The 72,089-nt window shown below is 43.0% G+C and overlaps 2 protein-coding genes across 2 annotated transcripts; both read right to left on the bottom strand.

The window, feature by feature from the left end:
- Positions 1–34,282: 34,282 nt before the first annotated feature.
- On the bottom strand, positions 34,283–49,949 carry DDX47 (DEAD-box helicase 47). Its single transcript, XM_080812185.1, has 12 exons — positions 49,847–49,949; positions 49,072–49,165; positions 43,098–43,286; positions 42,778–42,849; positions 42,444–42,562; positions 41,781–41,852; positions 41,546–41,662; positions 40,877–41,023; positions 40,208–40,345; positions 37,827–37,897; positions 37,128–37,257; positions 34,283–35,795 (listed from the first exon to the last, which is right to left on the bottom strand). Exons 1-12 carry the CDS (start codon positions 49,931–49,933, stop codon positions 35,664–35,666), a joined length of 1,368 nt encoding a protein of 455 aa, XP_080668311.1. The 5' UTR covers positions 49,934–49,949; the 3' UTR covers positions 34,283–35,663.
- Positions 49,950–67,503: 17,554 nt separating this feature from the next.
- Positions 67,504–69,636, bottom strand: APOLD1 (apolipoprotein L domain containing 1; the record flags this gene model as incomplete). The annotated part of the gene is given in 3 exon segments (XM_080812207.1): positions 67,504–68,247; positions 69,512–69,514; positions 69,517–69,636. Coding segments are annotated over 3 exon segments (867 nt in total).
- Positions 69,637–72,089: the final 2,453 nt, after the last annotated feature.

The following is a 72,089-nucleotide window of genomic DNA, read 5'->3' as shown; positions in this document are numbered from 1 at the left end:
GGCTAGAATTCGGGTCTCCAGACTCCTGTCCCAGGCGGCCAGCTGTTTATCACCCTAATCCCACATCAATTCTTATTTAAGGATAACAACTCAGACAGCAAACTCTTGTACATTCTGCATTTTAAAAATCTGCATTCTGACTCCTACCCACAAAATCATGGAAGAAACTTCCTTGATACTCTCAAGAACCACCAGCACTCCCTGCTTTCTCCAGTGCAGGGGTTCAGAAACTGAGTTCCATGGGTCACACCAGGGATCCAAGGGGGGATTCCAAGCTGAGAACCCCTCTCAAAGGTATCCATGGAGCGATCAAAGACAGAACCACTATTAACCTATGTCCCCAGCACTGTACCTGCCAGCACAGACCAGGGTTTTCCTGGCTCTCAGTTGTAAAGGGACATCCCCACAAGTGGCTTAAAGGGTACAGCAGTGATATACCAACAAAGGTTTGGCTGAGAAACCCATGATCAGCCTAGGGGATTAACATTTCCCTATTTTGACATTTTATTGGAAATGTATTTTATAAAAACCAAGGGTTTCTCTCTCTCTCTCTCTCTCTAAGGGATATCTGGGGGGCTCAGTCAGCTGGGCATCTGCCTTCGGCTCAGGTCATAATCTGAGGGTACTGGGATCGAGCCCCACTTCGGGCTGTCTGTTTAGCAAGGAGTCTGCTTGTTCCTCTTCTTCTACCCCTCCCCATGCTTGTGCTCACTCTCTCTCTCTCTCTCTCTCAGATAAATAAATAAAATCTTTTTAAAAATAAATAAAATAAAATACATCAGAGAGGGGCACCAGTCAGTTAAGAATCTGACTTAAAATTTCAGCTCAGGTTGTGGTCTCAGGGTGGTAGGATTGAGCCCCATGCCAGGCTCTAAGCTCAGCAGTTTGCTGGAGAGTCTCCCTCCCTCTCCTTCTACCCCTCCCCCCAACTCAGGCCTGTGCTCTCTAAATAAATAAATAAATAAAGGAATAAATAAAATCTGAAAAAAATAAAAACATAAAATACATTGGGGGGGATATTCATAAGAAGGAATAGTTTCTTTTTAACTGGTATTATGGATTGGATGTTTGTGTCTCCCACAAAGTTGACATGTTAAAATCCAAATTCTCACATGTGATAATATTTAGAGATAGGGCCCTTGGGAAGTAATTAGAGTTAGATGAGGTCATAAGAGCAGGGTAGAGTCGTGGAGCTCATGATGGGATTAGTGCTCTTACAAGAAGAGACACCAGAGGGGTGTCTGGGTGGCTCAGCCCTTAAGCGTCTGCCCTCAGCTCAGGTCATGGTCTCAGGGTCCTGGGATCCAGCCCCGCATGGGGCTCTCTGCTTGGCGGGAAACTGCTTCTCCCTCTCCCCCTCCCCCTGCTTGTGTTCCCTCTCGCTGTGTCTCTCTCTGTGTCAAATAAACAAATAAAATATTAAAAAAAAAAAAGAGAGAGAGAGAGAGACACCAGAGAATTTGCTTGCTGTATGTATGTCTGCCCCCGACCGTCCCCCGGTGCATGAGTGAATGCACACACACACACATACACACAGGTCATGTGAGCACACAGCAAGATGGCAGTCTCCTTCCAGCCAAGAGAAGAGGCCTCCAATGAAACGACCCTTCCGGCCCATTGATCTCAGACTTGAAGGCCCCGGATCTGCCAGAAAATACACTCTGTTGCCCCAGCCCCCCAGTCTATATTTTGTTGCAGCAGCCTGGGCTGACCAATACAAGCCATTCCGTTTCTTTTTCACATCAGTGACAACTGGCATCCAAAATGTTCAGTGTCCACACACTTGTGCTTTCTTTGTCTCATCCTGGACCTTTACAGAAACCCTTCAAAGCAAATGCTATTTTCTTCATTTTACAGATGAGAAAACTGAAGCAGGGAGAGGTAAGCGGCCTTGTCGTGGGTCAGCCTTCAGAGAACTAGCAAGGCCCAGACAGCCCAGCCCCTCACCCTGCAGGCAGGCCGTCTTCCCCTCCCTCTGCCCTTGGCCCCTTGGCCCAGAGCATGACTGACTTTGCAGGGACGCTGAGGCTGTGTGCTCTCTGCCCTGTGCTCCCCAGCGGGGCTCTGCCCTGGCCTCCCTGCCCGCCTCGCCCTGCTGAGCTCATTTCATTTGCAGCTGGTGTTCGCCGGCCGCCTTAAACACTCGGCTTTTTGGACATGTAGACAGTTAGGTTTGGCAGGGACCACAGCTCCTCCCTTAATTTCTCCTTCCCCAGTGAAAATAGCTGACAAATTGACCTCACTGGGGCCAGGCTGGCATCTCTTAGCAAATGTCTCCATTCACAGCCTATTTTCCATGATTCATATTTGGTACTATTATTTTATTTCTATGCATTCTAAGATGCACAACAGACCCGTGAGGTGGCTGTATCTTTATTTAGTATCAGTGAGGGACTTCACCTCATTCCTTGGTCTCCAGCTCACCTGTCATGTTAGGAGTTCCTGGCGGGCAAGGCCAGTCTAGTCTACAACAGGCTGGGAAGGGCATGGTCTCACACCGGGGTCTCCTGCCCACCCCGCCGCCCCACTCCTGCTAATTCCATATCCTTCCCCATATCTCCTCTGTTTTCTGAACACCTTCCCACTTCTAATCTGCTCTTTTGTCTTTTTCTGTTTTCAGCTAACATCTGCTGAGCACCTTCTTCTTCCGGGCACTGCATTACTTGCTCTGTATCCATTATCACAATCATTTCCTGTGCCAAGAAGCTGTTAAACACGTTCATGGCAAGGGATATAGAACAGATAAGGTTTAATAAGTTACCCCTGGGGCACTTTAGTGGAAACTGGATCTACACCAAAGCGTGAGGCTGTCTTTATAAATATGAAAGTATTAGTAAGCCAGGTAAGGAAGGAAACGTCAATGGTTTGGTTTAGTTTGGTAGGCTGGGGATGCTTTCCTGTAAGACCTTGAATCACATTATCAGGTTTTCCTTCACCTGTTCCTCTTTTGCAAGACTTGGCAAATATCATTACTCAGTTTGATTCCGCCCAATGCACATACTAAGTACCTACTACGTGAGGGCATTGTGCTCATCTTGCAACACCAAAGTTCTCTACCTGAAGGAGGCTGCTGGACTCCCAACACTACAGAAAGTTCATAAATGTCTCTGTACAATTTTTTGGAGAGAACTTTCGTATCCTTCTGAGATTTTCAAGGGTTTTCAACACCCTAGCAGGTAAGAACGACTGCTATACAGAGGTAAGTTATAAGGTAAGCCCCCAGATGTTAAGATATTTTGTAGAAAGTAAGAACATAAAAACAGAACTAATACAGACACACATAGCTAAGTGAAGCCCCCTCTCTCTGTTACCATCTGTCATGGAGGCGTGTCGTGGCCCCAAGGAACAGAAGGACCCAGTCCCCACCTTCACTCCATCCTCTGCTCAGTCTGCACCAATCTGGACTGGAGCAGAAGGATTGGTTCTACCTAAGGCACTTGGCTGACCTGGAAGGCTCGGGGACTAACCCATCTCTTAGTTAGCCTTGTCCACTTGGTGTTCCTTTGCTATTACTGCTTATAAGTCAACTCTTTGATTTCCTTGGCTAGATTTGCCTTAAACGAATTTTAAGGACACACACATACACATTCATATTGTAATTTAAGACAACAGGGTTAGCCATTGGCTTCATTCATGCGTACATTCAATCAGTACTTACTATCCCACCTGGAACCAGGCTCTGGGATGAAGGACATAAATAAGTCCCATCTTTAAGGCCCTCATAATGTGGGGCGCCTGGGTGGCTCAGTGGGTTAAGCCTCTGCCTTCAGCTCAGGTCATGATCCCAGGGTCCTGGGATCAAGCCCCACATTGGGCTCTCTGCTCAGCAGGGAGCCTGCTCCTCACCCCACCCCCCCACCGCCTGCCTCTGCCTACTTGTGATCTCTGTCTGTCAAATAAATAAATAAAATCTTAAAAAAAAAAAAAAGGCCCTCATAATAAAATAGGAGAAACAGACCTAAAAGCACAGGATTGCAATACAGAGAGCTCAATACAAAGAAGTAAATAAACCAGGAATTTAATAGAAAGAGAGCAATTTCTCCTGGAGGGATAAAGAAAGCAGGAAAGATGATATGATCTGAAGAGTAAGTTAAGATGAGACGTAACAAAGAAGACACTTAAAACATGTGTCTTGGGGCACCTGAGTGGCTCAGTGGGTTAAAGCCTCTGCCTTCTGCTCAGGTCATGATCCCAGGGTCCTGGGATCGAGTCCCACATCGGGCTCTCTGCTCCGCAGGGAGCCTGCTTCCTCCTCTCTCTCTGCCTCCCTCTCTACCTATTTGTGATCTCTGTCTGTCAAATAAATAAATAAAATCTTAAAAAAAAAAAAAAAAACCATGTGTCTCACTATGGGGTTGCTTTTCATTCCTGCAAGCATTCACTCAACAAACACCAATCCAGCACCAATGCGAGCTACCAGCTATGCTCTGACTCCCAGCCTTCCCTTCCGTGATGGCAATAATGCATAGTCAAAGCACCCATAGTCAAAGCCCCTGCCCCTTTCTCCAGACTGAAAAAGATAATTTGCATTGCAAACACCCTGGGTGGGGTGGAGGGTGCTTTATGACAGAGGTTTGTGAGTGGTTTACAAGACAAGTTCAAGTCTACTCCCACTCCTGGCTAAGGGAAAGCCAGCCTTTGACATGAGCTCTGTGGGGAAGGCCCATCTAACCTCCAAATGTCTTGCCGGAACCCTGTCCACCATCCCAGTGTGGGCCATGAGCATTAATAAGTCTTATTTCAAAATGTTAATATGGCATGAAATGCTAGTATATTAATGTGACTATTACGGTTCATACCTTGTATGTAAATATAATCCAGTTCTCCTCTCTGAACAGTTGCTAGACATCTTCCTGCTTCGGAGCCCACTTTGCCTGCATCCGTGAGAAGCCAGCGGCATCCAGGAACTGATGCCTGTCCATGGCACTGAACCAAGGTCTGGCTGACCCCTGATGGGTGCAGGTGTGGGGGCAGGGTGTGAAAGCTCCAACTCCCTTGGCTCCAGTGTGGTCAGGTCTCCTTACCCCATTTCCCACCTTCCAGCAGGCCAGGCCAAGACTGCCCCCCTGCAAGGCTTCACCCTACTTGGCTTCTTCCTCTACCCTGTCCGGCTGTCCCACTGGTCTCCCCCGGGGAGCACCTCCTCAGGGAGCATGACCGACAGATACCAATAGAGGACGTGCTGCACCAGGAAGCCACAGACAGGAGATGGAAAGGCCTGGAAAATAAATTCCCAGTGTTTGACAGTGTTGCCTTGGGACAACCCTTTGAGGGTTTTCACAGTGCCTGGTGTTGTTAGTACTGCTACTGTGCCACGTTCCTCCCCAGGCCTATGACTGGCAGACAGCCATGGCCGCCATCCACTGTGCCCTTTGACTAGGGCCACACACACATTTTCTTATTTAATCCTCACAACAACCCCATGAGGGAGGCAGTTCTTGTGTTCCACTCTGCAGGGAGAAAATTGAAGCTTCATAAGGTTAATAACTGACCCAAGGCCACAAACCTGGCCAGGGGAAGAGCCAGGACCAACCCCAAATCTCTCTGGCTGGAGACCGAGCTTCTCATCACCACGTCATCGTTGAAGCTGATGGTCGCTCTCTCCAAGGGTTTGCCTGGATTAAGATTAATCCCTGCATCTGAAGGGAGGCCCAGCCCAGCAGGCCTCAGGCTCCCTGGACTCCCCAGTGGAGCTGCTTGTCCAACACAGCACCAACCTCCACCCACAGGCTTCCAAAAGAAACCAGGAAGCCACATTTCTCCTCACACATGTTTCTGATATCACCTTGAGGGGAGTAGAGGTTCCTATGAGATCTACTCTCAAAGGCAGCACAGCAACCCTAGTCTTCTCAGGGAGACTGTACTGACTTGAACTGCAAATAAGCTTTATCACTGGCTCTTTATTCACTTAGCATTTCCTTAACAGTGACTTCTAGATCCTGAGCCAGGCATCAGGTTCTGTGCTAGGCCTGGGGTTACCAAGATTAAAATAAAAACAACAGCCTACCCCCTACCCTTAGAAAAGGTAACGGTCTAATCTGCAGAGACAGGTAGGTAAACTGGGGCTACAATGTGGGGAGTGCTGAAAATGCGAAAGTGAGGAGTGCAACCATCTGGGTTTTAGTTCTGGGTGGGTTTGGCCAGAGGCCAGAAGTGCTCTCAAGTTATTTAAAAACCATAAGCTTCAGTCTCCTCAGCAGCCTAATGTGGATAAAAGGCTTATTATCTCTTAGGGTTACTGAAAAGATTAAACAACAAATACATGCAAAATGTGTCCCTGGTTAGCTTCCGAGTAAATGCCAACCTTCACAACATTGAGCAGGTGACTTAACACCTTCCTCCTCAGCTGCCCACTCTGTAAGTCAGGACTAACACATCTTCCAAACCTCTGGATCGACAGAGGTTGCCTGAAAACTCTGAGAGGGGTTCTGGGGACAAGGAGGAGAAAACCATCAACCCTCAGCCGGCTTCCTATAAAGCTGGGAGAACAATATACCCAGCATGTGTGAGTCAGCACTGAGTTGTGGGGTGCCTACTCTTCCAACTGGGATAGGGGTGGGTCTGGGAGTGACCCACAAGGGCTGGAAGAGTGACAGGAGGCTCCCACAGATGTGGGACCAGAGCTATGCCTTGAAGAACATGTAGGACTCGACCAAGGAAGGCCCCACGTGGACCCACGAACAAGAATGGAGCATTGGTGGACAAGAGAAGAGATTAGAGTGAATCCCGTCAGGGGTCATTTAGAATATCATCTAGACCTTCAGGGTCCCCTAAGTCAGTGGATGAACACACCAGGCTCATTCATTGCCCACGGTCCCAGCAGCCACCCTTGCCTCAGATGTCTCTTCTCAGGAGCCCACTCCTCCAAGCAGCAGCCACTGGGGTCATTTATTCTCAGCTGTTCCCAGTCCCTCTAAGAACTATGGACTCCATGAGTAACCTGTGTCCCCAGAGGGTGTTTGAGAAACACAGCTTGATAGGGCAAGAGTGCCCCCACAGAGTAGCCAATCAGAACTTACTGGTGTTCCATGTGCCAAATAAACTTCAAAAAGCAAATCAAAACTCCAATTCTGACTCAAAGGAGAACAAATGAGGCAGTTATGAGAAAATGGGGTGTGACCCTTCAAACAGAGTTGGGAAAAAAGCTTTCCTTCAAAGAAAATCTCTCTCTTTGCTCAGTTTCCCTTGGATGCAGTGATTTTGGGGGGTAGGGCGGCACATCTATTTATTATTAGCAGTTGTAGGCATAAGCAATGAAACTGGAAACCATATGTCCCACCTGAACCATCCCTGCCCAGTTTTTTGTAGCTACGTATCTGGCTCCATCAAATAGCACATATTACACTTGTGCCTATGTAAACAAGTAAAAAAGGCTAATTTCCTGGCAGGAAATTCCTGTGTGATTAGTCAGCCCCTCCAGTCCCTGCTCTGTCACAAGCCAGCACTGTGACCTTTAGTAGGTTCTCCTCTCTCCATCCCCATTGCCATAACCTTAGGCCAGGCCACTATGTCCCCCTTGTGGACCACAGCAGCTTCCAACTCATCTCTGTCACCCTCCAAGTATTTCCCACCCTGGAGACCTTTAGTGTAGATATCTACCTAAAATCCCAAATCTGGTCAAATCTCCCCTCCCCAAAATCTGCAATGTCTCTTCATTTACTTTTGGATACAATGCAAACATCTCTGTACAACTTAAAGTCATGCTCTGGCCCCTGCTTAACATTCTAGACTCAAACCTCCCCCTGCCCCCATCCTCTGGAGTCCTTTGTTCCAGCCATATTTAACTTCCATATTTCTCTGTATAATACTAACAATAACCAACACTTACTGAATGTTTTCCATGTGCCAGATATTATTCTAAAGAACCCCTCATGCACTACTGATTTAACCATTTCAGAGCTAGTAGATAACAATTATGATTATCTCCATTTCACAAAGGAGGAAACCGAGATGTAGAAAAATTAAATAATTATCCAAAGTCACCTGTCAAGTAAATGGTAGAATCTGAATGTCCCATGCTTATCAACCCCTCTTCTTATCTCCATGTCTCCATACATGAGTTCCGTCTGCCTGGAAGACCATTCGCACTCTCCTTCTTTTTCTTCCCCACCCTTTCTTCACTTGGCTAACTGGAAATCTTCGTCCCAGCATTGCCACATATGTATCTTTTCCTCTGAGTTTTCCCTTCTCAGATGGCCCTCCCCGCTCGGTGGTAGTTTCCAAAGATGGCACCCAATGAATGATGCATCCCAATATGTGTGCCCTGATGTAGTTGCCTTTACGTACTGAATCTCAATTGACCCTGTGACTCACAACAGTATGGTAGATGTGATGCTGAGTAACTCCTAGGCCTCAGTCATAAAAAGCCAGCTTCCACCCAAATCTCTTGGAACACTCACTCTGGGGCAAATCTTACAGTCACTACGTAAGAAGTGCCTTATGCTGTGAGGAAGCCAAGGTAACCACACAGAAAACTATCTGGAGCTAGAAAGATGCCCAGCCAGTCCTCAGCGATTTTAGCTGTCAAAGGCCATGCACTAGATATGTGATAAGGAAACAATCTTGAGGGCACCTGGATCACACAGTTGGCTAAGGACCCAACTCTTGATTTTGACTCAGGTCATGATCTCATGGTTGTGAGATGGAGCCCAACATTGGGCTCTGCACTCGGCATAGAGTCTGCTTGAGCTTCTCTCTCCCTCTTCCCCTCCCCCATCCCACTCATGCTCCATCTCTCTCTCTCTCTCAAAATAAATTAATACGGCCTGAAAGAAAGAAAGAAAGAAAGGAAGGAAGAAAGAAACCATCTTGGATGGCCAACTTGGTTGAACCTCAGATAATACCAGCCTGAACCACCACCTGACTGCAACTTTATGAGGTACTCCAAGAAGAAACCTTGTAGCTAAGCTGCATCAATGCACTGAAATGTGATTTGTTATTTTGATCCACTAATCTTCAGTATGGTTTTGTTAAGCAGGAATAGATAACATGAATGGGGATATAGTAGTGAACAGGAGATTGTGTCTACCCCCAAGGAAGTCTTAGCCTAATGGCAAAGACAGTCAAGCAAACTGGCAAGTACAAGATGGTATAATGAGTTTGGGTGGTGGAGAAGGAGTAAGGGAATGACAGTTAGTCCTTAGCACAACCAAGCTGAAAATTAACAAAAGAAAGCAATATTATATTTTTGATATAAGCATGGGCTTTTGAGTCAGATGAAGTTGTTAGAATCCTGGCCCTATACTTATATTCTGAGTGACTTATGGAAAATTTCTCAAACTTTCTGAGCCACACGTTCATCATTTATAAAATGGGGATAATAATGCTTAGTTTATAAAATAGTTTTAAGGATTTAATTAAGTACTGTTCATGATGTTCATCACATAGCCTATTATGTGGTAACATTCTGTATATAACATCTATATCACATGTGACTAAATAGAGTTAATTACTGAAAAAGAATATGTTCTAGCAATAGTCTGGGTTTATCAATGCTCACATCAAACTAATAGCAGAAAACTCCCTCAACGCATGGAACTTGTCTCCATGTTGCACATTTTATAACTAAATCATTAATTATACGCCACTTACTTGAAAGCCTGTATTTTGGGGAGAGGATGAAGAAGGGGATTATTGCTTATACCTTGGTGTATACTAAACAAGAGACTGGACTGGCCACTCTTGGAGGGCAGAAAGTGAAATCGCATTCATCCTCATTCCCCATGCTAATAATAGCACCTGCACAATATGGTAACTGCTTCCTAAATATGAGTTGAATGAATGATTGAATGAACGAAAAAGAGTACTCACAACAACTAAGTGTGTACATAATGCCAATACTAAGCTGAGCATTTTACCTAGAATATCTCATTGACTTCTCATAACCATCCTAGGACTTAGGCAATATATTTTCTTCTGATTGAAACCACTCTCCAGCATTCAACACCTTCTTTTATATTACTTGTACCATAAACTTGAGACTGATCTTTTTCAGAAAGCAAAAGTGTGGCTTGACTTAGTTGGCTATAGAGAAGACTCTCACTGCCACGCAGAGCTTCTCTTCCAATCATTCTGTAACTACGTGAATAACCTTTGAAAGCTAAAATAAGCTGGTGAAGGCAATGTAGCTGATGTAATTGCCCAGTAAGGGGAGTAGAATGAGAGCCAGGCATGTAGATCCCTTCAATACCACAACTGAATTTGCAATTTATGCGTGACAGGCATCCAGATCTGGGAAATCCAGCAAGATGTCAGAAGAAAAAGAACGTCTCTACTAAAAGAAAAGGCTGTGCATTTCAGCTCCCTGTCAAAGCAGGGATGTACTTAGGTCAGTCTGGGTCCAGTCAGGAGGCAGAAACCACACAGTAATTCCAAAAGGGAAAGTTTAGTGTAAGAATTATGAGACTGTGATAGGAGCATAATTGTCAGATGAAAAGAGAACTGTAAAGGATGCTTTAGGGCTGAGGGAGAATATCCAAGGAGAGACAAGCCTGAAGGCGAGGCCGCATCCTGAGGCTGGGCTTCAAATTTCACTGTAGAAGATGTGTTTAGTGCTGCTGGTTGGAGAGGAAGTTCTCTGGGTTGCCCAGGCCAGAACTGGTCCACAATTGCTGGGCAGTCAGGAAGCAACTCCTCAGGGTACATGCAAGCTGAGGCTTGTGGGAGGGTGGGCAGAGGGAGTAAGGGCACCACTGCAGGCCTGGAGCATGCAGAGCCACATAGGAAGGGCCACAAGAAGGTGGTCACTGGGCCTGCATTGTCTCCAAGAGACTGCACGTTCTGAGCAAACAGTGAGAACAGAGCACCATTGTCCTAAAGTGCCACACCACTGACTACTTGTTCTGCAAGAGCAAAAAAGGAAAACCACAATGCACCAGAACTACGAAGAAAAGCCTACCATTTCCTCTTCAAGTTCCCTCCTTTGCCCTCTACCGAGACAACTTAACATCATTCTCAGCATGTACAAGAAATGCCTGGAGTCCAGCCTATCATCACAGAGCAGGTACTGAAGGGTGCATTTAAAGCTAAGAGGCCATAAAGTGATAACTGACATAGTACCTATGTATGAAAGGAAGGCAAACTAATACTTCAGATGGGAAAGAGAATGAGCAGGTAGTCTTTCCCTCCTTCTACAAAAAACACCATAAGGTATTTTCTTGGTAAGTTCTCCATAGCAGGGCTCTGTCTCTGACAGTCGCACACAGAAGCATGGATTTAGGTGCCCAATTTACCCTGCCTGGGTAGCAAGCAATTGTAGAGTCTAAAGACAGATCACAGAAAGTTCTGATTCACCTTGGTGATTTCATATGGCTTTGTCACCATTGTTCTATTTACATGCTTTATCAAGCTAGCTATAATTTCAGCCTAAACCACCCCCTAAACCCTTAAATATTTCTTATGCAATCAAAATGAAAGGTTGTCTATACATAGCAATGCTCCAGACAACAAATGTAGACTCCAATGTCAAGAGTATCTCCCATTTCTAGAGTTCTACTGTGCACTGAACTTAGCTTTTGCTTGCTCTGGTCTACCAAAACTTGGTAGAGTCCGGGCCTCCTTATTTGTGTCCTAATTGTTTTTCTTAGCTTTGAGGACTGCTTTGGGTCCAGAGATAATTAGCTTCGTTTCCTAGGACTGCCATAAGAAAGTTCCACAAACTTGGATGGTTCAAAACAACAGAAATTTATTCTCTCCCAGTTCTGGAGGTTAGATGTTCTAAATCAGGGTGTCAGCAGGGCTGTGTTCTCTCTGAAGGCTCTAAGGGATGTTTCTTCCTTGCCTCTTGTTACCTTCTGGGGGTTGCCTACAATCTTTGGTGTTCATTTTCTCCTAGATTCATACTCCAATATCACATGGCCCTTCCCTTGTGTGTCTTCTGTCTCTGTGCCCAAATTTCTCTCTTCTCACAGACACCAGTGATTGGATTAAGGCCTACCCTTATCCAGTATGATCTCATCAATGATTACTGCTACAAAGACCCTATTTTCAAACAAAGTCACATTCACAAGTACAGGGGATTAGAATCAGAAACATCTTTTGTGGGTTGGGGCACCTGAGTGGCTCAGTCAGTTAAGCATCTGCCTTTAGCTCAGGTCTTGATCTCAGGGTCCTGGGAACAAGCCCCGCATTTGGCTCCCTGCTCAACAGGCAGTCTGCTTCAAACTCTCATTCTCCCTCTGTGTGCTCCTCTCTCTCTCTCAAATAATAAATAAAATCTTTTTAAAAAACACATCTTTTGGGGAGACATGATTCTACCCACCGAAGAGCACTGCTTATCCTTCTGTTTCCTCTATACATAAATATGACATGTGCAGAAACTGCTTCACCATGCATCCAGCAATTGCCAAGACCGGCTGAGAAGTGGGAAAGATGAAGAACTAGAACATTCTGGTTTCTAAAACCAACCTCTATATTTGGTTGAGGTCCAGACATTTCAGAAGTGGCAGGGAGAGAATGTGTGTAATCCTGAGTAAAGGCATAATTTAGTGAGTAGTTTTGTATATATGGATATGCTTTTAGCAATAAATGTAACTCCAAAAGTGTGGGAGAGGCTGACCAAGCCAATAGGCATTGACATGGGTCTATGCACTGCCATTTTCAGGTCTTCTTTGTTTTTAGCTCATTAATGCAAGATTACTTACTAGTTGTCCCACTAATTCCTCTCCCTTAAATGTTTCCCCCTCACCTCTCCATCTCTTTTCTAGTTTAGGCCCCTCCATGTCCTAGATCCTCTGTGGAACCTTCTTAACTTAGTCTTCAATCCATTCTACTAATATTGACTGAGTGCCATTATGTGCTAGGCACATTGTTTGGTGCTTAATGATGAGTAAACATGGATTCAGTCTTACCTCTCTTTGTGCTTATAATCTAGTGAGAGAAAGAGATACCAAATAACCAGACAAATATAATACTATGACAAGCGTTACAAAATAGAGATGCAGCATGCGATCATAGTTTCCAGTAGGAAGACTTGGCCTAGTCAGTGATGTCAGGCAAGGCTTCCCTGAAGAAGGGAATGCTTAAGCTGAGATCTGAAGGATGGGTAGAAGTTACATAGGTGAAGAAGACAGAAGAGGAGAGCAGGCAGAAGAAAATAGCACGTGCAGAGGGCCCGTGGCAGGCAGGAGCTTAGGGACTAAAAAAGGCCATGGGGGAGGGAAGACAAGTAAAAGAGTTGCTGGAGAGATTAGTGGAGACATTCCAGGCCTTGTTGAGTAGACTTTTCTTTATCCTTTCTCCAAAGAGCAATGGAAAGACATGTAAAGTTAGGTGAGTTAGTTGTCGGTTTGTCTTTCTGAGGGTTGACAATGGTTGCTTCAGCCAGAGGGGAACTCTGAAAAAAGACCAGAATTAATGACAAACATCTACTTGGGCAGACGTTGTCTGCCTCCTCTAAACTCATTTATTCTGTATTATTTATATCCCCCTTATTTGGTTACCAGCTATGTAAAACCTTAAGCAGCTACTTGTTTGAGCTTTAGCTTCCTCTTCTGGGAAGGGGCAATATTAATAATAGCTACCTTAGAGAACTTCTGGGCAAATTAAATTAAATTAAATCATGTACATAAAGCCCTTAAAAAAGCATCTGATACATAGCATGGGCTCAGAAATATTAGCTGCTGTTATTTTGTTATTACATCTTAAGAATTAATTTTCTATTGATTTATTCTTTAATTACTTAGCCATATAATCAGCACTCCGTTTAATTTTGAATAGTCTTTTAATTGTGCACTTCTTAATTTTAACTCTTCAATTAAGACTGAAAGTTCCTTAAAGGCAAAAACTGATCCCTCTCTCATCATCTAATATGCTGCTCGTCTAAATACTTGTTCATCAGTTAGATCCTCAGAGTTTGCCCTGCCTCTGCTTTCATTTATTTTGAATCATGGAAGTAGCACAGAAAGGTGGAAGAATGACATGGGCTGGTGGAAAACATGGGAGGAGGGATGTGGTTCTAATGACCTCCAGGGTTGAGTGGTCCAAAGAACAGATGCCAAGAAGGTGTGCTTAGAAACCTCTCAGGACCCAGAAACAGAAGTCATCATCATCATCAGGGTTAACATATACTGAGTGTCTACTACTAGTACGGAATTAGCTCTTAATCCTCATAACAACTGTGTGAGGGTGATGTTATCACGATGACCCTCATTTCACAGAAAGGAAAAGTCCAGCAGAGTGTAGAGCTTAAGCACCCAGCATGACACAGCCCTCACACACCTAGCACACCTGAAGTCAGGTCTGCCCTGCCCTTGAGTCTGAGCAAGATACCCCTTAGCCTTCCCTATCCCTCCAAGTCTCCCCTGCATTAAGCCTGCACCACAGGCAGCAAGCAGTATGTTGCCCAGGTCAGACAAGGTTGTGTTCCGTTCCACCTAGCTAGAGGCTTAAGGCAAATCATACGAATTCTTCATTTGCTGTTTCCTCATCCAAAAAAGGACTGATGAAAAGAAGGGACTTTCATCAGAAATTTTCACTTCCACGGTGCAGAAGTGAACTGTAGCTGTTCTCCCTATTAACCTCTTCTCAACCATTGGGGTGAGGTCAGACAAGCTTCTGTGTCATACACTTCCTGGGTTTCCCTGGCCTCCGTGTTCCCACTGCATCGCTTCTAACTACGGACTTGGTTTATTGCTGTGCTTTGTACAGTACTTTGTGCATTCTGGCATCTGATAAAGTTAAATTAGAAAACCTTCATGTGGCATCACTGCATTTATTTTGGCTTCTAATTTGCAGAAGAGATCCTCATTTTAGGTCTTAGTATTTTTCTAAAATCAGGGATGAAAAGGAAAGCAAGCCAAGCCACTCTAAGTTGAATCTACAGTGAGCTCAAGGAGGACATAAATGAGTATTGTTAGTGCTGACTTAGGTAACGATGAAGGGAAGTATGATAGTCAAGCACCATTTAACGTGGTGGCGCTCCCAGGTTCAGGTTCAACACCAACCAAACCTGTCTTGGATTTACTAGATGTGGCAAAAGAAAATGCTGCCTACAGGACAAACTGAGTTGAAAATAACAATGTGAATTCATAATATTTTTCTCTTTAAAAAAAGAAGCAGAAGAAAGAGCAAAACAATAAGGACAGAAAGCAAATGGGCATGAGGAAAATTTTGGGGTGAAGGAAATATTCTAAAACTGGATTAGGTAATGGCTGCATAAATTTGTGGAAACTCATCAAACTGTACAATTAAAACAGGTGATTTTTTTTTTTGCTACATAAATGATGTTTCAATAAACAAACATTTTTTAATTAAAAAAAAAAAAAAAACACCAGAGTGCCTAGGTGGCTCAGTTGACTAAGTGTACCACTCTTGATTTCGGCTCAGGTCATGATCTCAAGGTCATGAGATCAAGCACCGAGCTGGGCTCCACAGTGGACATGGAGTCTGCTTGAGATTATCTCTCCCTCTGCCCCTCCCCCCACTCTCTTTCTAAAATAAATAATCTTAAAAACAAAAACATAACAAAACAAATATAACAAACAAAAAAAACCCAACTCTGAATGATTCCCAGAGAAAGAGTAAGGGTGAGATAGGATGGGAGGTGAGGAGGGGAATGGGGAAGGATATCTGGAACAGGGCATGGGGTTTGTTTTAAATCTCATTTTGGATGAGAAGGGTATGACTGACCCGAGATATTGGGTTTTAAAGCCCAAGCAGGATTAGAAGAATGTCCCTGCATGATAATTACCCAAATAGCAAATTGGAAACTGAAAGGTGAGGAAAACATTCATAGGGGGCCAGAGCGGGTAAAAGGAAAGATGGTCCATCATGAAGAACTGGAGCCCGAGGAGATGAACAGTGTCCCCACAGAGGGTTGTCACAGTGTGATGTGTCTGAGCCAAAGTAATATAAAGAGGGTATATGTGTGAAGGGGGACCAACATGAGATATGGGGGCCCATGCAGATGAGGAGTATGTGTATGCTATGAGATACGCTGGCACAATGTATCAGAATCTAAGCAGGGTGATGTCCCCACAGAGAGGTAGCCTGGAGTAGGATACTGGAACCTGAGCAAGGTAGGGAAGGCATCCACACCTGAAGGCAGTCGAGGTTGAGAAGTCCAAAACCAAGCAGGGTAGTAAATAAGATGTCCAAGCAGGGGGGCAATCTGGCACGGTGTTTGAGCATCCAAATGGAGTGATGAAGTCACCTACTCTGGAGTGGGGTTAGTAGCAGTTATGGGATATTGGTTATATATAGAAAGATTGATCAAAAAAGGAATTAATATGAAGGCTAATAAGTGTAATCACTGTTGGAGAAGGAAATTAGAAAAATGGAAAGGAAGAAAACTAGAATAAACCCTGTGCTGTTAGATTGGAATAGGAAATATTGGTATGAATTCATGTTTTCCAATACAGATAGATATAGAAATAGAGATAAATGTACACAAACACGTGTATTTTCTAACTCTGTCCACTGAGAGGGCCTAGGAGTGTGACATCCCAGTAGCACTGACCACACATAGAGCCCAGATGTTGGTTTCTAAATGCCATTATATACTAAAAGGAACAAGTTCCCCTTGAAGAAATGATTCTTTCCAAATTGTGGAGGGAAAGCACAAAAACTGCCTGGAATGCCTTGTGGTGCCAGAAATAAAGAAGTGCTTAAAGAATTATGGGGGTGTATCAAAAGGACACAAAAGCCAGCTGAAATGGGGGCTCTCCTCTGGCCAAGTCTGGGCTAATATAAGTATCAACATAAACAATAAAACAGGAAGCTCTAAGTCCATACTGATATAAAGAAATAAATTGAAAGCTTCATGAAGAGGGGGTATTTATATTTCTACAAACCACCTCTCCATAAAACTTACTAATTACAAAAGGAAAAAAAGTAACTGTATAGTGAAGAAGCCTCACAGATACCACCATAATCAAATTATCAAAGTGACCATATCAGTAATGAAAAAATCAAAACCAGGTGCCACCTTATAAGCTGCCATGTAAAGAACACAGCATCACTTCTATCACTTTCAGTTAAAAGTACATAACCCAAATCTAATCGTAGGGACATATTAGATTCCAAATTAAGGAATATGCTACAAAATAAATGGCCTGCAGTTTTGAATGGAGATGAAAAATGGGGGGAGGGGGAACAGAGCAACTAAGATGCTGAGATAATATCAAATAGCCTAACATATTTGCATTTGAAGTCTCAGAAAAAGAAGAAAGACAGAATGAGACAGACTATTTGAAGAGGTAAAGGACACAAATTTTCTAAAATTGATTAAGGAAATCAATCCACAGACCATAGCATCTCAATGAACCCCAAGCAGGATAAATACAAAGAAAACCACACATAGACATATCATAGTTAAAGTGCTAAAAACTAAAGATAAAAATAAAATCTTAAAAGCATCCAAATTAAAAAGAACTATTATGAATTATGGCTGACTTCTTATCAGAAACAGTGGAAGTCAAAAGATAACAGAAAATCTCCCTTAAAGAACTAAATTAAAAGAAAAGAAACTTGTCAACCTAGAAATCTACATATATTTCAAACATGAAGGTAAAAAAAAGACATTTTCAGACAAAGCTGGGGGAATTTATGTTCATAAAACCTGCTTTACAAGAAGGGAAATGATACAGATTGAAGTGTAGATTTGCATGGTTGAATACGAGCCCCAGAGACCATAAATATAAAGCTAAATATAAAAAACATCTGTATGTTTTTTAAAAACCACTGGCTGGGGGCACCTGGGTGGCTCAGTAGGTTAAAGCCTCTGCCTTCGGCTCAGGTCATGATCCCAGGGTCCTGGGATCGAGCCCCGCATCAGGGTCTCTGTCTGGCAGGGAGCCTGCTTCCCTCCCCCAACCAACTGCCTGCTTGTGATCTCTGCCTGTCAAATAAATAAATAAAATCTTTAAAAAAAAAAATAAAAACCACTGGCTGTTTAAGCAACACAATAATGACATTGTACAACATGCAGCATGACAACCAGGGCTCAAAGAATGGGAGTAAGCAAAATTATAGCATCACAAGAGTTGTACATTGTTTGAGAACTATAATAATATTATTTAAAGGTGGGTTGTGCAAAATTAAAGAAAACTCTAGGAAATAAAACCACTAAAAATAAACGGTGATATTTAGGTAAATAGTCAATGGCAAATTAAAAAATATTGAATTTGTCCAAAAGAGGGAAGGAGAAGAGGAACAGAGAAACAAACAATAGAAGGGACAAGTAGGAATAACCAAAATGTTAGGATAAACCTAAACATATCAAAAGTTACCTTAAATATAAATGAGTTAGCCTACAATAAAAAAACAGAAATTTTCACACTGGGGAAAAAAAACCCAAGTATATGCTATTTCAAAGAAACACAGGGGCGCCTGGGTGGCTCAGTGGGTTGAGCCTCTGTCTTTGGCTCAGGTCATGATCTCAGGGTCCTGGGATAGAGCCCTGCATCGGGCTCTCTGCTCAGTGGGGAGCCTGCTTCTCCCTCTCTCTGCCTGCCTCTCTGCCTACTTGTGATCTCTCTCTCTGTCAAATAAATAAAATCTTTTAAAAAATAAAAATAAAAGAAACACAATAGAAATAGGAAGACACAAGAAGAAGGGGGACTTAGAAAATTTTAAGAAACAAACTTCAAAGTGTGGGAACACCTGAGAAGCAGAGCCTGAAGGAGGGCCTCACTCGTTCAATTTTAAACTCAGCACTGTGCAGGAATCATGATGTAGGAATGGTGTGCCCCACTTCATCTTTCGGAGGAACTCCCTCAAGATAGAGGGGGAGTTACAATGCTGGGAACAAAGCAGCAAATGTCAACTCCATACCCATAAATAGCTACACTTCTTGGTCAGTATGAGAGGACCACTCCAACTACTCAATATTTCTAATCAACACAAAGCACTTGACCTTTAAGTTGGCCTATACGGTCTTATTTTGGGTAAATATAAGACTTTTCTTGGGCTCTGGAAATAGTGAAAATAGCTCACACACTTTCTGTGAACTCCTAGGGAACTGCAGACAAATCTCTGGTTTGAAACTAGAAATTGGAGGCTACACTGAGTTCTAACAACCCATGAATCTGAAAACATAAGCATGAGTTTATGTTTTCCCATTTCTCCTTCAACATGTAAGGAGCTTGGAAGTTACGACTCCATCCTAACAGGTTAAAGCTAAACACACTGAAAAATCAACAACTTTTCTAGGATCTATAAGAGAGGTAAGGATACATGTCAAACTGCTATCCCCAAGACTGGAGAGTTATATGTGAATACAGGAAGTCATGGGTTTCCAGAGGAGAGACTCAAAAAACAAACCACAGTAGGAACGAGTACCAGGGTAGGAAAACCTGAACTGTAATTGATGAATGAATGGCTGGAGGTTCAGTGTGGACAACTCTGAGAGTTAAAAACTCCAGGGGGCCCAGTCAGAGGGGAGCCCCACAATTTGTGAGATTTACCTCTAGGAGTTCAAGCAGGTTCTCACAATGAAAATAAGAGAAAAATCCCCCCCTGCTTCCAATAGAGGGAAGGAAAAGGGAACCATCTGAAATATATCAGAGCATGCTATTCTTCCTAATATGGCCTATCTTCAAGAAAAACTAGTTAAATAGAGCCTAACCTGCTAGAGTTTTATCAGACCTGAGAGAAAGGAGATACCCAACTCTAGCTGACACTAGCCTTCCATGTAGAAGGGAAATACCCAACTTCAGCACACTCTAGCCATCCTGTCCCACCTAAGGGGGAGGGAAAAAACTGAGACAAAAAACTGAGACACACCTTGAAGTTTGCAGTCCAGAGACATAGGCTCACTAAAGGACTGAAACCTAATCACAGAGTTACAGAATACTTCTCGTCCCACCACACCCTACCACATTACTAAAGGTCCATTTATAGCACTTCCTTTTATTCAGTACATCATGTCCAGCTATCAAGAAAAAATTTTAAGACATAAGGCAAAAAAAACACAAAAAACAAAAAACACAATTTGAGCACATGGACAAGCATTAAAACCAAACATGGAAAGAATGTTGAAATTATCAGACTGGGAATTAATCAACCATGATTAATATATTCAAGACTCTGGTGGATAAAATAGCATGTAAGAAGAGATGGGCAATTTAAGCAGAGAGATGTAAATCCTAACAAAGAACAAAAATCAAATGCTAGAGATGAAAAACATTGTAATAGAAATGAAGAATGCCTTGTATGGGCTTATCAATAGACTGGACATGGCTGAGGAAAGAATATTTGATCTTGAGGATATCTCAGTACAAACTTCCAAACCTGAAAAGCAAGGAGAACATAGACCGAAAAAAGAAGATGGAGAAGGGGGGTGGTGGGAGGAGAGTATCCAAGTACTGAAAAGAAACAGACTATCTGAATAGACCTACATCTATTAAAGAAATTAATCAGTAATTAATAACCTTCCAAAACAGAAAGCACCAGACCCTGATGAGTTTTCTGATAAAGTCAATCAAACATTTAAGGAAAAATTATACCAAAACTCTGGAATCTCTTTCAGAGGATAGAAGAGGGGATACTTCCTAATTCATCCTAGGACCAGCCTTACCCTATTACCAAAACCAGACATAGACATTACAAGAAAACTATAGACAAATATCTCCCATGAACATAAAGCAAAAATTCTCAACAAAACATTAACAAACCAAATATAACAATGTAACAAAAAAAAAAAAAAGGATTCTATACAATGACAAAGTAGTATTTATCCCAGTTGTGCAAGGCTGGCTTAATATTTGAAAATCAATTAATGTAATCCATCGCATCAACAGTCTAAAGAAGAAAAATCACATGAACATACAACGATGCAGAAAAAGTATTTAATAAAATCCAACACCCATTCATGATAAAAACTCTCAGCAAACTAAGAATACAGGGGAACTTCCTCAACGTAGAAGAGAATATATACCCAAAAAAAGTTCTACAGCTAACATTATACTTAATGGTGAGAAACTCAAAGCTTTTCCACTAAGATCAAGAACAAGGCAAGGATGTCTCCTCTCACCACACCTTTTCAACATCATACTGGAAACTCTTCATAATAAAATTAGATGAGAAAAGGTTATAAAGGGTATATAGATTGGGAAGAGAGAACTAAAACTCTCTTGGCTAAGAAGAGGAGAGGAGAGGAGGAGGAGGAGAAGACAGGAGAGGAGAAGAGAAAGAGAAAAAGAACTATCAACCATGAATCCTGTATGTGGTAGAACTATCCTTCAAAACTGCGGGAGAAATTAAAATGTTCCCAGATAAACAAAAGCTAGGGAATCACTAGACCTGTCCTACAAGAAATGCTCAAGAGATTCCTGCAAGGTAGAATTGCCTGAGTGGCTCAGTTGGTTGAGTGGCTCCCTCTGGCTCAGGGCCTGATACCAGGGTCCTGGGATTGAGCCCCACATCAGGCTCCCTACTTCCCTACAGAAGTCTGCTTCTCCCTCTCCCACTCCCTTTGCCTGTGCTCTCTCTTTGTCAAACAAATAAATAAAATCTTAAAAAAAAAAAAAAAAAGAGGGAGAGATTCCTGCAAGGTAAAATAAAAGGATACCAGATAATAGCTCAAAACTATATAGAAAAAAGATCTTAACATAGGTAAACACACACACACACACACCACACACACACACACAACAAATATATATATATATATGTAAATACATGGGCAATTATAAAAGCTAGCATTACTTTAACAATGGTTTGTAACTCCACTTGTTTTTCCTATGTATCTGAGAGACTACTACATTTAAAGAAAAAAATTGTTAGTATAAAAGCTAAAATTGCTGTATCTTTGGTTTGTAACCCAAGAATTTCTTTTTTACCTAATTTAAGAGTCCAATGTATTTAAAAGAATTATTAGTTTATGTTTTGGGGTACAAAATGTATAAAGTTCTAATTTTGTGACATCAACCAAAGGAGTGGGGACAGAGCTATAAAGGAAGCAGAATTTTCGTATGTTATTGAAGTTAAGATGGAATAGTTTCAAATTAGAGTATTATAACTGTAAGATGTTAAATGTAATCCCCATGGTAACCACAAAGAAAATAGCTACAGAATATATATAAAAGGAAATGAGGGGCGCCTGGGTGGCTTAGTAGGTTGAGTGTCAGTCTTCAGCTCAGGTAATGATCCCAGAGTCCCACATTGGGCTCCCTGCTTCTCCCTCTCCTTCTGTTGCTCCCCCCGCTCATGCTAATTCTCTCTCTCTCTTTTGCTTGTGTGCACATGCGTGCACAAAAATAAATAAATAAAAATATTTAAGGAAAAAAAGGGAAATGAGAAAGGAATGTAAATATTTCACTACCAAAAAAAAAAAAATCAGCTAAACAGAAAAGACCATGTAATTACGGAAATGAGGGATTAAAAAGCCATAAGACATACAGAAAACAAATAGCACAATGACAGAAGAAGGTCCTTTCTTTCTTCTTCTTCTTTTTTTTGAAAGATTTTATTTATTCATTTGACAGAGAAGAGAGAGATCACAAGTAGGCAGAGCAGCAGGCAGAAGGGTGGGTAGGGGAAGCAGGCTTCCTGCTCAGCAGAGAGCCCAATGCGGGGCTCGATACCAGGACCCTGAGATCATGACCTGAGCTGAAGGCAGATGCTTAACCACTGAGCCACTCAGGCACCCCAAGAAGGTCTTTTCTTATCAGTAATTACTTTAAATTGTAAATGGCTTAAACCCTCCAGTAAAAAGACAGAGATTGGCAGAATGGATAAAAACACATGATGCTGTCAATGCAGAAAAAGAATTTGACAAAATTCAACACCCTTTCATGATTAAAAACATTCGATAAGCTAGGAATAGAAGGAAACTGTCTCAACCTAATAAAAACCATATATGAAAAACCCAGAGCAAACCTCATATTCAATGATGAAAGTCTGAAAGCTTTTCCTCTAAGATCAGCAACAAGGATGCCCACTTTCACCACTTCTATTCAACATAGTACTACAATTTCTAGCCAGAAAAATTAAGCAAGAAAAAGAAATAAAAGGCATCCAAATTGGAAAAAAAGGAGTAAAATTATCTCTATTTCTAGATAATATGATCGTCTATGTTAAAAAAGAAAACCATAAAGATTCCACCAAAACAACTATTAGGATACATGAATTCAGCAAAGTAGCAGGATACAAAGTCAACACACAAAAATCAGTGGCATTTCTATATGCTATCAATGAAAAATCTGAAAAGGAAATTATAAAATAGTTCCATTTATAATAGCATCAAAAAGAATATTTTTTTAAAAATAAGAATAAAATTCTTAGGAAACAACTTTACCAAGAAGGTAAAGACTTATACAATGAAAACTATAAAACATCACTGAAAGAAATTAAAGAAGACATATATAAATGGAAACACAACCCATGTTCCATGGATTAGAACACTTAAAAATTGTTAAAATGTCAAAACCACCCAAAGTCATCCATAGATTCAATGCAATCCCTTATCAAAATCCCAATTTTTTGCAGGAATGGAAAAATCCATACTAAAATTCATACAGAACTCTCAAAGGACCCTGAATAGCCAAAACAATCTTTTGGAAGATTTACACTTCAGAAGATTTACACTTTCTGATTTCAAATCTTAGTACACTTTCTGATTTCAAATCTTAGTACAAGCTACAGTAACCAATATAACGTCATGGAGCGCTTGGGTGGCTCAGATGGATAACTGTCTGCCTTCGGCTCAGGACATGATCTCCAAGTCCTGGAATTGAGCCCCATGTTGGGATCCCAGCTCAGCAGGGAGTCTGCTTCTCCTTCTCCCTCTGCCTCTCCCCTTGCTTGTGCTCTGTCTGTCTCTGTATCTTTCTCAAATGAATAATTAACAATAATAAAAATACAGTGTGGTATTGACATAAAGACATACATATTAGACCAATGGAACAGAATAAAGAGCCCAGAAATAAATCCTCATATATATGGTCAAATAATCTTTGACAAGGGTGCTAAACCGTTCAGTGGGGAAAGGACAGTCTTTTCAACAAATATTACTGGGAAAACCAGATACTCACATGCGAAAGAATGAGGTTGGACCCTTTACCTAACACATACAAAAATTAACTCAAAATGAATCAAGGACCTAAATGCAAGACCTAAAACGATAAAACTCTTAGAAGAAAACATTCCAAAGGCTTCATGACATTAGATTTGGTAATGATTTCTTGGGTATATTTGGTAATGATTTCTTAGGTATGACACCAAAAGCACAGGTAACAAAAGAAAAAAATAGACAAATTGGACTCCATGAAAACTGTAAAAATTTATGTATCAAAAGATCTGGGGCGCCTGGGTGGCTCAGTGGGTTAAGCCTTTGCCTTTGGCTCAGGTCGTGATCCCATCCCAGGGTCCTGGGATCGGGCTCTCTGCTCAGCGGGGAGCCTGCTTCCTCCTCTCTCTCTGCCTGCCTCTCTGCCTACTTGTGATCTCTGTCTGTCAAATAAATAAATACAATCTTTAAAAAAAAAAAAAAAGATCTGCTGAATGAGCAGATGAAAAGGGCAACCCACAGAATGGGAGAAAATATTTGCAAATTATAAATGTGATAAGGAATTAATATCCAGAATACACAGGGAACTCCTAAAACTCAACCTTGAAAATTTTAATTTAATTTAAAAATAAAAGCAGGGGCGCCTGGGTGGCTCAGTGGGTTAAAGCCTCTGCCTTCGGCTCAGGTCATGATCCCATCGTCCTGGGATCGAGCCCCGCATCGGGCTCTCTGCTCAGCAGGGAGCCTGCTTCCTCCCTTCTCTCTCTGCCTGCCTCTATGCCTACTTGTGATCTGCCTGTCAAATAAGTAAATAAAATCTTTAAAAAAATAAATAAATAAAAAATAAAAATAAAAGCAAAAAAAAAAAAAACCCTCACAAAAACCCAATTCAGAAATGGGCAAAGGACTTAAACACACATTTTTCAAAAAAAGATACACAAAGACGCTCAACATCACTAATCATTAGGGAAATGCAAATCAAAACTACAGTGAGGTACCACTTCACTCCATCAGGATGACCACGATTAAAATAAAAGAAACCACAGGTGTTGCCAAGGATGTAGAGAAATTGGAACACCTATACATTGTCAGTGGGAATGTAAAATGGCACAGCCACTATGGAAAATAATGTGGTGCTTTCTCATAAAGTTGAAAACAGAACTATCCAGCAATTCCACTTCTGCATATATACCCAAAAGAACTGAAAGCAGGGTGCTGAAGAGATATTAACATCCATGTTCATAGCAGCCTTATTCACAAGAGCTAAAACATGGAAACAACCCAAGTGCCCACTGACAGATGAATGGATGAGCTAAGTGTGGTCTACACATACAAGAGAAGATTATCCTTCTCTAAGTAAGAAGGAAATTCTGCAATATTCCAGAATATGTATATAACTTGAGGATATTATACCAAGTGTAATATGCCAGTCACAAATAGTACTGTATGATTCCACTTATGTAAGGTACTAAGAGTAGTCAAAATCATAAAGACAGAAAGTACAGTGGTCATTGCCAGCAACTGAGGATTGGTTAAAATGGGAATTTAATGGATGGAGACTTTTAGTTTTACAAGATGGAAAGAGTTACAGGGAGGGACAGCAGTGGTGGTTGTACAATGATATGAATATATTTAATACCATATAACTCTATACTTTAAAATGGTTAAGGTGGTAAATGTTATGAGTATTCTATCACATTAAAAAAGATTGGGGGATGGGCATCTGGGTGGCTCAGTTTGTTAAGTGACTGCCTTTGGCTCAGGTCATGATCCCAGAGTCCCGAGATCGAGTTCCACGTCGGGTTCCCAGCTCTATGGGGAGTCTGCTTCTTCCTCTGACCTTCTCCCCTCTCATGCTCTCTCTCACTCTCAAATAAATAAATAAAATCTTTTTTTAAAGAAAAAAAAAAAAAATAAATAAATAAATAAAAAAAAGATTTTATTTATTTATTTGACAGACAGAGATTACAAGGAGGCAGAGAGGCAGGCAGAGAGGGGAAAGCAGGCTCCCCACTGAGCAGAGAGCCTAATGTGGGGCTCCATCCCAGGACCCTGAGATCATGACCTGAGCCGAACGCAGAGGCTTAACCCACTGAGCCACCCAGGCACTCCTAAATAAATAAAATCTTAAAAAAAAAAAAATGGGGGAAAAACCTGCACAAGGATGTTTATAGCAACTTTAAATGCTAAAAAGGAAAGAGCTATCAAGCCATGAGAAGGCATGAAGGAAACTTAAATGTATATTACTAAATGAAATAACCTAGTCTGAAAAGTTTAACTACTATATAATTTCAACTATATGACATTCTGGAAAAGGCAAAACTATGGAGACAGTAAAAATATCAGTGGTTGCCAGGGTTTGGGGGTACAAGAAGGGATGAATAGGCAGAAAGCACAGGGTTTACAGGGCAGTGAAAATATTCTGTATGATACGATAGTGGTAGATACATTTGTTCAATGCACAGAATGCACAACCCCAAGTATGAACCCTGGGGTAAACTGTGGACTTTGAGTGACTGTGATGTGTCACCATAAAATCATGGATTGTAACCAATGTACTCTCTGCTGGGGGTGTAGATAACAACAGATTGTTATGTAGTACATAACAATGTACTCTCTGCTGTGCATGTGTGTGAGAGGAGATATATGGGAGATCTCTGTACCTTCCTCTCAATTTTGCTGTGGACCTAAAGCTACTCTAAAAAAGTTAAAAAAAAAAATACAACTCTCTATCTATATATATGGATGTATCCAAGTTTTGTTTAAAAATTAATTTCAAGGGCGCCTGGGTGGCTCAGTGGGTTAAACCTCTGCCTTTGGCTCAGGTCATGATCTCAGGATCCTGGGACCGAGCCCCACACTGGGTTCTCTCCTCAATGGGGAGCCTGCTTCCCTCTCTCTCTCTCTGCCTGCCTCTCTGCCTACTTGTGATCTCCTTCTCTGTCAAATAAATAATATCTTTTTAAAAAATTAATTTCAGAATGAAACATGAAATATTTCTTTTAAAGGACTGTTGTCAGAATAATTCCTTAGAGCTTTATTCTCAAATCTTGACAGTGTACCCCTATTTAACATTTTAACAAACTTCAATATTTGTATATATTTATAAATTATTCCCATACTTTATGTACATTCTAAGACATACAAAAATAGCAATCAGAAAAGGATGAGTTTAAAAGTCTAAATAAAAATTCTAGTTACTTCTTCCCACACCCCAAAAACCATCATGCACCCCCCCCCCGGATGCATGTATCCACCGTGAAAACCAGTCCTCTAGGCCATGGGGAGAGAAGTGAGCCCAGCCACAGGTCACTGACCCACAAGAGACCCACCCAGGGAGTATGAAGAGTGGAGGAGAAGGGGCAGGAAATGACCGTACCACTAAGTACCATAAAACTCTGTGGTTTATGTACAGGTTATAAATCTCACATGACCTGCTTCTCTCACTCCTTTCCTCTCTGTCCCTGCACCCTACCCAGGGGATCAACAGAGAGGTATGTCACTCTTCTCCATTCTCACGTGAACTTCCCAGCCTGACCCTCATCCTCATGTCGACTTCGGCCTCCCTCTAGGCCTCCTTTGGTGATCACACGTAATTGGAGTTCACCTGGACAAAGATGCCCTTCAGGTGAGGCATGAAATGTGACTTACATTTACATTTACATGTACATTTTCATTTCTGAGACAGCACTTAGAACCTGGTTAGGGACAACACTGGCATTTATTAGGAAAATGGGTTTGGCTGATCAGTGTTTTCTAAAACACATTTTTGTCCCCAGCATTTTTCCACCACTCTTCTCCAAAAGGAGACTCCAGTCTTCAGATGTTAGTCCTTAAAAGCAAGCATTTTTTTCCCCTTAGGCAACTATTATAAACAAAATTCCTCTAGAACTTTTGTGAAAAACAGGAGTCTATTTTAGTCTCTAAGTAGCTATATCTTCAGGAGCACAGTATAAAACATATCCAAACTTATAAACACACATATACTTTGACTCAAAGGAAAAATGAACAATCTGGTTGATCGCCAAGATCCTCTCAACCCTCAGGTTCTGATTTTGTGTGAGGCTGCACACAGAAGTATTATGGCAGAGTCCAAATGTTACTCATTTTCTAGGGATTTGGTGAAAACACAAAATAACAGTGAAGAGGGTCATCTTTCTCACTTCCCTCTAACCCCCAGCTCTTTGACTCCCCCCCAAATCAATGAAACAGGAACAGAAGCCACAGATTAAGTATGGTGTTATGGAACCTCCACTTCATTTTGTTGGCATAAGCCTTCCCTGCAAAAGCTCCAGAACACCCTTGGATGCACGTATGAAATATAGAAGATGCACAATGAGGAATGATCAGGTTGTGGTATTAATATACCATAAACAAGCTTTTCTAGGTTTCCTCAAGAAGTGCGTCATTACTTTCAGTAAATGAAATAACATATGCCAAGCCCCTAGCAAGTGCCCAGCACACAGCGGGCTCTCCACAGCCTTATTATAAAGCATCACAAACAAACCATTACAAATGTACCAACAGAGTATGTCAAATGAGAAATCTTCTGGCGCTCCCCGCTCTCTTGACCCACCCAGAAAACACAACAAGCATGTTGGTCTGAAGTTGGCACTGGGTTGAACAGGGTGGGTTCGAGTTTCTAAGATGTCAGGTACTGAGCAGGAGTCGCCAGAAGACTCCTCCCTCAAAGGAATGCCTGGAGAAGAGCCAGCACAGACATCAGGGAGGGCAGTTAACCCAGTGTCTCTGACCACTATGCCTGAGTGTTCTACTACTCTTATGGAACCGGAGGAACATGTCCCCATCACTTAGAGCTGAAAGAGGACAGAACGGACGAACGAGTGGCTCACCGCTAACCAGCACCATGCTGGCTTGACAGAGGGAGGCCAACAAAGCTCAGCAGATGGATACGCAGTAAGAGAGAGGGAGATAACAGAAGGGATTAATGGCTCAGAGAATTTAGATTCTAAACACGAGCAACATGTACTGGGGTAGACATGGGGGGAATAACAGTACCCATAGGTTACAGGCTTGTGGGGGGGGGGGCATAAACAGAGGGCAAGTGACTTCATCAAAACCCTAGGAGGGAAGGGCAGTCTTGAAAAGAACAAAGCTGCTTTTAAGATGAAAAGGAGACAATGTGGACTAAGGCTGTGGAGCACAGAGAAGAGCAGAAGGCAACTTTTTCTTCCTACTACGTCTGAACTCCTGTGTACTTGAGTCTCCCAGGGCCCATCCTGTGGGTCAGCCTAGATCTTCTCAAAAGTTGCCACCCTTCAAATACCTATGGGGAGTTCTCATACCCACACTGGCTCCCACCCCTTAGTCACTGTGGGCCAGACATGACACCAAGAGCCCTTGTAATCAGCCCCTGTGTCTCATTATTAATCATTCTGTTCGGGATGAGAACTCTTGCCCAGTCACAAGTATTTTTTCTTCCTTCTGCCATCTACTGGTGGAAATGAACATTTCATATTCTGCCACCAGGCTGTTCCCAATTTGCAAATAGGTTGTGGAGTCTGAAAGCTCATTTAAGTAGTACTGATCTGCTGGTAGAAGAAATTTTTCCAAAAGAATAAACATATAACATATTATGGTTCAATCATTCATTCAATAAGCATTTACTGAATGAGAAATATGAAGTTATAGACATACACACGTAGTGTATGTAATATCAAGGGTAGAGTCTTGAAACCAAATATTGCTTGACCCCCTACCTGCTGTATGACCTGGGCAAGCTACTTAGCCATCTACAGTAATGGTAACAATAATATACTCATAATGGCTAATACACACTAATCATATGAGGAGCCTGTCTACCTCACTTAAACCTCACAACCTTATAAGGTAGGTATATTGCTATCTGCGTTTCTTCTGATAATACTGAAACACAAAAAGGCTGAATAACTTGCCAAAGGTCCCAGAGCTAATAAGGAGCAGATTTGACCATCTGGCTCCACAGCTTATAATGAGAACAATAATATTTACCTTTCAGGATTGTTCAAGGAACCAGAGACAAAACATGTAAAGTTGCCAACATATAGTATGTTCCAGAAAATGACAGAAACTGAACATTCACTGTGTACTGGGCACTACAAGATGTTAAAATTGCATCCACGAATAATCCACAGTACCTGCCCTCCAGGCAAGCACAATCACAGTACAGTGCTAAGACTGCATTCACCGAAGGCCGAGTTCAGCAAAGGGAACATCTGACTTTTTTTCAGAATTGTCTTCCTGGTACCGGGCACAGTAGCTGGGACATAGCAGATACTGGAAGGGCAGGAGACCACAGAATTTAAAAAACATAAAACACAAAAACTAGGCATAAGACTCTGGGAGGCAGATGGGATAGATGCTCTTATTTCCATACTAGCAAATGAGAGAAATCAAGGTTCAGTAACTCCCACAAGGTCACACAGCAAGTCAATAGGTCTCTTGACTAACATTTTGCCCACACTCTGTTGCATTCCCCCATCCTTCCAGTTTCTACCAGCCCCTAGATGACATCTGCAGGTTAACGAAGGTATCAGGTGGAGGGAGGGCTGTGAGCAGATTAAAACTTCGAAGAATAATTGGGGCCCCTGGGTGGTTCAGTCATTAAGTGTCTGCCTTCGGCTCAGGTCCAGGGTCCTGGGATGGAGCCCCACATCGGGCTCCCCACTCTGTGGGAAGCCTGTTTCTCCCTCTTTCTGCCACTCCCTCTGCTTGTGTTCCCTCTCTCACTGCATCTCTCTGTGTCAAATAAATACAAATCTTTAAAACAAAAAAACTTCCAAGAATAAAAACAGACATCAGGGCTCATGTCCTAGAGACTACGCAGTCCCACATGAGCCCATTTTCTTCCTGTCTCTGTTCATTTGGCACAAACCAGCTTTTCACTTTAGGGTTAGACTGTTCAGGGCTCTTTCCCAGAGATCGAGTTTCTGTAGTTATTTTTAGCTGGAGTTTTAGTGCATACCTGGGACAGGTGAGGCATGAAAAGGAATGTGGGTGCGGATAACCCTTGAACCTCTAGTGCCAAGGTTTGGGTCTCTTGTCATTCCAACTGAAGAGAGATGACTCATACCCTGACTTATCTGCCCTGAGGCAAGATTTCACCTTAAGAACAATGTGAATTAGAACCTCTTGTATATTCTCTAATTTTGTATTCAAGTTCTTAGAACATACTTTTTTGACATTACTTTGTTACCTGCTTTTGATAACTTGGATGCCTTCATTTTCTGCCACCAATGCCAGAGCCTGTGGTTCTTTCTGGTCTCCTTTCCCAGGCTTTGAGGAAGCTGGGGTAGAGAGTCTCTGATTAAGATTTTTTTTTTTTTTAAGATTTTATTTATTTGACAGAAAGAGAGAGAGAGAGAGCACAACCAAGGGGAGTGGCAGGCAGAAGGAGAGGGAGAAACAGGCTCCCTGTGAGCAGGGAGCCTGATGTGGAGCTTGATCCCAGGACCCTGGAATCATGATCTGAGCCAAAGGCAGACGCTTAACTGACTGAGCCACCCAGACGCCCCAATTTAGGTTTTTTGATTATCTGTAGGTAGGAAGCTACCTGGAAAACACTTTGGCTGTAAGCCAGATGTTTTTATAAAGCCAGCCAAGTTTTAGGATATTAAGGGACTAAGAAAGAATAATCAGGGTGCCTGGGTGGCTCAGTCGGTTAAATGTCTGCCTCCAGCTCAGGTCATGATCTTGAGTCCTGGGATCAAGTCCTGCGTTAGGCTCCCTGCTCAGCAGGGAGTCTGCTTCTCCCTCTCCTGTCCCCCTCCCTCTGTGCACTCTCAAGTAAATAAATAAAATATTCAAAAAAAATTTTAAAAGAAGAATCATCATAAGCTAGTTGAGTCTAGACCCCTCCTGGCAACTACTAGAATCCCCTCAGAGTACCCTTAAGTTCCAGAGTGGGTAGAATTCTGGGCCTGCTTTAAGTCTGGAATAACCAACCCAACTAAAACCCTATCACTGGGATCCTTGGACCCCTTCAAAAAGCAGAGATATTTTCCTCATCTCATTTCAGCTCTAGACAGAGAAAATAAAGAGGCTAGCTAGTATCATGAAGCCATGATACAACGAATACTATATAAAGGGGCCTCATGATTCAGATGAGAAATAAGAGGGAAATCTGGGCCAGCATTACATGACTATTGTAAGCTACTTCCTTCATGAAGTCATACAAGTTAGGTGTAGGAATTGTTTGCAACTGGGGGAGGGGGTGAGGGGGTTGGTTATTTTGAAACTCTGTTTCTTTCTTTTTTTGAGAGAGAGAGAGAGAGAGACAATGAGAGAGATGGGGGGGAGGATTGGGAGGGCAGAGGAAGAGAGAGAGAGAGACTCTTAAGCAGGCTCCACACCCCAGCACGGAGACCAACACAGGGCTCAATCTCATGAGAACTCATGAGATCATGACCCGAGCCAAAATCAAGAGTCGGACACTCTACCGACTGAGCCACCCAGGTGCCCCCGGAAGCTCTGTTTCTTAAATCAGGAAAGCAGAACTAAGGAATTACACCAAGAAGGAAACAGAAAAAAGGCCAGAAACACCCTCCCTACTCCTCAAACTAGAACCTTTGGTACCTTGACTGCAAAGATAATTTATATTTGATTTAAGAGAGTATCATCTTAAATTTGTTTTTTGTAAGATTTAATTTTTAAGTAATCTCTACACCCAACATGGGGTTTGAACTTACAAACCCCAGATCAGGAGTCACGTACTCTACCAACTGAGTCAGCCAGGTGCCCCTCATTTTAAACTTCTATGCTTCCACCCACCAACCATTTCTGAAGACCTACCTTCTGCCTTTTCTCCACTTTCTTTGTCATCAACTCTATTTACCACTTCTATTCCGCCGTATAGTCTTAAACCCCAAACAACATAGCAGTCCAGAAAGATGGGTCTGTATTGGATTGAATAATCTCCCTCCAAATTTCACCTCTACCTGGAACTCCAGAATATGACCTTTTTGGAAATAGGATCTTCACAGATACAATTAGTTAAGATTAGGTCAGACTGGATTAGGATGCACCCTGAGCTCAGTGGGTGGTATCCTCAGAGGAAGGCCACTGTGAAGACATGGACACATGAGGAAAGTTATATAAAGATAAAGGCAGAGATTAGTTATGCAGCCACAAGCCAAGGAACATCAAGGATGGCTGGCAACGACCAGAAGCTGGGAAGAGGCAAGGAAGGAGCGTTCTCTAGAGGTTTCAGATGGCACAAGGCCCTGCTGACATCTTCATCTCAGACTTCTAGCTTCCAGAACCGTGAGCCAATAAATTTGTTTTAAGCCACCCAGTGTGTAGTACCTCATTATGGCAGCCCTAGGAAACTAACACACACCTTGATTAGGGTTTTAGCAGCAAGACCTCGTAACCCTGCCTCAGAGGATATGGGTACAAGAACAGATCCAATTAATGGTACAAACCCACAGCTCTGTCCCTATTCACTAACAGATCACATTTATTTATTTCTGTGCCTCCTGTCCTTTGCAGTAACATCTTTACTCACCTTGTGTGGGACCCCAGCTTATGGTCTGGATCTCCTAATATGCCTAAAAACAAATCATTCACATTCCTTTGCTGAGTGTCCTATCGTCCCATCCTAGCAAAGCATAACAGCTAAGCTTTAGAGCAGTAGTTTTTAACCCTTTTGGTCTCCCCAGAAATATGCATACACTTCAGGCATCTACAGATCCTATATGAGAGACCCCTACCTACTTAGAAACCTCAGACTCCTTCAGGATAATTCCAATCTCTCTTCCTTACCCACACCCCATCCCCCAATTCAATGCCAGCTTGCTTCTGAAGTCCCCCAATGAACTGAAACAGCAACCATCCATTTACTTTTACCCAAAGGCTCAGAGAGAGAGAGAGCTGTTATTATCCTAAGCCCCCCTGGAGGGTCCCATCAGGAAAATACATTCAGGAAGAATCAAGCCTCCAGTGGTACACACAACTCAGTCACAAGTATGGACCCACTCACCTTTTCTTCTATTCTTTTTCTGCTTTCCTTCTTTCTTACTGACTCCTAACTTCTCTAACTTAACCTTCACTCAAATCCACCATAATGAGGAACAATGAAATGTGAAGCAAATTAAACAACAAAATAGCCATGTGTTTAGATTTCAAGTAATTATAAATGCCTTCTTATTCACAGGCATTCCTCTTGGATGCATTTGTGGCAGAATGTACCCCACCACCTGTGTTTATAAAGATCTTCCTGCAATCAACGGTCCACACCTGACTACCACAGAGAATTTTACTGACGTCTACTTTTCACTTCTCATGACTCTAAGAAATACAATCATTGGAACTTGTACTTTTCTTTTTCTTTTTTTTAAAGAATTTATTTATTTATTTGACAGAGAGAGATCACAAGTAGGCAGAGAGGCAGGCAGCGGGGGCGGGAAGCAGGCTCCCCACCGAGCTAGAGAGCCGGATGCGGGACTCGGTCCCAGGACCCTGAGATCATGACCTGAGCTGAAGGCAGAGGCTTAACCCACTGGGCCACCCAGGTGCCACCTGGAACTTGTAATTTTCATTAAGATACATATGGAAAGTTTCTCTTCTGCCAAACTCATTCTCAATCTTAAATCACTAGAAACTCTTCACCCTGGTTCTACTACTCCAGACACATCCTCTTTTGATAAAATTGTTACATTTGTCAAAAACAATTAGGAATCTTCTGAGTTAAAAGAGCAAAACACTGTTCACGACCGTGAAGTCCACAGTTGTTTCTAAATTCCATCAACTCTCCCCTGTCCCACCCAGTCCCTACAGAGCCACAGTCTATTTTCTCTCCAGGAGCTGATGGTCCAGCTTTACTTCTCCTGAGTTTCATCACCCAGCAGATGGAGACAAAATAAAAGGTATTAGCCAGTAAGCCTCGATGACAAGGGGGTGAAACTGGGTCTTGGAATTACCCTGTATTTCTGATGCTTCTTGATTTTACTCTAGTTACCTGGGGATAAGAGTCTATTATATAAGAAACCAGTCTTCCTATCCAAGTGTTTCATCCAAGAAGCCAGGGAAGTGATCTATTCAGTGATCTAACAGACTCTGCCGTCTTACTTATGAACTTTGGTCCATCACCAAGAAAAACAGAACCAAGACTCTCCTTTCAAAGCCATCCATCATCTTGTTCATTTGTGGATTCTTTTTAATCATAAATGTTTATCTTAATTAAGGATGAGCAATGAAGCTGTCACATAATTGCCACTGCTGGTTTCTTACTTATTAGTAAGAGCTTACTTAAATCTCTAAAGTCCCTCAGCCTATAAAAGACTTCAAGGAGTACTGAATCTTTTAAAAATAATATTTAAATTTATTATTCCACATTAGGTTTAATGAAGCGCAAGCTGAGACTGCTAAAGGATCACCATTTTACAGACGTAGGAGCGTCTTCCCTTTATAACAGGTCCAGCACTTCATCAACCTAGTCCTTGACCTGTAGCTAAAAAAGCAAAAGGTCTGTGTGAAGCGACAGAAGAGCACAGCCTACTCAGGTCGTGACCAAGGACCCAAAGCTGACCTCAGCGCTGGAAAAGCCAGTCTGCAGTCATGGAGCTCTATAGAAGGGGAACCAGTACTGAGTTAGAGGTGGTTCTGGACATCATTCTGACAGATTCCGATCTGAGGTACTCTGCCCAAGGAGGTTTCATTCTCTTCTACAATCCCCTTCTATGGAACAGAAGGCTGAAATTGAGTCTTTATAAGAGAATTAACGGCCTTTCCGTTTCTTCATTTTTCCTCCAGCCACCTTGTTCCTGACACCCATAGCACCTTCTGTGTCATCGTTGTCCCCAGCATCCTCCCGAGTGCGTTTCTTCTTCTCTCCATGTTCCCTTAACTCCTGCAAGAAAAGAGAAAGGATGGGAGTGAAAGTTACTGTTACTGAGGGTAACACATCTTGTCACCCCTCCCTAAAATCAAACACTAAGTATAACTCCCTAACACCTCACATTTGCAAAGGGCTAAGACCAAAATCCTAATACACAAAAATGTTCACATGAAAATTAAAACAATAAGCTATTATTTTCACATGGTAGGCCAGCAAAGATTTAAGAGGTAGTACCTCATATTGGTCAAGGTGTGGGAACATCTACATACTTTGTCTCTGACAGTTTAAACTGCTATAGCTTTCAAGGGGGGAGGGGCAGGAAATCTGGCATTCTCTATGAATGCCCAACAATTAATTCAGCCCAACAATTAATTCTACTTCTAGGAACTTATTCAAAAGAAACAAGTATGCAAAGCTATACATATTAGGATGTCCAACACGGTACCACTTAAAATACAAAACATGTGAAAAAGCATAAACATATATGCACCAATACAAGTCATGTTATATATTCATAATGGAATTCTCTCTAGCCATGAAGAAGTGATCCCATGGCTCCCTATTTGTTAAAAAAGAAAAATGTTAATCATATACAATCAGATAAAAATCTAAGTATGGCTAAAAAAGGGAAAATAGCCAAATATTCTCTATGAGGGGTAGCTTATATGTTTCAATTTGCTATTTTAATCTTTTCTGTATTTTCTGAAATTTTTCAATGTACATATAATACTGTTAAAAGCCAAAATACCACAGAATTCCATGTGAGCAGAAAAACAAAAACAAGTCCACACATCGACTACTCAGAAAGCACCCCAGGGGCACAGCTGCCTCATCCCTCAAACTACCACTCTAGGGAGCAGACAGCTAGTCTTGCTAGTCTAAAGTCTCCTTTAGAATCTTCCCATCCATCCCCACCCTTATTGCCGTTACTTAGTATTAGTTACTATGCAGGTCACGTTAGCTTATCTGGCACCAAAAAAACCCTTGTACAGTATCAAGATAATTATCATTGCCAGTTTTTTGGGCAAGGAACTGATTCTGAGAGGTTAGATGCACTATCCAAACCCACAATGTCCAATTCACAGCTGGGTCTTCTGACCGCATATCCAAAGGTTTTCTTGCCACATGTGAAACACAAAGAGAGGTTGAGCATGTGGTCACTTTGTTCAGACTGAGCCCAAACCCCAATTCAAATTACCTACTATCCCTGTATTTTAGTATGCTCATCTTAAATTTGGAATAAAATAATACTGAGTTCCTGTGGTTTTGAGGATTCATACAACAGCACCTAGCACATAGCTCACAGATTCAGCATTTAAGTTGGTGAGAAAATAAGTTGCATACCATGCGGGCAAATCTCTGAGCTTCGGTCACACGTTCTGTCAGCATCATAACCTCATCATCCTGTGTTGGAAAGACAGGCAGTTTCTTCCCAATTAAGTGTTCTATACGCTGGAAGAGTTCCACATCATACCTAAGGAAAGAAAATGGGCATGGCTTTGGTTGGCTGACAATGCAAATGTCTGTCCATTCCAAAAGCATACATTACGTGATATGATGCACCAGGAGCCAGTTTTAAACACTACCAAATCTATTATTCCTCTTCAGAATACTGATTAGAAGCCATCTTCTGTACACAGTCCACTAGAAAATGTCCAACGTATTCTTTACTCCCAGAAAAACCCTGGTTACATAAAAATTTGTTCCTTTTAGAAACAAGACCAAAATAATTATTCTAATACTTTGAGTTGAGGGAAAGGTCACTGTGCTCCAGTTTCAGCAGCTGAAAGAAATAGCAGGGGTTTCTCTGCATGCTTCTGTATGCCAAACACCGTACCAGATCTTTTATGTGTGTATCACCAACCTTCATTAAAACCCTGCTAGGTAGGTATTATTATTTCCATTTTACAAATGATGAAAACAGTGTGAGGGAGGTTTAAGTGACAATTAGAGTAAATGGCAAAGTCAGGCGCCAGGTCAGTCTGCTGAAAAAGCTCTGCTCTTTTCTCTCCATTGTTCTCCCCCTGAAATCAATTCACTTACTGTGTGACAAAGGTAATAGCCTTTCCTGAACGCCCAGCTCGAGCAGTTCGACCTACTCGATGGATATAATCCTGAAACAAAAGGTGTAAATTCGAGTTACATAAAACATAAACAAAAAGTAATGAACATAAGGTTTTACTGCAAACCTCTGAAAGAAAACAGACTCGTGCTGAAACATGGAAAAATGGATTGGGCAATAGATTGAGATAAATCTACTACTTCTTTATTTTCAAGATTTTGTTTATTTGAGAGAGAATGATCGAGAGAGAAAGAGCAAGAGCAAGCGACAAGCAGGAGGAGGGAGAAGCAGGCTCCCCGCTGAGCAGAGAGCCAGACATGGGGCTTGACCCCACAACTCCAGGATCATAAACCAACCCGAAGGCAGACACTTTACCGACCGAGCCACCCGGTGCCCCTACTTCCTCTCTTTTTATTCTCCTTGCAGCACTAAATTGACTCTTTTTTCTTTTCTTTTACAGAAAGACAAATCTGAAGTGTATTTACATGGTCTAGAGGAAAACAGCACTGGATACAGAGGCAGACCTGGATCATGGTTCTGGTCTTACCACCTACCAGCTACACCACTTTCTGCAAGTCACACAGTCTCTCTGAATTTGTTTCTCTCTATAAAACAGGACAGAATGAATGCCCGAGCTCAGAGTCATTGTCAAAATCAAATGAGACAGCAGTTACACACAAAGCCAAAAGATATTAGTTACTCTGGGGACAATTCTGTCCTCCCCAGGGAATATTTGGAAATGTCAGCAGACATATCTGGTTGTCACAATGTCACCTGTGTGTAGAACTGGAATGCAGCTAAGCATCCTACAATGCAAAGGACAGCCCCACAGTAAAGAATCTGCTGGCCCAAAACATTAATGGTGCCATAGATGAGAAACCCTGAGATACACAAAAAACTACAAGCTGACCATTCAGAAGAAATGAGACTGACAAAGATCAGCATATGCTGCACCTCCCCTGTGCGTTATGAGCACCCAGTACTTCTCTTTGGCTACCTTCTTTCACATTTATTAACTATCACATCTTCAGGCACATGCGAGATAACGAGAATGAATAAATCAAGAGCCTTCCCAGTTTTGGGTACTTAACTGTGAACAAAATAAATTTAAAAAATGATGTTTTAACTAAGGAGAGACAGAAAACATTCCATTAAGAAATACACTCTGGGGGACGCCTGGGTGGCTCAGTCGTTGGGTGTCTGCCTCCAGCTCAGGTCATGATCCCAGAGGCCTGGGATCGAGTCCCGAGTCAGGCTCCCTGCTCAGTGGGAAGCCTGCTTCTCCCTTTCCCACTCCCCATGCTTGTGTTCCCGCTCTCGCTTTCTCTGTCAAATAAATTAATAAAATAAAATAAAAATAGAAATACACTCTGGGGGATGCCTTGGGTAGCTTAGTTAAGTATCTGCCTTTGGCTCAGGTCATGATCCCAGGGTCCTGGGATAGAGCCCTGGGTCCAACTGCCAGCTCAGCAGGGAGCCTGCTTCTCCCTCTGCCTACCACTCCCCTGCTTGTGTTCTCTCTCTCTCTCTCTCTCTCTCTCTGATAAATAAATAAATAAATAAAATCTTTTCAAAAATTACACTTTGGGGGTGCCTGGATAGCCTAGTCGGTTAAGTATCTGCCTTCGGCTCAGGTCATAATCCTGGAGTTCTAAGATTGAGCCCTATGCCAGGCTCCCTGCTCAGCTCCTCTCCCTCTGATCCTCCCCCCATTCAACTCAATCTCAAAAAAATAAATAAAAACTCTTTAAAAAAAAAAAAAAAAAGAAAGAAATACAATTTGGATACAATGGAATATTATTCAGCCATAAAAAAGAATTAAATCTTCCCATCTGCAACAACAGATATGGACTTTAAGGATATTACGCTAAGTGAAATAAGTCCAAGAAAGATAAATACCATATGAGCTAACTTATATGTGTAACCTAAAAACTAAAAAACAACAACAAACTTAGCTCATGATACAGAGGACAGAACTGGTAGCTGCCAAAGGTGGAAATAATGGGATTGTGGATAAATTGGGTGAAGGGGGTCAAAACGCACAAACTTCCAGTTACAAAATAAGTCAGTCATGGGGCTGTAACGTACAGCTTGGCAACTATAGCTAATAATACTGTATCACACATCTGAATGCTGCTAAGAGAGTACAGCTGAAAAGTTCTTATCCCAAGGGGGGGAAAAATCCATAACCATGTATGGTGACAGATGTTAACGAGATCTGTGGCAATCATCTCATGATATATACAAATATATCATTATGTCATACAACTGAAAGTAATGTTATATGTCAATTACACCTCAACTTTAAAAATGAAAGAAATACACTTTGGGACTAGGAAGTCGGGTCAGTGACAGGACTCACCTTGGAATGGGTAGGAATGTCAAAGTTAACAACTACATCCACATGAGGTATGTCCAAACCTCGGCTTGCAACATCAGTTGCTAGAAGAATAGAACGAGCCTTGGCCTTAAATTTATTAAGGGATCCTAGGCGTTTGCTCTGAGATGATGAAAAAAAATGAAAAAAAATTTAATCTTGGAACACTAAGGAATCTTACAATCTAAGACAGACACGCTAAATACAAAAGCAGAGACAGAAATTTTTAAAAGGCTGTTTCCCTCTAAGTCCAGACTGGGCTTCACAGGTCAAAAGGAAACATGGAAGCAACAAAAAAAATATTTAATACTAAGGCTAGAAAATACTAACATGAAACAAGGATGATTTAACATGACAGATAGTTGAAAATAATTTACTAAAACTCTTTTGAAACCAAAGAACCACTATTACCACTAGAGCTGAATAAATCAACTCAAGAGCTTCCACACCAGACAAATAACTGGAATCTTCGAGTCTGAGCCTCTCTCCTATCCTGGAAGGAGGCATCCAGAGCAACACTTTAAAGCCCATAAATCTGATTAATTCTGGGAAGATGCATTAATGTCTCGTGCTGTTTTTGTACAGATCTACTGCTATAAAGTTTACCTTTCTCATGCCACCAGTTCACCACTAATGACACCAAAGAGTCTTTACCTGACTCATCTGTCCATGGAGGGGGATGGCAGTGAATCCGAGGTTTCGGAGTAGCAAAGCTGTTCTCTGAGTATTGTTACAGGTGCTGCAGAATATCATAAAGGAGTTTCCAGCCAATTCATTTAGAATATAAACCAGGTAGGTATCCTAAGTTAAAAACCCAAAACAATGTAAGTAATTGAACCTGGGAGAAAAGACTGGAGTCCTGGGGATACAAATTATGTAAAACACTAAGCCTATATATAATTGCTTCTCAATTTTCCAGACCACAGCTGCCAGTTCTGCATTCCTGAAGCAGCATTATCATGTCTATAAACTCTGAATCTCACATGCAGCCTAAAGCCAAGCACAACTCCTTGTCGTAAGCAACCAGGAAGAGTCCCGACATCAAAGCACAAAACTAGGGTCCCTTGCCTATAAAAGCCACATAATCAGCAGACAAAAGAAAAGCTACTTCAAGAATGGGCCAGGAAAGGAATGACATCATTATTGTGGTTTAGCGTGCTATGAATTCCCGGAATATCTGACTTTATCAGTGATAAATATAAGCACAGTAAGCCTGCTAAAACAAACAGGAACATGGCTCTTAGCTAATCAAAAGTGGACGAACTTTCAGCTTCGGTGAGGAAGGAGAAGGAGAGGCAGGAATGATCAAAGTAAACACTTTACCTTGAATTTAGATGGAATAAAAAGATAATATTGCTGTAATTTCTCAACTGTCTGGTATTTGGAAGAAACAGCACATTTCACAGGATTCTTCAGTGCTGCTCGCTGAAGTTTTTGCACCTAAAGAAAGAAAACTCAGAATAGTACACTGATGCCCACGTGCTCTATTTTTATGATTGCTATTGTTTTTACTTATCACTTAATAAAGAAGAAAACGTTAAGTCCTAGAAAATTTCACCTTCTTGGTCATGGTAGCAGAAAAGAGAAATGTTTTCCGATCTCGGGGAATCACTTTGAGGATCTTGTCAACCTAAGGCACAAAGAAGAAAGGATACCAATATAACAGTCAGACTGGATACTTGCAAATGCTCTCTGTGAAGGGGACAGAGAGTAAAAAACCAAAAGTATCACTGTGAAATCCGGCGACTCAAAAAGTCAATTCAGCTAAAATTTACTGAATTTTTACTTTTTGATACCATACCAGAGTCTATTTAAAAAGAAATGCCATTCAGAGAAAAGAAGTTTAAATTAGAGTTGAGTTAATCTAAGAAAAAAGTCAAGAATAAGTGTTCATCAACTAATTAAGCTGTGATGAGTGGGTCAGCTATGATAACAGCTGACCTAAAATAAAGGTCAAAGTCTATGAAAGAGGTAGAAATCAAACGAAATGGAAAGGAAATCTGGTTGAAATTTCTCACGTCTGAAATCTAACTACATTCTAGAAAGGATACTGAGGCACTGACAATAGAGAGGAGCACTAAGAATAGAGAAAAGGCAGCAGGGATGTTTAAATTAACTGATGATGATACAGGGCTCCACATAAAGCAGGTGTGCAGTGAATCAAATTTTGAAACAGGGCACCTGAGATGCCCTAAGAGGAGGAAAGAAACTGAATGCTCACTTCTGTCTCAAAATCCATATTCAATATTCGGTCTGCTTCATCCATGACCAAGTACTTGAGAGCTCTTAAGTTGAAACCTTTTGTATTTTCCAAGTGGTCAATCAATCGACCAGGAGTTGCTATCAAGAAAGGTTGAGGAGAAAGACAATGTTTAAGAACAAGGACAAAAGAAAGTTATCAACTGCCCCAACCCCCAAATTTCAGAAATTAAAAAAATTAAAGTTACAAAAATCCTTTCTTCAAAGTCTTTCCACACAAATAAGTTACACTCAACATCTGTAGATTTTCTCCAATTCATTATCACTAGTGCCTTCTACCTCCGTCAATTACTCACCTATTATTACGTGCGGTTTTTTCGCGAGAGCCAGAGATTGGGACATTGAATCAATTCCACCTACAATCACAGCTACAGAAATAAAAAGAATATAGAATAAAGACCCTTTAATTTTTCCAAAGTTCACTGAACATCTTTTTGAAGCCAGTGCTAGATTTCTACCTAAATTTCTCTTCCTGTACAACTTTCCCCAAAGCTAAAATACCAAATTGGCTCTTAAGGTCAATGAACTCATGTTAATAATACTTTCTTCTATTCTCCTTTTACAGTCATTCTCAACTTGTGATGAAACTCTGATTCCTTTCCTCTCAGACACTTACCACTTTGCACACCAATAGAAGACCCCAGGGCTTCAAACTGCTCCGAGATTTGAAAGGCCAACTCTCGAGTGGGCGTGAGAACCAAGGCAAACAAACGCTGGGGCGTCTCCAGCAGCGCATTCAGAATGGGCAAAGCGAAAGCCCCTGTTTTTCCAGAGCCAGTTTCTGCCAGCCCAATGATATCACGACCTAGGAAGAAAAAGGAAACATCTAAAAGCAAAGAAATGCTCTCTGCATTATTTCCATATTTTCTACAATGAGAGCATGTGGGCACAAAGGACACAATGAATAAACATTTGATGAACGGGAGGGAGAGGAAGGCTGAATAGACAGATGACATGGCCTCGTCCTAGATAAGCTCAAAATCTGGAGGAGATACACAAAGACGGTATGTGATAAGAACTTTAGAATAGGCCCCTACAAAATATAGTGAGAACACAAAAGAAGGAGTAACTTACAGTCCATAGGAGTCAGGAAAGGCTAACAGAGGTGGATGGGTAAATTCAATTTGGAAGTAAGCGAAGAAAGAAAGGAAGGACATTCCTATATGAGGACAGAGGGGACAGGCTTTAAAGAACAAAGCATGTGCAGGGAGAGTGAGAAGTACAATGTGGCTGGAACACAGAAGTGTAAAGGGAGAAGAATGAGGCTAGAAAAGAAATTCATAAGCCATGCTAGGGAGTTTTGATGTCTTCTTTTAAGAGGGAGGAACTGAAGGATTTTAAAAGCAGGGAACTTGATGACCAATGTTATTCCTTAGGAAGAGAAACCCTAGGCCTGATGGCATAAGGAGTCAAGGATCTCAACAGTACAGGCCATTTCCACTGCTTCTTCTGAGGGAAGAATGCCATAAGTGATCCCTTAAGAAGAGGACCCTGGAGGGGCACCTGGGTGGCTCAGTGGGTTAAAGCCTCTGCCTTCAGCTCAGGTCATGATCCCAGGGTCCTGGGATCGAGCCCCACATCGGGCTCTCTGCTCAGAGGGGAGCGTGCTTCCTCCTCTCTCTCTGCCTGCCTCTCTGCCTGCTTGTGATCTCTGTCAAATAAATAAATAAAATCTTTAAAAAAAAAAAAAAGAAGAAGAAGAGGTCCCTGGGATTTGTTATCACCAATCAAGCCTAACAGTAAGATCTGGAAATTAACTCCCAAAGCAAGACCACCATCTCTAGGCTGGCTGACTACAGCTCACAAGGTCGCCGTGCATGAGAACAGCGGCCCCTGGGAATACTTCCTAGCAAAAATGCCCTCTACCAGTTGATGCTCACATTGTTCCTTGACTGTACACAACTGGTGAGATTTCCTTACCTAGGGATTAACCCTACAATAAACTCCTTTTCCCTGAGGTTAGCTAACTCTCTTTTTCATGACCTAAAATGACCCAAACAAACAGAATGGGGAACACACAGGAAAATGAGAGCTCAGTGAGGATACCGGGGGAGTTAGGAAGGTGATCTGAACTGAGGTAAGGCAGTGAGGACAGGAAGAAGTGAGATGTAGAAAGTTATTCAAGAAAATGTGGTTGGCACATGGGTTTCTAGCTTAGGAAACTCAAAGGCCATAAATTGAGACAAGGGCTTCCGGAAAATTAGTTCTGATGAGGAAAACAGTGACTCTGGTTTGAACATAAGGAACTTGAGGTTTATGCCAGAGGCTCAGAGAGAAATATCTAACTTGTCTGGAGCTCAGTAGAGAAGTATAGGCTAGAAACACAGATGTGGGAGCCATGAGCATCCAAACAGTGGTGCTCCCCCAAGGCTAGACACATTAGAATAATTTACAAGATTTTTATATCTATATATGCCGAGGTCCCACACATAGAAATTCTAATTCACTGGGTCTAGAAATCTGTTTTACAAGTTCCACAGGGGATTCTGATGAACATTGGCTGAGATTTACCAACGCAGATAGGGTTAAAGGTTCAGGACATGAGAAATCTTACTAGTGTTCTAGAGTGAGAAAAAAAAGGATAAAGATAGATTTAACATTGCAAGGAAAAAAAAAAAACAAAAGAAACTGAGAAAGAACAGCCAGAAAGACAGAAGACAATACTGCCTGGAAATTGAGGAGACAGAGAGCTTCAAGAAAGGAGAGTGATTAATATCAAATAGAAAAAACTTTTCGATATTCATCTCTTAGACATTAATCACTTAAACAAGGATCAGCCATGCCAGACCAAACAACAGCATATTCTAGTAAATGCTACCCTTTACCCTTCTAATAGTAACATCAATGTTTTCCATATAAAAGTACAGGTGTGGATGTGAATTATAAGTCAGACCAGACAATGGACTAATTTTAGTAAGGTCACAAAAACAAATGGCAACAGAAGGATAAAACTTCTCCCTCATTTACTAATTTTAATGTTCCTCTTGGTCGTAGGGTAAGTGACAACAAACTGCAACAGCATCCCCCTACTTGTGAGCTAAGGGCTTCCAAAGCTTTTTTTTTCCTCCACTCTGTGGGAATTCTGCCCTCTCTGCCGGGGTCCAGCGTGCCTTCTGGAACAGGAAAAAACAAAAACAGTGGGATCTGTCCCTTTTTCTATCAAGGGAAATCTAAAAATTTCAGAAGAAAAGAGTATACAAGAAAGATTTAGGGAAGTAAAGGAGCTTAAGTCTCTCGCTTCATGTGGCTGTGAACGACGCCCACCGCCCCCAGTGAAGACCAGCACTGTGGGTGGTTCTCTTATGATCCCCTCAAAGCAATACTCGCTTTGTGAGACTGATTTTCCTCTATGATCTCCCTTCTTCCTCTCGCAACCCCTAAGCCCCTCTGGTAGTGTCTGTGTAGAATACATACCCCATAAGAGAAGGATAAATTCATTCACCTTGATCACATGGCCAGCACCTAACACAACTGCTTTGGGATACGGCAGCCATTCAAAAAACTGTCTGAAATTCCTAGAGGACTTTGAGTGATCTCTGAATTAGAAATAGACTTAATACACGAAACAGATGGGAAGAAAAGCATCCTCAAAAACCATCAAAAGGTTTTGATCTCTCTGTTGTAACACCCTGTAATACAGGGCCAAGAACTTGGGCTTTTCAGCTAGAACATCCTATATTCAAATTCTAGCTCCAACAGTAATTAGTTATGTGACTCTAGCCAAGGTACTTAATCCTCTGACCTTCAATTTCACCAATAAAATAATCAATCCTAACTTTCAGAATTGTTATAAGGTTTAAGAATGATGGATGCACCCAGAACTCCTTAACTTTGTTGAAACTGACACCACTATTAGTAATTAAACTAAAAATTTAAAGTTCATTTTATAGAAGAAAAAAAGAAAAATGCTGTTAGATTATTTAAATCTCTTGCTTAGGGCCAGCACCTACAGATTTTTTTAAATGAAGCATTTATAAATTGTTAATTAGAATGAGATAAGCTCAAGAATAAGAATAAAGACTTTTTCCATGATGACGATGTCCCTCACATTACTCAGTTCCTGATATCCTTTCACTGACTCCTATTTTTTCTGTATTCAATACAAACTTGTTACTGAAAACCATTATGAATAATTTCAGAATTATTACCACCACCTAATTTGGGTTCCTCCCTCCAACGATTACTGTAGGGTAAGCAGGAAAACGCTTGAACACACCAAACTTTCTATTTGCTATTTGAAAGCAGCTCCAGTAGTGCTGACTACTGAAATGTCTTCCCCACTCGTGCAGTCCTTATCCAGTTTAGCTTCTCTAAACAAGTTCAAAGTCTTTGCTGTCCCTTCCCTGAAACACTCCCCCTCATCTACTTTGTGAAATCATACCTTCGTGATTTTCAACCCTCTACTGAGCCTCCACCATCTCTTCACCCTTACGTGGCATCCTCATCCATACCCACAGTTTCAGCTACAACTTCACTTTGGATATGGTGTCTTTATCCAGTTCTGGCCTCTTAAGCAAGCTCTAATCCCCAGATTCCAACTGTGCTTTAGTTAGTTCTATCTCTTTGATGCTTCAAATCAATTATTTCCAACTGAACTCCTCTTCCCCGGAATTATTTTTCCTCCTATGCTCCTTTTTACACCAGTAATATGTCCTAAATGCATAGGCAATAATCTTTGATTTCCCCACGCCTTGCTTTCCATTAACAAACTGATTATAAAATCAGGATGATTCTTTTTCTATCATTTTCTCTTTTTCACTCTCACTACCACTAGCCTATGCTTTATTTATTGCCAAAATTACCACAATACCCTAACTAGTCCCCCAGTCTCTGGTCACTCATCTCTGAACTACCTTACAAAGCTATGAGATTAACAGCCCAAGAATACAACTCTAAGGATTTCATTCTTCGGCTAAAAAAATAATCTCCAGTGCCCGTGGAACAAAGACCAAATTCCTTGGCCCAGCATTTAAGTCTGGCATAATCTTGCCCCAATGATTTTATTAATCTTTCCCCCCATTCTCTGCTAAGTACTTGCAGGCCTCCACACATGCCTGTGCTTTGCAGCTTCCTTTGCTTTTTTTTCATGCTATTTCCTATGCCTAGAAAGTCCTCCCCTCCCACCAGACATGAATGTCTAAATCCTATTCAGTCTTCAAGGTTCAGCTCGAATGTCTTTCCAATCTTCCCTGCCAAAAGATAAAGTAAGTTTTCTTTAATCCATTTCAATGAGTAATAATCTATTCTCCTCCCTCAGTGCATTCCAAGAACACTTGGAATGTAACTTTCTTATGCCCCTGTTCATCTTGTAATAGATTTTTAATTATCTCCTTACTAGACTCCAAGTTTCTGGATATGGCCAAATCTTAACTTCTGGTGCCTTACACTTAGATACTTACTATTTATGGAAAGAACAAATGGAATTTCACAGAGTAAGTTTAATTACTTTTCCACATGACAGCTCTTCAAATCACTGAGGCCAATTATTATATCCCACCCAGCTTAACTCTTCTCCAGACCAAATGCACTCAGCTCTTTTAACTGTTTAGGACCTTTTTTTCTTTTTTTAAGATTTTATTTATTTATTTGAGAGAGAGAGAGAGAGAGAGAGATCACGCACACAGGGAGGGGCAGAGGGAGAAAGTACCTGAAGCAGACTGTACTGAGCATGGAGTCCTACACAGGCCTCAATCCCAGGACCACAATATCATGACCTGAGCCAAAATTGAGAGTCCTACGCTCAATCGAATAAGCCACCTAGGTGCCCCATTTAGCCATCTAGGCACCTGTACTCTCAATACTGTACCACATTCAACGCCACTCAATTGGTCCCTCAAAACTGGTCCTCAGAACTAAGCATAATATTCTAGATGTGTTCTAACCAATACAAGGCACTTTTTCCTCTTAAAGCAGGTTCAAGAGTTCTTAACCTGGGATATGTAGCAGAGGAAGTGGGGGAGGGGGGTGTAAATTCTATGTACAGATACACTGATACATTGTGTTCTGGGAAAAAAATCTTATTATAGCTAGGGTAACATTCATTTTCTCTAAGGATCTTAACGAATTTTGGTTAACATTGCTAGATCTCTTTTACCATCAACCCTAATCCTGTGAAGTTGGGCTTTGGGAATCCAAGAGCAGGACTTTGCCTCTACACCTATGAAAGTTCTTCCTGTTAGTATTGGTCCCACTGGTCATCAACCAACATGTTAGCCATTCTTCGCAAATCTGATAAACATGTCTCACAAAACAAGAGCTCTAACTCCTCTGGATACTAACAGATGTTCCAGGTACTCTATATGTAAATCCGCACTTACCAACTCATAATTTCTAACAAGTTTCTTGTTAGTACACTTTAATCCAGTGCTTCCTTAAAGTCAGCATCTGTTGCAGACAACAAATCTCTTTACAGAAAATAACCTCAGTAGAAGAGAATTACTTTTTCAAAAGCCAATAAGCCACAAATTTTGTATCATAGTGGCCACGCTTTTATACTACTCGAAGTATGCAATAGCTCTCAAACATGGTATTTAATTGAGTATAACCTCACACCGAACCTGTATTGAGCCACATGTTTAATTTCAACCTACCTTGTAAGGCCAAAGGAATAGCTTCAATCTGGATCTTTGTGGGCTTTGTCCATCCCAACTGGTCACAGGCTTCACACAACACATCTGTCACACCCTTAGAATTCAGAAAAACAAACTTTAGCAAAGAACACACACACACACACACACACACACACACACATGCCTCCCTACTAATTAAATGAATGTCAGAGCCACCCTGCTGGTGACAAGTGCATCCCTTAGCCTTTGATTCAAAACGTATCGCGCGCCTACTCGGTCTGCTCTTTAACTGTAAGCACTGAGACACCACCCCAAGACTTAACACCTTCTACTCAGAGACAAAGTCAAGTTCTCCACATGTCTTATTTCATTTAATCCTCACAACTCTATGAAGTACTTATTACTACCCCCAATCTACAGATGTGCAATGTGAGGCAGTGCGAGGTAACGACGTGCCCCTAGTTAGCAAATGGGTCAGACTCCAAACCCGTTTCATCTTACTGCGCAGCACAAGATTTCGGCGGGGTGGGGGTGGGGGGACTGCCGCATGGACAGTCTCCTGGCGAATACAAACGTGGGCACACCAAAATGGAGAAAAGCGCAAATGGCAACTCTCAAGGACGGGCAGCCCTCCCACCATTCAAACCGTCGGGGCCCAAGCTTCGGAAATTCTGAGGGAAAGCCAAGCTAGGCGCCAAACGCTTTTGTACACCGCCAGCCAGGATGTGAGGGAACCGGACTCTGTCTGCGCCTGGTGCCAGCAGTACAAAGAAGAGCCGGCGTCATCCACGCTCACCAGATCTTTAAAAGTTTTCGTTTCCTCCTCCTGGGCCGCCGGCTGAGACGCTTCAGTCGCAGAATCGCACTCCTCCGGCGCCGCCATGTCTTCCGCGCACTCCGGAAGTGGGTCGTCAGCGCGCGGGATGCCGGGAAACGTAGTTTTAGTTCTCACCGGGCATCACGTTCTGGGTGCCCCCTGCGAGTTTGCTGGGATTTGCCAGCCCTAGGGGTGTGGTCTAGGGGAAACTTGGTTTAAAAAGAAAAAAAAAAAAAAAAAGCAGGGGATGGACGTAAACGTGTGGCCTTAGAAACCAAGCCAAGTGCAGAAGGGGCTGACGATGTGAGCCTCCTATCTTTTAGGAGCCTTTAAAGAAGTTTCCTAACGTCTCACACCTGTTATGTCCCTTGTTTTTCTAACCATAGAGCTTTGAACAGGTTGTTATCATAATACTATTTATTTATCTTAATCGTTTCATTCATTTATTCAATAATACTTGTTTAGAGCCTACCATATGCTAGGGCTATGCTAGATGCCTTATGAACAGGACAACATCCCTTGCTGTCGTGGAGAAGACAGATAATAAATAAGTGGTCACTGATGATGTCGAGTTGTGATAAATGCTAAGATGTAACAAATGGAAATAAAAATGATGGAGAGTAACCTGGGGAAAGTGGGTTCTGGGGATAACTGTGAGATTGGGCAAGGCCTCCGGGAGGCAGTGATAGTTGAGCTGAGATCTCACTGATGAGAAGAAAGTCCCTTCAAGAACCCAGGGGAGAACTATTTCAGATGAAAGGAATAGCAAGTGCAAAGAATAGTTAAAATGTGTTCACAGTGTGAGGCAATGTGCCTATAACAATATGGCTGGATCTCAAAGCCCTAGTGCAGAGTGAGAAAAGTATACAATATACCACATACATTTAAAATATATGCCTCCTCTTGGGGCACCTGGGCGCTCAGTCCTTAAGCGCCTGCCTTCGGCTCAGGTCCTGATCCCAGGATCCTGGGATCTAGCCCTGCATCTGGCTGCCTGCTCAGCAGGAAGCCTGCTTCTCCTTCTCCCACTCACCCTGTTTGTGTTCCCTTTCGCTGTGTCTCTCTCTGTCAAATAAATAAATAAAATCTAAAAAGTAATAACAAAATAAAATATATGCCCTCCCAAAAATAAATAAAATAAAATATATGTCCACCAAATATCACTTTCTGCTGGAGCACATACACACAGAAAGATACACTTTAGAGATAGGTTATCAATGGAGCGAGAGGAATTGGGATAAAATTGGGAATTGGGGAACTGGGAATAAAAGAGAATACATATACAAAGCAAAAAGAAGGAACTTCTGACGACAATGTGCCTTGAACTGAGAAGTGTCAGCTCAACTCAGTGTGCCTGAGATCCTCCCCACCACCACCATCAGGGCTGAGAAAAGGCCCTGATTTAGGAATCACATTGATGTCTCCAACAACAAAAACAGGTAGGGTGCAGTCAGAGAAGTGGGGTCAGGTCAGACCCTGTAGGGCTGTAGGGCCCTCCAGTAAGAAAGTTTGGGGGTGGGTGTTATCCTGAATACAAAAGGAAGGTGTTGGGAGCAGAGAAGAGAGGATCTACATATTTAAAATATCACTCTAACTCTTTACAGAGACAGATTGTAGTGAGGAAAGGATAGAAAGAGAATGTAGGAAGCAAGAGCTGATCTTCTTGCCCCCAGCTCTAAGCATACTGCCTGACACAAAATGGACGCTGCCTGGATGAATGCCAACTCAGCGAAACATGGAATCAAGTATGAAGGAGGATCAGAAGGAACTTCACTGGTTGTTTTCTCAGGGAGTGAAATCGTTTCTGAAAGGTGCCCCAATAATGGCTCCATGATTAAAGGAGCGAGACTGATAAAAAGCAAAGATCAAGCAAAGATTTATTTCGCGCCAAGCATCAAGAATCAAACCGAACATTCAGGGTGCGCTTCTTACAGAGAGGGTGACCTCTCTCTGCCTCACAGACTAGCTTTTATAGAGCAAAGGCCATGTGGTTAGGCCTGGCCACGCACAGGTGGCCAATGAAATTGTAACACACAGAGAAAGCTGCACAGTCATGCTAAGTCACACATAAGTGACCAACTGAATTACAATTTACCCTATAGTAGACATTTGAACTAGCCTATCACCTTGGTCAGAATTGGCGCCCAAAAGGCGGGGCCCATACTCCTTGGTAGCTACGGAGACAGTATGCGCGCTTTACTGATTGGATGTCTCCACCTGGCCTGACCCACCCTTGTATTTGGGCTTTGTTACCTGGGACTGGTTTCCCGGGCTTGTTTTTAAGTAAGTCCCCTGGGGGAAGGGGGCCAGGGACAGTTTAAGTTTTACTGCATAAACAACAAAATGACTTTTAATCCAAGATGGAATCACTCTGGCTAAATAGGCCCTTACAGTTTCTAGCTTTGTGATCATCTCCTGCAAAATACACTAAGGTCTTCGGTCTTTTTATATCGTTTCTCCAAGTTAAAGGAAAGGACAGCAGACACACACTATAAGACAGCAGGTCACCCTGAGACGGGTTCAATCAGCCCATGCTTGTGCCACACAGTCTAAAGCATTCCAGCTCCTCATGCAGCCCCCTACACCTCCACCCTCTCTGTTTTCCCAGGACTGGGAAATTAGGCCAGCCTGGGTGAGCTCTGGGTAACACTCTTTGGGATAAGGAGAAGTTGACTTTTCCCAAAGAAAATCTCTCATACTAACTCTCGCTCTTCCGCTTTCTGTGCTGTGCTTGGTAGACGTGCTGGAAATGCCGTGCTCTTCGTTGGACAAAGGAGAAACAAACTCGAGTCCAGGGGAGAAAGAGACATGTCACACAGCAAGGTGACAAGAAACAAGAGTAGAACCCAGGCCTCCAGGGCCCGGCGGGCACTTTTCCCCACAGAGAACATCAGCTTTCATGATCTCAGCAGCTTTCTTCCTGAGGACTCACACTCCAAATCCCACAGCCCCACAGAGTTTTCTGTAACAACGACAGAGTAGCCAAAGTATTTCTTCAGCTTCCCTTCGTTTTCCGGGTTCATTTAGGAGAGGAGTGGGCAATGAAAAGTGCTGAGGGAAGCCAGAAGCCCTGATGGTAAAGGAGGGAAGCTAGAGGCCTGGAAAGGAGACCCAGATGGAAGTAATTGGAAGGACCGTAAAACTGCATATCATATGGGGTCTAAAGTTCCCCAGAGTTTGTTAAAACGTGTGACAGGAAAGCAAAAAAAAAAAAAAAGTCACAGGAGATTTCTGGTGCTGCTCTGAAGGGGGGCGGATTTCAATGACTCAACTGCTCCTATAATATAAACTGCCCTTTTCAGCCAAGCCCAAAGTGTTTCTGTTTGTTCTTGGATAATTCAGACATCAGCTATTTTTAAGACTTCCTGTGGTGCCAGTGTCCCCAAGGCACAGAGGGACGCCGAGAAGACAGGGCTCAGTGGCCCCAACAGCAGCCTGGTGGCGCCATTCCCGGCACAAGGCATGTGGGCAAGATTTGGGTCTCCCCCAGCACCCACGCCTGGGACAGGATTCACGTCAGACCGGCAGGGGGACCCCAGAGGTTTCCACAGAGGAGAGGCGGCACCAGCTGAGAGGACTGTCTGCTTTTGACGATGTGGAGTCGTTTGGATATTTATATTCTAGTCATGGATATTATAGAAGTCGTTCTAGTAACTGAGCAGTGTCAAATCCTGTACTTTAGAACAATGAGGAAGGTTAAAGAGGAAATCCAAATAAACACTCAAAATGCTGAGGGGGGAAAGCACGGCTCAAACAATACACTGGCTCCAGAGGGAGAGGGCAAAGGGACGGACCCCACCTTACTCTGAAAGGTTTTCACAGACCCTAGTACTCCTGCCTTCATAGGACCCTTTTCCCACAAAACAATTCCTAAAAACTATAAGGCTGCATTAGTATAGGGACAAATATATAAATATAACCATATTAAAATAGTTTCTTTGATGTGAAAGTTCTTTTGTTTGTCCTTTTTTTTTTTAGATTTTGTTTATTTATTTGACAGACAGAGATCACAAGTAGGCGGAGAGGCAGGAAGACAGAGAGAGGGGGAAGCAGGCTCCCCGCTGAGCAGAGAGCCCAATGCAGGGCTTGATCCCAGGACCCTGGGATCATGACCTGAGCCGAAGGCAGAGGCTTTAACCCACTGAGTCACCCAGGCACCCCATGTCCTTTTGATTTTAAAAGAAATTGAGACTTTTTTGTGGGCCACTCAAAGTATGGTGGGCTCCAGGCACTGTGGCTCCTGCCCTTGGCACATAAGGGAAGGACCATGATGAAGCCTTCAGCGGGTCAGTGACCCTGAGCCATTTGGGGGCATGAGCAAGTCAGGACAGCAGTGGGTCCTGGACCAAATGTGGAGTGAGCCCCCAAACTTATGGACAAGACTTCTGTAGAAGATGCAGAGTCCTTTGTTCATTACTTTCTGCTGAAGATCCTCCCAGAAGTTGCTTTTCCTGTAGCCAGTCGTGGAGAAAGCTCCCTTTCTGTCCTGAACGTGTTCTGTATTCGTCAAGAAGGAACCAGTGCCAAATGTAATCAGTCAGAAAATTCTCTTTAACTTATGAATTAAAATCTGCTATGAATGTGTATGTTCAAGACAAGAGAGACACATGATTGTTACAACAAGGGCAAAAACAGAACAGGCCAGAAGAAAGAGAGTTCACATAAAAATTACTTAGTTATGTAACAAATCCCTGTCTAGAGAAAGAAAGATCACTGGTCCCAGTTGACTGTTGGTGTCTTCTTTTTGCTTTTGATTTGAAAAGCTTCTTAAAATACAGAGGAATCTATATTTGTTTCTTCTTTGTTGTTGTTCAACAAATAGTCTCAAACATTATGTCAGACCCTGGGCCAGACACCAGGATCCAGAGCTAAGCATGAAACCTGAGCTCCAGTAGGGGAGAGAGCCTGTTTAAAAAAATAAGAAGAAACAGGGGCGCCTGGGTGACTCAGTCAGGTGACTGTCCGACTCTTGATTTCAGCTCAGGTCATGATCTCAGTGTCCTGGGATGGATCCCCACGTCAGGCTCCCTGCTCAGTGGGGAATCTACTAGAGGTTCTCTCTCTCCCTCTCCCTCCGCCCCTCCCCCTTGTTCTCTCATGTGCGCTCTCTCTCTCTCTCTCTCTCTCTCTCTTTCTCTAAAATAAATAAATATTTTCTAAAAAGAAGGAAGAGGGTGCCTGGGTGGCTCAGTTGGTTAAGCATCTGCCTTCGGCTCAGGTCATGATCCTGGAGTCCCGGATCAAGTCCTGCATCAGGCTCCCAGCTCCACAGGGAGTCTGCTTCTCCCTCTGACCTTCTTCCCTCTCATGCTCTCTCTCACTGCCTCTCTCTCAAATAAATAAATAAAAGCTTAAAAAAAAAGAAAGAAGAAGAAGAAAGAAAGAAATATTCACAGTCAAGAGGGACAGATAGACACAGAAAAGTAATCACAAGTGAGATGAATGGTACCAAGGAGAAAAGCAAGAGCATCACTTAACCTTTATCTGTGAATCATGGACATTTTCCCTGTGGAAGTGACTTTCAAGCTGAGACCTGGAATTGACCAGCTGTGTGGGGAATAGGGAATGGCTTAAAGACAGAATCTCCTAGGTTAGGCCCTGCCATGGAAAAAATCAAACGAAGCTTATAGTGATTAGAAGATGGTGATTAAGAATGAAGCTGGCAGTAGAGATAGGGACGTGAATATCTCAGACCCCCATATACCATGTAAAGGATCTGGGATTTGAGACTTTATTCCAAGGGCAATAGGAAGCCTTTGAAGAGATTGAGGCAGAGATGTGTTTGAAAAGATCACTCAGTCAGCTGCAGTGGAGAACAGACTGGGTTGGGGGAGGGATGCGGGAACATCAGTTACCAGGTGTTCAAGCCAAAGATGATGGTGTTTTGGACCAGAGAGGGGCAGTGGGGATGGAGAGAAACGGACAAAATCAAAGGGTGTGGAGAGGCTAGATAAATCCTCATGAATGATTTAACGCGGAAGATGAAGGCCAATCACCACGTTGATGATTCCCAGTGTCCGGCTTGAGCGAGAAGAAATGGACTGGAACCTTTACATAGCTAGGAGACCCCAGAAGAGAAGCAAATATGTGGGCAGATAAAGGGAGTGAGGTCACGAGCAGAAGAGAATGGTTCTTGTAGGAACTGAGACTTGAACCCAAGCAGACTGGCTCCAGAGCTCCCACTCTCACCACCATACTATATCATGTTTGTGTTATCCCTAATACGGCTAAGGGAGATAGAAACATAAATAATATGCCCTTAAATTTTTCAATTAGCTGAAGCCAAATTATTTGTCTCCTGGGTAGTCTACGTACCCCAAAGGGCATCTCTTCTATGGATAATTAGTTTTGAATCTCAACTTGGCCTTATCTCCCAATAAACATTAAAACATTGGTTGGGGCGCCTGGGTGGCTCAGTGGGTTAAGCCTCTGCCTTCCGCTCAGGTCATGATCTCAGGGTCCTGGGATCAAGTCCCGCATGGGGCTCTCTGCTCGGCAGGGAGCCTGCTTCCTCCTCCTCCTCTCTCTCTGCCTACTTGTGATCTCCCTCTGTCAAATAAATAAATAAGATCTTTTAAAAAACAAAAACAACAAACAAACAAACAAACAAAAACATTGGCATCTGGATGTCTCCTCCACACCATCATCCCTCTCCATCCTCCTTGTCTCAATTCTTCCTTTCCTCCAGGCTCCACATCAGCAAGTCCTCCAGACTCCATGCCAAAATTTGTCTTGAATTCCCCTGCTTCTCCCTTCCCATCCCTCCCACCATGGTCCACAAGGACTTTCTCATTGTGTGATTTCCCAGCAGACGATATGCACTAGAAGGGCAGCACCCACACTGTGCTTTGCCCCGCTGCGATGCCCAGTGCCAGGCAGAGAATAAGCATCCAGTGAGTAGTTGCCCAATGAACAAATGAGACTGGTTTGTAGATTAGTCTCCTATGAGTGAGCTTAGCATGAATAAATCCCCAAAGCCTACTTATTTACTAATTATATGGATCACGGGAGTTTCTGAATCCAATTTAATAAGACTGCAGGCAGCCGCTCCCGTGATGGGCACCACCCCATAAGCAGTGGCCGGGAGCAGCTCGCTCAGTGTGGCAGTAAACCCAGCTGCTCTGCCAACTCTGCATTTGGCCCCTTGAACATTAACCGGAACCCCTCGGTCTGGTCTACTACCCTCCTCGGGTCTTTCCCAAAAGAGATTGCTCTGTCCGGGACCAGAAAAAATTGGGTGCCTCAGACTGAGAATTACAGTGCAGGGGACAATATTCTAAGATGTAAATAAATGTATATAAAGGATGGAATTAACCCCAAGTCAACAACAAGCAGGAAATTCAAATGTTATGTTATAATCCTTGGGTAGAGAACCACAAAGGCTGAAGTTTCAAGGTCGGTTCATTCATACTGCGGGCTGGGTGATAAAGGAAAGGCAGCTAATGTCTCATTTCCTGGTCTCCTGGTTGTTTCCTATGCCTTTTACATAAGTGTTTTATTTTTAATGCATGCCCAATTTTACAATTTTTTTTAAAGTAAGCTCCCAACAGGGGGCTTGAACTCAATCCTGAGATCAAGAGCCACATGCTCTACTGACTGAGCCAGCCAGGCGCCCCTGCATACACAATTTTTTTTTAAAAAATACTGGAAATGGAGGTGTTTTTGTAATTCCTTGGCAAGCCAGGTACCATTGCCACAATGAAATAATAACACACGGCAGCTTCCAGCTGCTCTTCCAAATAGAAGCATGTGAATTTAAGTGTAAGAGTTTGATGTCTAAATGTATGAAATAAATAAACATAAAGTAAAACATCAACCGCTATCTGGGACGTTTCTCATCCTCAGTGAGAGTCCAGCATCTTTTCAACAGCTGTCCAATGACTCACAATGTTTTCCTGGCACAATTCCTTCTCCTTAAGTAGAAATCAGAACCTTACTCGCCCACCCTCCCTTACACCTACGGCACAACTTTCTACCAAACAGAGACACCGATGTCAGGGCTCAGTTCGGAACAGAGCGATGCAAGCAAGTGGATCCTGGCATTGGCTGAGGTGTCCAGCTCTAGAGGCAGCAGTGGCAAAGGTTCCGGTGTCCAGATGCTGCCGTCCGTGGTGTCCTAGTTTAGTGACAGCAGCAGTGGAGTTTCTGCTTATGTGGTGACGTCATGGGGTTTGGGTGTTGTCCCAGCTGCGTTACCTCCAAGACTTACTTGCACCTTCTTGGAGATTCTGTGAGCTTCCCAATATGCTCTAATAAATTTCTTTTCCGCTAAATTAGCTGGAAGAGCTTCCGTTGTTTGCATCTAGGAACTTTAAGTAGCAGAGCTGTTAAGGAGAAGAGACCACGTAGACATAATTAAACCATGCTCCTCAGCAACCCCCTGTAAGTGGCGCTGCTTGCTGCCCAGGGAGCCCAGCACGTTTCCTGTATCTGTCCGCTGCCTCTCCCACTGGCCTAAACATCCTCTCAACCATCCAGTGCCCCCCTCCCATTGTCATTCTCACCCGGTGACCCTGCTTCCTATTTCGGGGGAAAATGAAAACTTCCACGAGTTCCCACGCCAAACTTAACACTTGCCTGCTCTACCTTCCCTCCTGTTCTGAGCATGTGCACTCAGTGTCCCTGCAATTGAAGGGCAACCCCCAACCTCTTACTTGCTCAAAAACAATCTTCTAAAGCCTCTATTTCCTCTCCTGTACCATCTCCTTTTCCTCTTCTTTCCAGGATCATTCTCACAGCATGCACACAGGCCCTCTGATTTCTCTTCATCTTACAGAATATTTCTCATGGTCCCATATCCCCTTCCTGCTAGTGCCCACTTGTCTGTTCCCCTTGATAGCAAAACCCTTCAAGAGAGATGTCTATACATGCTGATTGGAGAGCCACTTCAGTAAGGCTTTTGGCCCCATTGTTTCCACAGATATTTCTCTTGTCAAGGTTGTGAGTGACCTCATGCTGCTAAACCCAATGGCCAATTCTCATTCTTCATTTTACTCGGTTCTCCAGCAGCCTTTGGCTCCCTCCTCCTTGAGAAATCCTTTTCATTGGCTTCCAAGGCACGCAGACCCCTGGTTTCTTCCCTGCCCTGCTGGCCACTCCTTCTGTCTTCCTAGATAGCTCCCCCTCATCCCCACCCATTCCTCACTCTAAATGTTGCCAGATCCAGGGCTGAGTCCTTGGAGCTATTCCCTACATTGTCTGTGTCTACTCATTCCCAGAGTTTTGTACCCAGTCTCGTGGCCCAAATATCACCCATTTGCTAAGCATCCTCGCATTCATAACTCTTCTCTAACTCTTCCTCAAGGTCCAGACTCATTTCTTCAATGGTCTAGTCTTTCCTCTTAAATGTCTCCATGTGTCAAACTTAATGTATCTAAAATGGAACATTCCCGATGCCACTTCTCCCCAATTCGTGCCACCTACAGCTATCCCCAGGGGAGGAAATGGCCACATCATCCATCTCAACCACTCAGGCCAGAAGTCCTTTCTTCCACCCCCAAAACCAATCCGTCAGCAAGTCCTGTTGGTCTACCTCCGTAACATATCTGGAATCTCACTACTGTTCTCTCCTGCCAGCTCCCAGCATCTCCCCCCTGCAGTATTGCAATTGCCTCCTAATTGGTCTTCACTCTACTCTCACCCTTTCGTAAGGAATTCTCCATGTAACAGCAAAGGGATCCTTTTAGAACACGAGTCTGATCAGATCAGACTTACGATCAGACCCTGCTCGAATCCTTCCAAAGATTTCCTCTTTAGAAAACACCCCGTATAAAGGAGGCCACTCTGGGGAGGAAAACGTTCAGAGATCAGGAAGTTCACTGTCAGCACCACAGATTTATGACTCAATGCTGACCTAGGGCTGGGCTTGGGTTTTTGAGGCCAGCCCAACATGTCCGAGAGCCCAGGGAGGTGGGGCGTCAGGTGCAGCACAGAACTGCCTTTCCTCTCTGCTGCTGCTTCTCATCACTAAAGGTCTTGCAAACGTTTGTTCTGGTGGCTCACAATGGTCCCATTCTTCTCTCCAGCTCATTCAAAACCACCAGGCCTGATGGACAAAGAAAATGTAGTGGATATATTCAACAGAATACTGTTCAATCATAAAAAAGAAAGAAATCCGGCAATTTGTGACAACATGGGTGGATCTTGAGGGCATATGCTAAGTGAAATATGTCAAACAGAGAAACACAAATACTGTGTGATCTTGCTTATATGTGAAATCTCAAAAAAAAAAAAAAAAAAGACCCTCATAGGAAAAAAAATCAGATTTGTGACCACCAGACACAGGGCAGGAGAAGGGAGATTGGGTTAAAGTAACCAAAAGGTGCCAACTTCCAATTATAAGGTAAATAAGTAGCCAGGATGTAATGGAAGACATGGTAACTAAAGCCAACACTGCTGTAGGGTATGTTAGAAAGTTGCTGAGAGTAGATCCTAAAAGTTCTCATCACAAAGAAAAAACCTTTTCTCTTTCTTTCTTTTTTGTTTTTTTTTGCGTCTATACGAGATTTTTTTAAAGATTTTTTAAAGGTCTTTTTTTTTTTTAAAGATTTTATTTATTTATTTATTTGAGAGAGATAGACAGAGATAGGGAGGGAGAGCATGAGCAGGGAGGAGAGGGAGAAGCAGACTCCCGCCAAGCAGGGAGCCCGATGCAGAACTGGATCAACCAGGGGCGCCTGGCGGGCTCAGTCTATAGAGCACACGGCTCTTGGTCTTGGGGTTGTGAGTTTGAGCCCCACACTGGGTGTGGAGATACTTAAAGTCTTTTTTTCTTTTTTAAAGACTTTATTTCTTTATTTGACACAGAGAGAGAGATCACAAGTAGGCAGAGAGGCAGGCAGAGAGGGGGAAGCAGGCTCCCAGCTGAGCAGAGAGCCCGATGGAGGGCTCGATCGCAGGACCCTGAGATCATGACCTGAGCCGAAGGCAGAGGCTTTAACCCACTGAGCCACCCAGGTGCTCCATGGAGATACTTAAAGTCTTGAAAACAACAATGAGGGGGCGCCTAGGTGACTCAGTTGGTTAAGCATCTGACTTCAGCTTGGGTCATGATTCCAGGTCCTGGGATTGAGCCCTGTGTTGGGCTTCCCACTGAGTGGGGAGTCTGCTTGTCCCTCTCCTTCTGCCCCTCCTCCCACTCCTGCTCCCACTCATGCTTGAGCTCTCTTTCTCATAAATAAAAGCTTTTTTAAAAATGACAACAAATCGGGGCTCCTGGGTGGCTCAGTCACTGGGCCTCTGCCTTCACCTCAGGTCATGATCCCAGGGTCCTGGGATAGAGCCCTGCATCAGGCTCCCTACTCCAAGGGAAGCCTGCTTCTCCCTCTCCCACTCCCCCTGTTTGTGTTCCCTCTCTCACTGTGTGTGTGTGTGTGTCTCTCTCTCTCTCAAATAAATAAATAAATAAAATCTTCTTTAAAAATGACAACAAATCATCCACAAAATGTTATTATTTTGAATAGTTTCATGATACCTAAGGTCTTATTCGTAATCACACCTAGCAGCTCTCCCACCAGCCCCCAGCAGTATGAGGCCATACCACTGGAAGGGAACTGAGTACACGCCCCTAATGGGAAGAAAACCGACAAGCAGGGTCAGTGCTGGTTTCAATGGAATGAAGCTCCAGAAGTTTCATTTTCAGAGGTTTTTATATAAGAGCTGGAAAGGCCTGTTGAACCAGTCATTTCTCAATGCATGTCTGTGTGGTGTCTGACGATGCCTTCCCAGCACATCCGTGGTTAGCAGAAAGTTCTTATTAAGCATGTCCTTCCATTCTAGACGTTTTGTTCACAAGAATCTGGCCATGATTGAGACATCTGGGACAGCATTACAAATAACTGTGTGCAAGTGTTTATGATCTAAGCTGAAGTTTGGTTATTTTCAAATCGCGCCCACATTGGTTTGGTTGTTGGGTTTTTTTGTTTATTTGTTTGTTTTTGACAAATACTTGTCATTTGCAAATCTGCATTTCAATTTCTTATTGAATAACCTGCTGGCGTAAGATAATTCTGCCTAGTTTACTGGATTGTTAGCACTGTAAGATCTAGAACTCTGTCTACATTGCCCACAAATGACAGTAGCTAGTACAAGGTTAGTATTCAACATGTATTTTCTGGATGAATGAATGAATCTGTCAGCTTGTTGTTCATAATGTTGTCAATATCGTGAGCTACTATTGTGAGCTATATCGTGAGCATAATTCTGGCGTCAGGTTGCCAGAATTCAAATCCTTGGACACCTCTTGCTAGCTGTATGACCTCTCACGTCCTTACTTTCTTTAATAATATGGGGTAATCTTACTGTCCACCCCATAAGATTTTTGTAAGGTAAATGTGATAATACATGTCAAACTGTACTTAGAACAAGGAAGTTTTCAATTGATATTAGTTATTACTATTATCATTAAATATCCACACCTTTTATATTTATTATCTACATGTCATTTTATTTAAGCACTGAGAAAAGTATTGTTCTTCAACGTTTCACGAGTATAATTTTAATAACAAGGGGAGGGCAGAATAAATGTCTGCGTGCCAACCAGGGAGCCTGGAAAAAGGACATTTTAACCTAAAAGAAAGATGTGAGACATCATCACCCCTCCCTGACTCCGTTTACAAAAATTTGGGTAAATTTGGCAACTGCATCCCCACAAATGCTGGAACAAGCCATACTGTGACTATCCCTGTGTATTTGGGAGCCAGAGGACTTTGGCTGTGACTCATTGCTAAAGTTCTAGGGCAAATCAGGTCATAGGCCTGCCTGCACTTCCAGCCCTGGGCTTACACTGGAAACGCAAAATGGGATTAAACCTCATTCTTTACAGATGTAGCTTGTATAGCCAAGTTTTACCTGTGCAGGCAACAACACATTGGAAGACCTTCTCTCCACGACTTAATACTACTGCCAGTCAGGATTTGGGGTGCGGAGGAGCCCTAATGTTCCTTCTTAGCCCCTGCAACGGTCTTGCTTCATCAGCATGATTTCCCCTCTCCAAACGTGTCTCTGGTTGCTAAGGGATTATTTCCAGATCTTGGGGCTCCCTCTTTATCCTATTCCAGACCACAACAGGGTTTACCTTCTCGCATAGGGGTTTGGCAGGAGCAAAAGTCACCATCCCAACCTCCTGTCAACTCAACAAGGAGAGATTTATTGCAATTCACTAAAAGGACACTTGTCACGACAGAAATGCCATATGCTTCAGCAAAGATAAGATCCCAGCTTTTGGCTGGCCTTTGCAAACAGTCCCACCAATGCAGCAAATTTTTTTTTTTTTTTTTTTTTTTGGTCTGCACAATCATTAAGAGTGCAACATTCAGAGGACCAGGGGAGTCCCCAAGGTGGAGTCTCAGAGGCTGGCACTCAGTGAGATCACATCCAGGCCAGAAGTTCTCAAAAGACTTCAGCGACCACTACAGTCTTTGGATTGTCAGACCTCCCACTCAATGTCCACTCTCCTTTTTTCCCTTACAAACAGAATCCTAGGTATATTGAGAACAGTGAACTGGTAGCTAAAAATACTAGTTTCCCACAGGCCTTGCAAGGTCAAGATCAGTTACTTGCAAGGTGAAGTCTCCTAGAAATTTCTGGGGAAGTTTTGCCTCCACCCTTCCTTTCTGCCTCTCTCTAGTGTCTGGGATTTGTGAAGGCTGGTTTGGCGGATTCTAGGTTTCCTTTCAATTGCTTCCTACTTCTCAATTATACCCAAAGGTTTTGAAACTGCTGAGACTTCTAGATAATAAGAGAATTCCTGTAATAGGAGTTGATTACTTTTTAAAAGTTCATTTATAGGGGTGCCTGGGTGGCTCAGTGGGTTAAAGCCTCTGCCTTCAGCTCAGGTCATGATCCCAGGGTCCTGGGACCAAGCCCCACATCGGGCTCTCTGCTCAGCGGAGAGGCTGCTTCCTCCTCTCTCTCTCTCTGCCTGCCTCTCTGTCTACTTATGATCTCCGTCTGTCAAATAAATAAATAAAATCTTAAAAAAAAAAGTTTGAAAGTTCATTTATACAATTCAACACTGAATATTCTAAGTGAACATGATTACACATCTGCCCCTTTTCAAAGTTATTAATTCACAACAGGCAGACATGAGATTAGGTAATTAATTACAGAAAGGTCAAAAAGTTTGTGGAATGGGCCTTTTTTTTCAATGAAAGGAAAGGACTTATTTTGCTACAGTGGGAAAAAATGTGGCGTTCAGAAATTGCTGCATTTAACTGTATCCCCACTTAATCTCTGCACAATGTTTTATGGCAGTGCCTCACTTCCCTTTACTTCCTTTTCACACTAAGATTTTGAATGAGAAATATATCAAGTTGACTGATTGTTTGCCTTATCTGATCTAGGCTGATTTCTACACCACTCTTCTCTTTTTTCTCCCAGTAACTACTTTCCACGATGACAATTGCCATCTTGGAAATGACAGGTGCCTGAGGGCAAAGGCATCAGAGCAATGAAGATCAGAATGTTTGCTAAGGATCATTTTTTTCATAGAGCAGAATGTAGTTTTACTGAATCCTTGAAATGCAGAACCAAATGAACCTCCTTTTTTGTGGGAAAAAAAAACCAATCCAAACTATTATAAACCCAAGAAACTAACAGAAGCACTTAAATTTTAGAACAAAATTTTTATTTTTCAAGCTTGGACATTTTTCTGAAGTACATTTGTAATCTAAATACTCCTCTCTCTTCTTCCTTTTGCAACATACCATTTCAATCTGTTTGTTTACAGAACGAAGGCCTTAAGGAAAAGCCTTATTTGCATTCCCCCAAAAGAAATAAATAAGTATTTGTCTCTAGGATCCATTTAACTGGACTTGGCTAAATCCTGGTAGAGGCTCCACTTTTTATATCAGACCCAGAAAAGAATCGATAACATTTCATTACCAATAAATTCTAATATTATAGCTAAGCAGTTCATTAAATTATTTAAATGCATGTATTGAGCTCCTATAATGTGCAAAGTATTGTTCCGAAGTAGACACTCTTCCTTAGATGTAAAGGGGGCCACTGAAATGATAACTTTGGGAATTTATGACTTTGATATCCCCCAAATACCCGAATGATAAGAAAAGTTTGCTGCTGCTGTTGCTCCTGTTGCTTCCTGAAATGCCCAGTTAATTTCTAGGGAACAACCCACCCATTGGAAGACTATGACGCAAACTGAAGCATTAATAAAAGATGGAGTCAGGGAGTAGTTGTGTCTTTGAGACACAACCCAGACGACGATGTAAAGTACATTCTGGTGATTTAAAATGCTAGCATTCGTACAAGGTGGTCGAAGAAATGATACCAGTTTAAAAAGAAACCAGCGCCAGCTTCAACAGAAACCAGGATACGGATCAATTGCAATTTATAGGAGAAATAAAAACACAGAACCACTAAGCCCTCCCCCCAGAGCTGAGATTACAGTTCCTCAGACACTCTGCCACCACTGGGAAACATGGGGGTAGTAGACTGGGTAGATTTAAAGCATGTTAAACAACTAAATAACACAGCCAAGTGTTGGGTGTGTGGTTCCCAAAAGCTTTTCAACATATTTTCAACATTATGTTTGTAGGAATGGAAATTGAAGAAATGATAAGTATTTTCTTAGAGACAGCTTAGAGATTCCCGACAGCTCCCAAAGTGAAAATATAACACATCACCACATAAGCTATTTGCCTATCACCCACAAGATATAATGTCACAAGACATGAGACTGCCCTGGTCTGAGTGCCTCCTTCTCATGCCTCTGATGGGTTCTTTTCCTCCCTGAACAAAATAGGTTCGCTTTCAGGTCAAGTGTTATTTGCTGGCAAAGTACCTTCAGGATAAATATGCTTGCATCCTTTCTATAGCCCATAAGTCAAACCTCCATTGGTAAGCCTAAATTCGTCCGTGGTCTCTCTATTCAGAACGTCCCACATTTACCTAAAAGGATCACTCAGATCACTAGGAAATAAAATTCCCCTCTCCTGGAGAAAGACTTACTCAAAGAGAGCAATGCTATTTCCAACTCATGCCCCACCTTAGGAAGGCAAAACTCAGCATCATCTCCGGGAAAGAGCCTCCACAGCCTCCCGATCAGAAACATGCTATTCCTATTATTTTCTAAACGCGGCATGGTGATTAAAAACAATTAAATGCAAATGATAAACAGCAATTAAATAACAAACTTAAAATAAATTAAAAAAAATACAAGGCCCCGCAGTCTTCAGAGAAGGTAACAAAGGTCAATTTGCATTAAGTTCACGGTCCTTTGTGTACCAGTTCCTACAATGAGTGGGCAACACTGCCCTCTAGAGGGGTATTTTGTTATATCCCTTACTTCGCAGGGTGGGAAATTGCCCCAGGACGCCCTGACAGATCCTGCACATATTCTTTCTTTCACTTTTGGGACCCTGTCTGTCCTTGACCTTCTGTGAATGACTCTGAAGACCATGGAGCCCCTGGAGAGGCCGTGAGACTTCGTGAACGCCCACAAGGGGATCAGAAACCAACAACATCTGTTGCAGTGCTCTTCAAAATTTAGTGGCTATCAGGATTCCCCTGTGGGCTTGTTTTAAACACAGGCTGCTGGGCCCCACCTCCAGAGTTTCTGATTCCTTAAGTCGACTGTTGAGTCCAGGAAGTTGCCGTTCTACCAAGTTCCCAGGTGATGCTAATGTCAGTCGGACAGGGCAGGGTGGGGGCGGGGGGGCACACACTTCCTGAGTCAGACACTGTGCTTGGCACTTCATCTCAATACCTTAAAACAGGGTGACTTTAGCATCTGTTTCACAGACCAGGAAGCCAAGACTCAGAGAAATTAAGTGGCCAAGGTTCCACAGTAGTGACAGAGCCTATAATAAATCCAGGACTAACTCAAAGCCACTGCTCTCTTCTGTGCACTAGGATGTGGGTAAGGAAGGTTGTGTGTCACTTCATCTTCCTTGGTCTCAGCGGCTTGTTGCAAGGGGGTGGGATTCAGATGACCGTTTACTTGGTTTCCCTCCCAGAATATCCGGAGGTCTGGCTATGAAGCCCTTCAGAAATACCCACTCTGCCCCAGGATGGATTTGAGAGCAGGCACCCAGAGGGTGGAGGGAAGAGTGTGTGAATGGGAGAGGCCCCTCTTGGGTCCTGAACCCTGCTACACAGTTCAGAGGGACCTGATTTGCTCTGGACTCGAGTTGTTTATACTCATAAACTCTGGAAGAGAAGTTTTAAAAGCTAGTGTCTCCTCCTCATTTTGAGGACCTCAGAGCCTAGTGGGGCATGGAGAGACCCCAGAGGGTGGCCTCACACGCAGCCTCCCCAACCTCTGCTCAAACCACCAGGGCTGGGGCAAGGACCCTGAGTCAACTTTAATACAGTGGCGCCCACCAGTGTGGCAACTGAATGGTTTTGATAAAGGAACAAGAGTTGTCAGTTCACATAGCCCATAGGATTAGGCAAGTAAAAAGTCCCCAGCACACAACCCCAGGCAGGATGCCACGGTGATGGGAAAAGAAGGGCTCTGAGGACTCCCTCCTTCCCCCCAGTTTCAAGAACAGTCTTTCTCATCCTTTGCATTCCACTCCTCATCCAACTTGGTGTTGTTTTCCTGAGGGAGCTACAAATCTGGAGCATCCCATGGGGATGGTTTCTGGCCTCGGTCATGAGGGGAAAGGATGTTCTCAGAAAAACAGCGCTGCGGACTGGTCAGCAGAGATCTTGAGGTCGCGGCCACGGCCGCCCTTCGTGCAGAGCTGGACTCTGGACTCCAGCTGCTCGCTGAGTTCGTCCAGGGCTCCGGTGCAGGACTCCAGGCTCTCCGCCAGTTTCTGAATCTTGGCCTTCAGCACGGCCTGGCTCACCCTGGTGGCCCCTTCCGCCCGCCTGGGGATGAGGAAGCCACGTGAGCCGAAGAAGACGACGCAGTAGACAGAGTTGTACAGGGCGATAGAGGCGTTCCGGCCGCACTGCAGCAGCTGGCGGTCCCCGCGGCCGTGGCAGCGGCAGAAGAACTCGAGGCAGCTCAGGATCTCGCGCATCTGGTCCTGGCAGGCGGCGGCGATCTCCTGCACCCTGCGCAGCTCCCGGGAATTGCAGAAGATCAGGGCGAGGTCGGACGTGATGGTGACGGCCCCTCCGGCGGTCGCCATCCCCAGCCCCACGGCCGACGCCACCAGCGACACGCCCAGGGTGACCGGGCTGAGCGAGAGCCCCACGATGGCGGCCACGGCCCCCGCGGCGCTCAGCGAGCTGCCAGCCACGTTGGCCGCCAGGGAGCGCCGGCGGAGGCGCTCGAGGCGCCGGGCCACCTCGCGCAGGCGCAGCACCTGCCCGTGCAGCCGGCCGCGGCGGTCCAGCAGCAGCCCCTGGAAGCGGCGCAGCGCGTCGGCGCCCTGCAGCTCCCGGGCCACCGGCCGCTCCATGCCCTGCGGGGACACAGACACGCGGTTAGAGCCCGGAGCCTCCGTGTCCGCCCGCGCCGCGCCCGCGCCTCCCGCACGCCCGGGTTAGAGACAACAGCCCCGGCGGCGCCGGGGGAAACAAACAGGCCCCCGCCGGCGAGGCCTGCGTGTCGAGCTCGCAGAGACAGGTTCTGGAATCTGGAAGGAGCCACACAAGTTCTCGGGACCTTAAAACGCACATGCAGCGGGAGGGAGGCTCTGGTCCGCTTCTCTCCGGGGAGCGCTAAGGGTGCACTTGATTAACTGTTCCATAAGCTCAGGGAGGAGGGAGTGGTGGCTCTGGAAATCTACTCCTACATTGAGGCCTCTGCTCTGCTCTAAGGATCGCACTTTGCAGGTGCTGGGTTGTACCAGCTCACAAAGCGCTTTCCTTACATGAAGACCTGGATCCTACGAGTTTGGCAAGATATTTTTTTTCCCTCTGATGAGAGAAAAAGACAAGGCCCCCCAAAACTCAAAAATTCATAGCGTCTCTCGGATGTAAGAAACTAATCTTTCTAAGTTAGACGGTTCCCTGAAGCGACTCTCCTGCTTGTTATTTTTCCAGGCTCTGATCTTAGAATCAAGCCTAAGATGTCCTTTGGGCAATTTTTTCTATTCTCACTCTTTGGTGGGTGCATAATTAAAACTAAGTTGCATTAAATTAATACCACTGTGTTTCTTTATGATGAAATCTTTCTTTAAAAATGAGTAATGGCTGAATAAAATAAAGTGCCCAACATTTTTGTTTAACAACTCACCGAGGGCTACCTCGTACCAAGTTGAAGTCAACTGAAGATGACTAAGAAAGAGAACTGTGTTTCTGGGGTAAAGGTACCCCCTTCCTAGTTGCTAGAGAGTCCCACCTTCATACCCACTGTACTCCTCATTATTAGGAACTTCTCGAAAGTCGCAAATGAGCCATAGAAATAGAGCCTTTCAGTACTGTGAGGTAACAGAGCAGAATCTTTCCTCTGAAAGATGAGAAAATCGAAATACAGACACGTTCTAGATGCAGCCGATTCTTCACAGAACCGAATAGAATCTTGGTCTCCTGACTCCTCGGTCTTAATTTTATTTGCATGCCCCGGTTATCCCACCCACCAGTGATACATTCCCAGGCAAAGATACCTCTTAGCAAAATGAGGAAACGTCACATAAAATATGTAGTGGACCAAGGATATAACCCCAGGATTACAATTCCAATGGCTGTCTTTTAGACAGAATCCCTCTCGCCTCCCCCACTTACCATTCACTTCTGGCTATCTCCAGGAAAGAAAAATCTGAGGCTGTTTCTGGATGAGCATGTTTTATAGTCCCAGAGAACCAATGACTGCCCTGGGAAAGCCTTGTCTCATTCTGAGAATTTGCCATTTCCTGTCCTAGCCCCTGCTGCCTTCAACCAGAAGGATGTGACATGGTGGAAAATGACCTGCCAGCCACACAGCACATCCCGTATTTAGGAAATGAACATTGTGTGTTAGCTTTCCCCCAAACGCAGGAAAAGACCCACAGGCTCTTCCCCAACTTGAAACAAGTGTTGTCATTCTCCCAGGGGGCATACCCTGCCTTTCCTCTCCTGAGAATAGCTAATGACGTTATATGGGAGGACAAAAAACGCACCCCAGGCTGACCAATTATAGTGTTTCTTGAGAAGACATCATTACAAAGTCATTTTTTAAAAAGAAAAAGAAAGGAGGGAACCCTCTTATGTCTGATATAGCCACTCATAGTCCACTGCTGTATTTTAAAAAGCATGATGAGGCTGGTGGTTGAAACGCGATCCACTCAGCGTGCAGCCTTAAGAATGTAAGGCCACACCCACAGGAAGTGCTCCGTGCAGTTTCGGGCATCTCCAGCTGTGGAGAAGATGCTGGAGGTCTCAAAAAGGGCACATGGCAGGCCAAATACGTCAGAGAAATCAGTGGGGTCAGGCTGCACAAGGAGCTAATTATACACTTTCAACAGCAGCTGCGATTTGGCTTCCTGGGTTTTCATTTGAAGTGGCAATTGTGGCCCATGTACTAGTTAAGTGAATGGATTTTAGTCCCAGGTTAGTGGAACATAGGCTGAAGGGCAATTATCTGGGTAATTCAGGAGGGAAAAACACATAGAGCATCCATGGCTGCTTTCTGGGGCATTCAGATCAGTGGCTAGAGCTCAGCCGGGAAACCTCAAATACATCATCCTTCTCGTTCTTGCACCTTCCAGTGAGGAAGGGCAAGTTGGTTTTTTCACTTAAATAATTATTGTCCCAACTCTCTGGTTCATCTAGAAGGTCTTAACAGCCTTTTCTTTCTGGAACACAATTAAATTCCCCACCTTTTTAACTATGCTTGGTATTTATCAACACAACACCATTTGCTACTACTTACAACCATAGTCCCTTTTTTCTTTTAAAGGTTTTATTTATTTATTTGAAAGAGAGAGCAAGCATGAACAGGAGGAGGGGCAGAGGGAGAGGGAGAAACGGACTCCCCACTGAGCAGGGCACCCAATGTGGGACTTGATCCCAAGACCCAGAGATCATGACCTGAACCAAAGGCAGACCCTTAACAACCAGAGCAACCCAGGCGCCCCATAAACTATTCTTCAGTTCCCAGCTTTCCTTGCTATTTTCTTGTGTGTTGGGGGTTTAGATGACTATGATTAAATTTTTATCTCTTGGATGAGGAATTTTTTTTTTTAAAGATTTTATTTATTTGACAGACAGAGAGTATGCAGAGAGGCAGGCAGAGAGAGAGGAGGAAGCAGGCTCCCCGCTGAGCAGAGAGCCTGATGCGGGGCTCGATCCCAGGACCCTGAGCCGAAGGCAGAGGCTTAACCCACTGAGCCACCCAGGCGCCCCGGATGAGGAATTTTAATGGGATACAGAAGGATCATCTTCTTTGGAGCACCAGTAATCATAGTACAGACCTGTAATGAAGAAAGAGAAAGTATAGGAAAATGGTCAACATAATACTTTAAATTATTTATAAGAATGGACACTTGAGGGGCACCTGGGTGGCTCAGTTGGTTAAGCATCTGCCTTTGGCTCGGGTCATGATCCCAGGACCCTGGGATCGAGCCCCGCGTCGAGCCCCGCTTTGGGCTCCTTGCTTAGCAGGGACCCTGCTTCTCCCTCTCCCTCTGTCTGCCGCTCCCCCTACGTGTACGCCCTCTCTCTGTGTCAAATAAATAAATAAAATCTTAAAAAAAAAACTTTAAAAAATAAAAATGAAACATTTCTCAAACAAGTTATAAAAAGTTGTGGTTTTTTTAATTGCAATGTAATGTATCTCACAATGTCAGTATTTTACTACTCACAAACTAAGCATAGGATTTATAAAATATTAATTCACAGTGCACTACAGGGGTAAAGCAACACAAATTTAGAATTATATGATGAGGACTTTTTCCTTTTAATCTTTATCAGTATATCTCAGTGACTATGCATAGAACCTCTCTGGAGACTATTCGTGACTATGAGGTCTCTCAAAATTTCCTTTGTTAATAGGTCCTTATATGTACAGTCACTCAAATAAAAGTAAGTAAAAAGAATAACTCCTATCCATCTGAGGAATTTTGTCCTTGTGTTTCATAAATGTCTTGTGAATATAAGTGCTCTAGAACATAATGAAGCTCTCAGAATTGCTTGTTGAATTAAACTAAACAGGGGCGCCTGGGTGGCTCAGTCGGTTGAGCGTCTGCCTTCGGCTCAGGTCATGATCCCAGGGTATTGGAATCGAGCCCTGCATCAGGCTCCCTGCTCAGTGAGGAGTCTGCTTCTCCTTCTCCTTCTGCCTCTCCCCCTGCTCATGCTCCCTCTATCTCTATCTCTCTTGAAC

The sequence above is a fragment of the Martes martes genome (assembly GCF_963455335.1).
Source record: "Martes martes genome assembly, chromosome: 8".
In the NCBI taxonomy this organism is placed as follows: Eukaryota; Metazoa; Chordata; class Mammalia; order Carnivora; family Mustelidae; genus Martes; species Martes martes.
This window is presented reverse-complemented; position numbering and strand designations above follow the sequence as displayed.

Coding starts and splice junctions, on each gene's coding strand:
- DDX47 (XM_080812185.1), bottom strand. CDS start 49,933: ATGGCGGCGCCGGAGGAGTGCGATTCTGCGACTGAAGCGTCTCAGCCG. Junction 42,563..42,777: donor AAAACCGCACGTAATAATAG/GTGAGTAATTGA, acceptor CTTTCTTGATAG/CAACTCCTGGTCGATTGATT. Junction 40,346..40,876: donor TCCATGGACAGATGAGTCAG/GTAAAGACTCTT, acceptor TCATCATCTCAG/AGCAAACGCCTAGGATCCCT.